Raw genomic sequence first — 72,089 nt, 5'->3', positions numbered from 1 at the left:
CCTTGCTTGCATTGTAAAAAGCAGCAATTTTTCCCGCAGCGGGCAAATTGCGGCGTTTACGTCCCGTGTGGCCCCGGCCTTAAGGGTTTGTTTTTTTTTCATGAACATAGTTGAAATTAACTATTAATTATCTACAAAATTAAACATATTGGAAATATACAAAAAAAACTTTACAGATTTTCTCTAACCACCTTAGTTTAGGGTCTCAATGACTTTCTAGTCGAATGTAGGAACTTTCTATGATCTTGCACTTGTCAGAAACCCAGCCAAGATATCCTTGGTATCCGGCAAGTACACTACATACATGAGAATATAACCCAGCCGCAATAAAGAACTCACGGCTGGGTTTCTTACTAGTCTCAGACCTTAGAAAGCTCATGATCATATCCATTGGTAACCTATCAAGACAAAAAAAAAAAAAAAAAGTCACCAATAAGATGGAGAAAAAAAAAAACACCAAGAAACAAACCTACACTTTGGTAATTTTGGATTTTTTGCAGTTGCTGTACTGCAGTCACACAAAGTCACAGGTTGCAACACAACACCATAGACATAGATGTGACTCATCTGCAACTTTATTACATAACCCATTTGAGTATACCCTTACACTGGCCACACATAATGTCCCCTATTCCAGCACCAGTAACTCTGTGGATCCTATAGTGGAAATATCCAGTCATCACGTGACCACTACTATCAGAAGTTTAGTTAGTGACTAGAAATGCTATCCCATAAACGCTGTAAGCTCTGTTCAGTTTTGCATTGGAGTCTCCATGACAAACTCTGCTGGACTTCATGTCGCTTTCCTGTCAAAATGAAAGACACCAAGATTGACTCCATTAAAAGTCAATGGGGGTCATACAGTTGACCCAGCGTGGTCACGGCTTCTGTTAAAGGGGTTTCCATCATAGAATTACACGCAAGGCAGCAGTAGAGGACTAGAAACTAAAAATTAATTCATACTTACCTCCATTCCTTCTGGCTGCCGCTGCTATTTGTATACAAGGTGGCTGCGGTGGTAACGTCACATTAACATGACCGGGGCAGGCAGTCATGGCTGTCAGCAGTAAACAGCTGAGCGTGGTGATTGACTGCAGTGGTCCTATTGATGTGACATAGGTCTGTATACACACACAGTGACAGCTGGACCGATGATGGAACGTAGGAGAGGATGCAGGTAACTATCAGTACTTTTATTTATTTTCTAGCCTCCTGCCGCTGTGTATAGTTAATGATCCTTTAACAGAAGTCACAGTACAGATGTCAGTAGAGCCTCAGAAGTCCCTCCATTTCGGTAATCTTATAGGTGCTCATTTGGAATATTTACTTCCACAGTTATTATTAGGTGCAGCACAATTTGTCGGCACCATAGAAGAGGATTGTAGTCGGCCGATCTGAATTCAGGCCAACTGGGGATGATAATACAGATGTAGCGGATGTTATGTAATATTATTCTATGCGTGCGGTTGGGGTTTACTACATTTGTAGACTGAGGGGATTATTGTGGATGTGCAGACCCCGGCCGGCATTGTGCACCAAGTTTCCACTTCACTGACCTGATGTGTCTTGGTAAAAGGAAAATGTTTGTTTTGGTACCGTGTTAGCCAGTGGTTATAAAATATATTTCGCTTATTGAGGATATCTGAAGAAGAAGCTCAGAGGAAGCTTCGAAACGTCATATTCTGTCATCATTATGAGTTAGCCATTAAAAAAGGTATCACCTACTGAAGACTTGCAAAGTTTTTTTTCTGATGTGTCTTATAATATAGAAACTTCTTGGCCATTTAAACGCCTGTCCAATAAGCAGCCTAAGGTCATCCCACAATAAGACAGCAGCTTCCCATTGGCTCCTGTCTGACTGACCGAGGTGTCTATTTCTCAATAAATAGCAAAGGAAAACACCATTGCTGAAAGTTATTGTGAGGCGCTCGGGCTGCTCCAGCAGGACTTCGTCTAATTCCGGCTCAGACGCCGTGTGATGGAAGACAAAGGAGGGTTGTGCGATCAAGTCTGTGCGATCTGCGCTCATCCCGTGCGACAATCCGCACAGCCGCCGCCACCATAGCGCACGTGTGATGACCGAGTGTAAACACGGATGAGAGGAGCGGTGCGGCCACCGTGTGAGCTGAGCCATGCCGCCGCCGCCGCCGCCGCACTTCCTCCTCCTCCAGCCCCATCTTTCCCCAGAACAAGAGCAGGACGGGGAGGAGGGAGCTCCGAGCCTCGGGGCCAAAGCGCTAAATTTAAAAGCGCCCTCCGAGCCCCTGATAAGGATATAAATAAGAGCCGGGAGCTCCGCAGTGATCGGGGGAGGAGGCGGCTGCGGCCACGGCCACAATGGGATCTGCCGCTGCCTGCTCTCTGCTGCCGGCTGCACGGAGCTGACATGGCTGCCGGCTTTGGCGGGAGCTCGGAGCGTCTCTATCGCCTGTAAGGCTGAGGGGGCTCCAGGAGGCTCGGGGCTCCTCACACCGCCGCTCTCCAGTCACGCCGCGTCCGTCCCCGCCGCCGCCACCTCCCTCCATTTCTCTCCTTTGTTGTCCTTTTTTCTTACCATTTCCGTACTTTTTCGATGGCGGCCATAACCCGTTTGATATCATCTTTAGCTCGGCTTCGTGTCTCGGCTCTGACCGAACGTCCCGACATGGCTGCAGCGGGTTATGAGGGAGGGGGAGAGGAGGGAGACTCGCCGCCGGTTACTTGTAGCTTTCTTTGCTCTCTCACACACTCACATACACATACGGCCGAGCACAGGCACACCGCGCATGCGCACTCTCTCGCTTGCCGGGACTCGCAGCGGGGGGATGGGAAAGGGAAGCTTTGCACACCCACAATTACAATGCAACACTTATGCGCCCGGGTCTTCATGCCTGGCACAGGGGGAGATCATTTTAGGAGAAATATAGTATGAACCATGAGGAAAAGCTACAGCTTTAGTCATGTCTGGACATTGTAAGTTGTCCTACAATGCGGTTTTAGGTTTCCATAGAGAAGGAGAAGTGTATGGATAATGAAAGTTTTAGCTTGGGCTTGAAATTTACATTTGATGGCTGTATTGTATAGTTCTATACGTACCTCAGGCACCTACAGAATCCTAGCACTGGGCTAAGGTCACATTAATATAGGAAAAGTGTTGTGCGGTTTATTATGACCTTATGGGGACACAATGTAAAAAAAAAAAAAAAATTGAAAAGTTAAACTTAAAGTAAAATAATATTCACATCACAGATTCTAGGCCCACCCCTCAAGACACAATACAAATAAAAATTACCGTAATGGAGAGGAAACGCCATTTTAGGCCAAGGCCCCACAGGACATCCTGCAGCATTAAAGCGCGGTGGGAACGCATTGTGGTTCTTCCCGCAGTGTTTTCCTCCGCGGACTTTGTTAGTTTTACAGTGTTTCTGTAGATAGTTGACATGCTTCAATTTCCAAAGCCACGCTGATTTTAGAAATCACAGCGTGTCCGTACGGTGGGTTTTACCGCAAAGATGGTTTGGGCGTGAGAGATGAGACACTCTGAGCCCTCGCCAAAGTGGGCATGGGATTCGCCTTTTTTTTTTTTTTTTTCCCTTCAGTAGTACTTTGTGCTATATATAATTAAAAAAAAAAAAAGTGAAAGACACATTCCCTCATTTATATTTTCCTAGAGATATGATATAAAAACTAGCAAAGATAAAAGACCTATGAGTCAAAAAAAAAAAAAGCAAAAATTATTTGAAGAACCCAAATGATAAAAATGTTATAGCCCTCAAAACCGCATATGAAAAAAAAAAAAAAAAGTGTCTGGTCCTGAACCAGAGAAATTGGCCCAGTACTGAAGTGGTTAAAGTTGACATGTTCTGACACCTGTAACTTTATTATATTTCCATGTACACTGCTGTATAGGGCATTTTTTGTGGGCCAGATGAGTGAAACCATGAAAAAAAAAATAAAATGGCAGTTTGGAGAATTTTTTCCCTGCTACAGCGTTCACAGTACAGGTGAAATCTTTTATAGGTTTGTAGACCGGGCGTTTTCTGATACAGGGATACCTAATGTGTGTGTTTCACATACATTTTTTTGTTTTATATGTATTCCAGTGAAAGAGCGGTGATTTGAACTTTTTCTTTAATTTTTAAAAAATTATTTCTTTGAACTATTAGCCCCCTTGAACCAGCAGTCATCAGTCCCATAGACTGTATTACATCTGTATTGCAGTATACAGCAGATTCACTACATTAAGATTTGTATGACAGGCCTGGGATAGGAACTGGCCTGCGACAATAACTGTATAAAGGGCACAGCATCTTTAAAGACCTGGCATCCGCCATACTATTATGGTGGAACGTCAGGAAAGGGTTAAAGTCCCAAGCTCCATGGCGACCTATTGTGGCTGATCATTGCACAGTCACATTCAAATACAATGATATACCTCCAATCTGATTTTATAGGGATGCATGATATTGCGGTTTACCCAAACTGCCATGCCAAATCATTGTGATTTATATACAATGCCATGCATCTGCAGTTTTACAATAGCATTAAAAATATATATATATATATATATATATATATATATATATATATATATATATGAAATGAGAGGTCTTCCCCATATTACATAAAGCATAGGACATGTGAGTTTGCTTTGAAATGTATATCACATGTAGAACCCCAGCTAAGAAAATACAAAAGGGGAATTTTGGTGACTGCATCTGAAGTCCAGCCTAAAATAGGAATATTTTAGGTGCCAGAAGGATAATATTTACTAATAGACAACATTCACCTATGCAATCTAAAAATGCACCAGTTTATCACAGTGGCTGATGCTGAATGATAAATCTGGTGTATATTTAGTTTAACTTCGTACCACCTATTAGTTTGCTTACTTTTGGCCTGACTTTACCAAAGTTTTGGTACAACTTGTCACATTTAAGCCATTCTCATTTCATGCACAAAACTGTACCTGCATGCGAAGAAGGGTAGAAAAAGTGAACTCGCTTAAGATGAAATACATTTTGGCTCAGAGCCTCAATGTCACAATTTTAGGCCATTTTTTTTCCATCCAGTGTGATGCGGAAAGGAGTTGTGGATATTGATGTAACCATACATACCCCAAACTTGCGTCAGTCATTTGGTCTAAAATTTTGGTACAAGATAAGTCGCTAATAAATGGCAAAAATTTAGACTAGGCTAAAGATGCATTAAATTAATCATCCAATATGGAAACTCAGGCAACAATCATAATGAAAGTATATTAGTAAGTTTTATCAGCTTACATTTCAGCACTAAACATATAATAAATATAGTGGGAGGATAGGCTCAGTGGTGGTAGCAGCGTACCCAGACAAAGACACAATTCAGGTTCCAACAGGTTTTACCCTGTATGTTTATTTTACAAAAATTTGCAGAAAAAAAAACAAGCCTTAACTTTCAAGCAAAACAGTAACAAAAACTCCTGCTCATCTGAGCTACTAACTAAACAGAGGAATATCCTAACTGTACAGATGGCTTGCTTCAGTCACATGTCAATATACAGGGCAGACAACAATGGCAGAAGTTCACACTGGAGTCTCACCAGTCTTCACAAGATTTAGACAGAACCCAGCTCCTCTTCCTAGGAATTGACCAGGACTGAGGCCCTGACAACCTTTTCTAGGCCTTTAATCAGGCCCAGCTCTCACCTGTGCTTTAAAGCCCCTCCCTAGTAAGACAAGAAGTGGATAACAGCAAAAGACTTATCAAAGCTGAAGTTTTGTTGGGGCCCGTTCACATAGAGTAAACAAGCATGTATTTTGTACAAAATACACGTGTAAAAATAAGACTCCGAGCCAGTTCACATGGAGTTTACAGGCGTGCATTCTGGCACATATACTCGTTTCAGAATGTGAGCGCTCAAAACAGATCCCATTTAGAGATGAGCGAACACTGTTCGGATCAGCCGATCCGAACAGCACGCTCCCATAGAAATGAATGGAAGCACCTGTGACGCTGACTTTGCCAGCGGCCGGCCGGCGTCACAGGTGCTTCCATTCATTTCTATGGGAGCGTGCTGTTCGGATCGGCTGATCCGAACAGTGTTCGCTCATCTCTAATCCCATTCATTTCAATGGGTCGTTACAGGCGTATAACACGTGTAAAAATACAAAATGAGCGGCGCGTTACTCCGTGAGAACGGAGCCTTACTGATACTCGTGTTGTAACCCCCACTTACCACACATAAGTGAGGAATATATATTATTTTTTTGGTCATAATACAGTTACAAAAAGAAATTGTGTCTCTGTTCAGGAGATATTAATTTATTTCATAATGTGCAAATGAGTAGTCTTGAGCACCGAGGTTGCTCCAAACTGCTATGTTCCCCCCTCCCTTCTTTGAATAACAAAGCCACAGATATATACTGAAATGTACCCTGAAAATCAGTCCTAGCCCTTTTTCAGAAAAATAAATAATATGAGACCCTGTATTATGTTCCTCCCATCATAGCATCATGGCTGGGCAGTAAGGAACAGTACTGTCAGGAGGGGCATTGCTTACAGCCCAGTTAGGCTAAGTTCACGCGTAATTCCACGTGTGCATATTCCGTCGCGGCTGCCGCAACTGGATGCTGTTGTAGTGCAAGGCATCCCGTCGCGGCTTTCCTCTCTGGATTAGACCCAAATGAATGGGCCCAGTCCGGAGTATGCTGCCACAAGGCGGATTTGGATTCCGCCTGAAGAAAGGGTAGCTCGCCTCTTTTTTCCTCTAGAGGCAACATGCTGCTAGCGGAAGAAAGAACGCTAGCAGTCTCCATAGACCACCATTGTGAGGGGGCGGATTATAACGTGGATTCCGTTCCATAATCCGCCCCCTCTGTATCCATGTGAACGAGCCCTTAGACTGTCAGGAACGCCCTTCTGACAGTGAAGTGATATTGGTAACGCACCGATATCTCTTGCCCCGAGGCACATAATGGGAAAGCCAACAGTGCAATGAATTCAGCGCACTGTCAGCTTTCTAGCAGTATATAAAACCGCATGTGCCCGAGGTCATGATCGGTCCTCTTTAAAGGGTAACAAGTTTTCCTTAAAAATTTAAATATGTGCAGGTTGTTGCTGGGCATTCTGCTCTATGACTGTATAAGCCTTCATACATGGTCTCTACATGGCTGCAGCACATTTTGCATTTGTCTCTCTAGCTGTGGGCGTGTACAATAAGGAGCAGTCTGCCCTCTCTCCTATTCATTACTACTGGCTCTACATGTAATTCTGCCAGGAGGAACTAAACAAACATCTGAGAAAAGCCCAAGTGATCATCATATTGGCGATCCAGGAACACTGACTTGTAAATACAGGGCGTATGTATGCAGCTAAAAGAAAAGAAACAATATATGATCACTGTCAGATAAGTTGCTTGATGTCTGTTAATAACATCACACCTGTAATCACAGAAAAAGCCGAAAGTAGATGCAAGCACACATAGAAAACTTTCCTTACATTGCAAATTGTGAGGAGAATCAATCCCTCTTATTTGCTTTCACTGTGAGAAGGGTAAAGCACCTCCATGGTAGATGCTAGTTATGGCATCAGTACAGTATAGAAAATGGACAAGGCAGGAGATTTCGAGTTGTATAGGGCTATTAGCAGCATCAGCAGCACAGTATGGAACGCCATGGAAAAAAGGAATGGAATGGACAAAGCAGGAGATGTCTTTCCAAGGAGTGGTAGTAGTAGGAGCAGCAGCAGCACCATCACCATAGTATGGAACGGACAAAGCAGTCTTTCTGTGTAGTGGTAGTAGTAGGAGCAAAACCACCACCACCATCACAGTATGGAATGAACAGTGATAGTGGCATCATTGGTTTACTTCATTGTGATGATGCTACCTCCCATGCTGAATACCCTCTCTGATAGTACACTGGAGGATGGAAAAGACGCCAATGGCAAAATGGGCAAGGTCCTGCTATTGGTCCATTTTGATCACCCAAAGTGCATTGTGTCAGGGCTCAAGGTATCTCCCGACTTAAGGGCAATGGTCGGGTATAGCTAAATCTGGTTGCTCAGGCATTGCACATCTGTTTCCTGATATGTAACCATTTGGCGCTGTGAATTAAATTACTCTTATATTATATTCAGCAGACTGTATTGGTTGCTTCTGTAACTTGTAGCAGTTTTACAGCCAGAGGAGGTGGAAAGTAACACAGTGAGGGGAAGAGAGGGGCTTCCTGCTCTGATGTATGGCTAGCACCATCTGCTCAGGGAAAGCCATGTGAGGGTGCATTCACACTGAGTAAACACTAGCTTATTGTGAACGTAAAACACGTTCAGAATAAGCGGCGTCTAAAGCAGCTCCATTCATTTCTATGGGAGCGGGGATACGAGCGCTCCCCATAGAAATGAATGGGCTGCTTCTTTCACTCCGTGCAGTCCCATTGAAGTGAATGGGGAGTGCCGGCGTGTACGCTCCGGCATGAGCAGAGCTTGCCGTATACGCCGGCACTCCCCATTCACTTCAATGGGACTGCACGGAGTGAAAGAAGCAGCCCATTCATTTCTATGGGGAGCGCTCGTATCCCCGCTCCCATAGAAATGAATGGAGCTGCTTTAGACGCCGCTTATTCTGAACGTGTTTTACGTTCAGAATAAGCTAGCGTTTACTCAGTGTGAATTCACCCTGAGAGTGCAAAGGAGGAATGAGAAATAATTGTGGCTAGGTATCCTTCGTCAAGGCTGAGTGCACAGGGAGAAGCCGTTCAATTCACTAGTAGTATGGTAGCAACTTCACTGCCAGCAGTTGGTCAGGTGCAAGTTCAGTTGGCAAACAAGACATTGTTGTTTCCTCCTTGTTTCTGACAGATGATGAAACAGAGGCACTGGAAGAGGAGCCATACTAGAAGAGGGAGACAATGATGATGATCATGACCATGTTTAACTTGTGGATGTGGCCTGACTATTAGACTGACCATAGGGAGGAGAGGAACAGTCTTGTACAAATTGCTGGCCAGTTAAAATAAGTGATGAGGATTCGTGTGCAGAGGTAAAGCCACATCTACTAAACTTGTACATGAATGGGCAAAGCATAGTTTCTACTTGCATACAGTGATGCTTTGGTTGCCCACAAAGTAGAGAAAATTCCCACATAGGAGATGCCCACAGAAAGCCACCACCAAAATGCTTGTAAGATGTTTGCAACTGCTACCTGAGCTTGTCATGGGCTATTGGCAGTTTTTTTTTATGTTTCCTCTGTGCATCACATGCTCTATTGCCACTACCACCCTCTACCTGTAATGTCATCATCTCCTTGTCACTTCGCTCTGGTTTCCAGGTCCTGTCCAACACACAATCATCATTATCTTCACCACTTTTCTCAAACTGAAATCTTATAGACTGATTACCCCCTTTATGATTCCGACCTCTACACTGAGAAGAAATTTCAGAATGATATCTGAATTCAATTGTGGGGAAAAAATGCATCGATTGTGTAAAGCTGTCATGCAGGATAGAGGTGGCTAATTCTTAAGACAATTAAAGGGTACCTAAGTTGTCATAAAAAATTAAATACGTGTAGAGTTTTGCTGGGCAGTCTGTTTTATCACTGTATAAGCTTTAACCATAGTGTACTGTCAGATTTTCTGCTGCTAATATCCCTTTTATTGCTTCTGCACATTTTACATGAGGCTGTGGGAACGAACAATAAGGAGCCGTCTGCACCCATCCCCTATCTATTATAATTACTACTGGTTTGTTTACATGTAATTCTGCCAGGAGTAATTGTATAATAGCAAACAAATAACTGAGAAAAGCCCAAGTGAGCAAAATATAGGAGAACCAGGGCCAATGATCCTTGACATTGGAAAAGAGCAATCTATGAGCAGGAAAGCTGCTTGCAGTTTGTAAATAATATCACCTCTTTAGTCACATAAACAATCAGAAGAAGATACAAGTACATAAGTAGTTTTTTCTTACATTGTAAGCTTTGAGATCTGCTGAATGTTCAGTCCAGGGTACAGGTAAAGCAGTTTGCAGACATGTGTGGAGGCTGCGAGGAGAATCAGTCCTTCCTCTGCCTTCACTGTGTGAAGAGAATAGTCCGTTCTTTGCCTACTCACTGTGAAGTTGTCTTGCTTTTTTATTAAATCTGTGGACAGGACTTCTCTAGTAACAGACAGTGAAGTCAAGTTAGCTAAAAGGGAGGCACCTAGTGGCAGCAAGTTTAGAGAGGGGTTTCAGGCAATAAGCAGCCATATTTTCAATTAAAGGGATTCTACCATTAAAACCTCTTTTTTTTGTGGATAATACGTCGGAATAGTCTTTAGGAAGGCTATTTGTCTCTTACCTTTAGATGTGATCTCCGCCCGCTGTTCCTTAGAAATACCGGTTTTTACCGGTATGCAAATTAGTTCTCTCACAGCGATGGGGACGGGCCCCAGCGCTGAAAATGCGATGGGGGGCATCCCCACTGCAGCTCGAGAACACGATCCTGCGATGCCTCTATCTTCGGCTGGATCCTCCTCTTCTCTGTCGTCTTCCTCCTGCGTCACATCCAGGAGGAAGACGGCGGCCATTTTTGGGAGGCCGCTCCTGCATTGAACTACAAGAGCAAGAGCGGCCTCCCAAAAATGGCCATCGGCCGGCATGCGCAGTCGGCTCTACTAGTGTCTCACTGGCAGAGCCAACTGCGCAGGCATCGGAGGTGACACAGGAGGAAGACAATAGAGAAGGGGAGGATCCAGCCGAAGATAGAGGCGTCGCAGGATTGTGTTCTCGAGCAGCAGTGGGGACGCCCCCATCGCATTTTCAGCGCTGGGGCTCGCCCCCATCGCTGCCAGAGAACTAATTTACATACTGGTAAAAACACGTATTTCTAAGGAACGGCGCGGCGGAGATCACATCTAAAGCTAAGAGATGAATAGCCTTTCTAAAGGCTATTCCAACGTCTTATCCACACAAAAAAAGAGGTTTTAATGGTAGAATCCCTTTAATGTACATTATCTTTTGGTTCAGAATCACACGTTCTTTTAAGTTATCTTACTTTATTTATTTCTTCTACTGTGCTTTTTTTTTCAAGATACATATTTGAGACATTAGGCCACATGTACACTTGTCAGTATGCTGTGTTTTTCAAGGCTAGAAAACTAATTAATTCATTTTGTGAACCGGGATCAAAGCTCAGGACAGGTCCTATTCTTGTATGTTTTGTGGCCCGTGATTACTGATTTGAATAAATGGGGCCGTGGAGGTATGGACTGCACATGTATGTCATACATGTGTCATCTGTGCCATTAAATCAAGCCCTGGCGACACGCACACAGTCATGTGCATGTCACCGTAAACCTGATCAGTATTGTACCTTAAATGAAAAATAACATCTTTACTGTATATGTGAATCCTCATATAGAAGAACATCATGAAGACCCTCACTTCAAATTCTTTTGTGCTGCAGACATCATTTTCCCTTCATCATTTTTACTAACAGAAAGATGTTGTTATTGTTTACCATATTAGACTAGGTTCACATCTGCATCAGTGAATAGGAACTAAGCTACAGTAGTGCAGCACAACCACTTATACAGTGTACGGATCTGCCTACTTCCAGGCTAGATACACTATATAGATACCAGTTGATCAGTGTGGATGCTGGGTGTTGAACTCCTCACTGATTTGATGATGATGATTTATCCTAAGGATAGATTAATCCCTTAACCCCATCTCCCTGTAATTAACCCCGTATTTAAATATGGCGGCCACTCATGAGCTGAGCGGCCACCATAGCCATCAGGTGTCTACTGTATTATACAGGAGACACCCGGCGTTAATGACCGCGATCAGTGCTTGCATTAACCCCTTCTGCGCCTCGGTCAAAGGTGAGACACCTGATGGCAGGAACTTTAGAGAGGTTTATCAGGCAGAAAGCAGCAATATTTTTAATTAAAGTGCATTACATATTGTACCAGAATCACATGCTTTATTAGATGAGAGTAAGTTATCTGAAAAATTAGTGACAATTTAGTAATTGCAAGAATTGAAAAAGTTTATTGTAGTTTTAATAAAATTATTTCAGTACACACAAGTAATAATATTACATTGTACAAATGCATGTTTAGTATGAGCACTGACAATAAAGAGACTCCATCCAAATAACAGTTACCATGATGCAACCTATGGGTTTTGTGAGTGCTCTTCATAATCATCAGTAAGATGAACTGGTAAACCAAGAATATCTGCAGCCAATATCTTTGTTGTGATTTCCTCTGGTATCTCCTGTTCAAGCAGTTCTGCTATATCTGTAATAAATGTAACATTATATACAATTATACAATATAAATGTACTAATCTTGTGGTTTTTTTCTCCTATTTGCTTTTGATACAAGTTGTGGACAACAAACTTATCATATATGCTATGCAGTGGTGTAACAATCATGGTCGCAAGGAGTGCAACTGTAACCAGGCCCGGAGGGGGTCGGGGTACACGGCCAGCTGGAAATGGCCGGGACCTTGGACCACCATGAAAGTATTGTTAATGGAAATGCCAGCCCAAGGGAGGAGTATAAAAATAAAAAAACATACGCGCGTATCACATTGAAAGCAATAGGTAAAAAAGCCTCCCATTGATTTCAATGGGGAGCACGCATATGCCGGCACCCATAGAAATAAATGGGATCTGTTTTAACACCGCTCACTCTGAACGAGTTTTACGTTCAGAATGAGCGAGCGTTTACTCCGTGTGAAGGCTCCCTTAGATTGGAATGAAGTATCACCAACTTTTTATTAATCAATAGAGATGAGCGAGTAGTATTCGATCGAATACCTCGCTCCCATAGGAATGCCTGTAAGCAGCCAAACATCAAGGGGTTAAGCGCAGTGAATATGCTATGCGCTTAACCCCTTGGTGTTTGGCCGCTTGTAGGCATTCCTATGGGAGCAATGTATTCGATGGATTACTACTGGGGTTGAGCGATCGTGTTCGGAAAAGATCGGATTCCGATCGGCGATTGAGAAAATTTCACGATCGCGATCGGAATTCCGAATATGATCTTTTTAGGTGGGATCGAGATCGGTACTATTTCCCACAATGCTTTGCTTAGCCTTCAAACTGAGTATACGCTCCGCTCATTCAGTGTGAAGGCTTCGCAGCGGTTCCATAGGAATGAATGGAAGCAGCCGGCACACAGCCTTAACCCCCTGCGCGCCGGCTCCCTCCATTCATTCTAATGGGAGACTCAACTAACATCTCTAGTAGCTACTTACCTCCAGAGATGGCTGCTCCAGTGCCCGGTGTTCTCCTTCTTTTTTGCCTCGTTGCCGCTACACGCTGCTCTTCTCGCCTCGCTGCCGCCGCCTCCCAGGTTAGTGTTTAAAGAGCTAGGAAGGCGGGGCTTGTGGCTTAGGAGAGTCTGGGCGGGTACAGGGCGGGGAGATGTGACGTCTCCCCTCCCAGTACCCGCCCACACTCTCCTAATCTGGGAGGCAGGGGGCAGCGAGGCGAGAAGAGCAGCGTGGAGCGGCAGCGAGGCGAATAAGAACACCGGGCACCGGATCAGCCATCTCTGCAGGTAAGTGGTAATTATGTTTCTCATGAAAACTTGTTTTGAAAAATTAACCTTAAACTGAAGTCTAATACCTCCCCCAAACATATTCAACTCCATGTCACCTCTGTATTACAGAGTACATTACAGTGATAAAAAACATATATATTTATTATATATGTCACTTTTGTAGATTTGAAGAAAAATATCTTTATTGTGTTGTGCAAATGAGGTAGGTGTGCAGTTGGTAGTTGGGGGTGGGCCTTCAGCCCCAGGAGTATTGCTTTTGCTGCTTAATGAGAATGGGTAATACACAACTAACCAAAAAAAGGTTTGGTCTGCACACCATAGTGTGAATAGGTGCTTGCTATAATGGTAATATACAAAAATGTAAAAAAAAACTGCAGCCGCACACGCCTGATTCTGTGTGCAGAGTGCAGTTGCAGTTTTTTACATTTTAGAATGGGTAACAGCTATGGAAGGAGCAATTCTCTATGCATTGGGAGGTAGGTACACATATATGATAGCAGGTGTCTAAATAGTGAAAAGAGTTCTCTCAGTAGGTGAAGGGCCACAGAGGTGGGACCGTCCCCTATCACATATTATTGGCATTTCCTGTAGAGTTGACAATACCATTTTAATAATTGCAGGAGTTAAAGGGAGTCTGTTACTAGGGTGAAGCATATTAAACCAGCAACACGGTTAGACAAGTCAGGTTCACCTGAAAGTAACGCCCTTTTCCCCATGAAAATAGGTGTCTCTGTTACAGAGATATTAATTTATTTGACAATAAGCAAATGAGCAGTCTGGGCTCCAAACTGCAATGCCTTCCCCCTTCCCTTCTTTGAGTGACATGGCCAGGAACAAAAGCTGAAATGTCGCCTGTCCCTGTTTTTTTGCGTTCGTACTGGCACCTTAGAACAGTGTGGAGCATAGACGCTTGGAGCAACAAATTCACCTTTTTTGCTCATTTGCTTTTTTGGGCCACCTTCGCCAGTTTCCATAAAAGGGGACATGGTGAGGGCATGCAGGGGGTTGTACCATTGAACCCAAGAAGATGTGTTATCATTTATGCCAGAAAGAGTAAATGATGCTGGAAATCTCCTTCCAGGCGCACGGCCTGACGAAGTGTGCGCCTCATTTATGATGGAGACATTTGCTTTGTTACAAATCCCTCTGCCACAGATGGGGTTATGAGGACTGACGTTGATAATGGCAGTCTTCATAAATCTCCCCATTTAATGTGTTTTTGCCTCCACTCCCATTTCTGTAAAGACCAGAGCTTTATATAAGCAATAGGACCTTTATGACATGACGGCCACAGAATTCAAGCATTCTCAACTGTACAGTGGTTGGGACTTGCGGCCAGTTATTCCAGTCTCAGCTGTGATTTGCCAAGAACCTCTAATTTTATGTCCTGGAAAACCCCTCAATAGCAAACCATCTCTGCATTAGCTGATCACTGCAGGTCTAGATGCCAAAACCCACAGTAACCAATTCTTGGGGGAAGCTGTGGGCATGGAACACCTATGCACATAGCACAAATTTCAATAAAAAGGTGACCATATAACAAACAGTATGCAGTAAGCCGCTCTTTCCCACCACTTTCCAGTCTGGCTAATAATTATGTTATAGATGTGATGGATCCAGCTCTCGAACAGAAAACCACATGTGAGTATAAAGGGATATAAAACCAATAAAATTATGTATTTTATTTGTCTATAAAACTGTATGTGAACACTAGTTTTGCTATTTTACACAGACTGAAGTTTTACTGACCTGTAGCATTGAAACCACCTAATTCAGAGCTTCCTCCTTCTGGGTTCAGACCTAATAACGTGCTAAGATAATCTGCAAGTTCTTCTTCGGTCATATGTTCTCCTATATGAACAGTGTTAACAATGACATGATATTATCTGAACGTACTATAGATAGATAGATAGATAGATAGATAGATAGATAGATAGACAACTCTAGTACTGTCATTACAAGTCAAAACGGGTTTGGTGAATTGGTAAAATACAACTGAATGAATTACAAACTCACTGTCAGCCATTAAAACAAACTATGCATTTTCATACTTACATTATCAGATATCATTATCTTTGTGTTTTCTAGCATGTTAACATGCTGACTCTAATATTTGGATAATGGCAATCGTAAACTTGTCTGTACATAGAGTTTTATTGCACGGGAGGTTGTGTATGGCTTCCATACTAGTTCTGAGTGGCAAAGATTGTTTGTGAGTGTGATAGGACGTGATAAAATTTAATATTGTTAAATGTCTGTTTTTTAGATCCGCTTGGGCAGCTGAAAAATGGAAATCCAATTCGCTTAAAAAGCTGTTATCTGTGGAAACCTGCAGACCCCATAGACTATAATAGAGTCTGCCTGAAAAATGCAGAAAGAAAAGTCCTGTTTACAGAACTTCTCTCCCCAATTTTCAAGTGGATTGGGGGACAGAATCCCCAAACAGTGAGCAAACGCAGCAAACGCAGATGTGAACCCAGCCAATAAAGAATCAATAAATCAAATGCCTGTGTGCTCCAATAGAAATCTATGCCAGTAAGTACTGGCATAGAGTTGCTGTATAACTCACACCAGTTTCCTGGTGTGAAGTATAATAAATATGCTGGGCCGAGGTGCCACCTCTAGAACCCACATCTATTTCAAGAAAGGAACCCCATCTGTGCTCACAAGTAAATGGAGAGTATGGGTAAGACTCTCCATTTATTTTTATGGGAGTCCTAAAAAAAGGTGTACTCTCAAACAAGTGAATAAACAGACTCTTACTGCCCCTCTCCAATCAATTTCAGACACAAATAAGGTCTTAAGAGAGATAAGGGTCTCTGCACCTGTCAGGTATTTCTGGCATATCCTATGGATATAGCTGTAAATTCCAAAATGGAAATATTTTAACCTAAATAAAAAGTGTGATATAGGTCACGCTACATTTATACCACTCCACTTTTGCAGTACGAAAAAGTGTTTGGTAAACCCTGTGATATTTTTCTCGCGAAGTTCACCTGGCGATTTGTTTCGGACCGAATACAGCCGTTCTGAAACTGGTATTACTATAATCTAGTATATAATAGGTGGTGGGCCAGGGGAGCTAGTCAAACATAAAAAAACAGAATTAATTAACACTCCTATGCTCTGGTGTGACTCCCTGCGGTCTTTTGACGCTCTGAAGACAGCCGGGAGTGGCGCTAGAACGAAGGAGAGTAAGGCTAAGGCCAGATGTAGCAGGTCACAGCAAAAAAGCACTGCAGGAAAACGCATTGTGTTTTTTCCCCGCATCTCTTTTCACAGAAAGTGTTTCCTCTGCAGACTTTCTGATTCTATCATACCTATAGGGAAAACACAGGCATTTCCATAGGTGTTATTGACATTCTACAATTTCCAAAACCATCACTTATATTTTTCCGCAATTTGTGGATTCTCTAGAATTCCATCCACTTTGCAGGGACTGTAAAACGCTGCGGATTTTGCTGCAGCATTTACGCCATGTGAGTTACTGCCCTAAAACTGTTTTTTATGTTTCCTCTTCTCCCCTGGGCCTCCAGTTATTATACTCCAAGTTCTAAAGAGACCCCAAAGTATTATAATAGCAATTTAGGTTTGTCTGAACCAAACTGCAAATATTGTAATAAGTGAACTGACATAACCAATGTGAACAAAATCAGGTCATTTATCCTGGTTGATGTTTTTTCGGCTTTCGTTATTTTTCTTTAAACACCCAACCCTAGAAATGCCTCTTTAGGCTAACACCCCATGTTGAGGAAACACAGCGTTTGTAGTAAACTGCTGTAGTTTACAGTACTAGCTTTATGAATCTCATCCACACACTATGGGTAAACAGCTGCAGAAAAGCTGCTTTAGAAAAATGCATACATTTTTGTGTATTAATTTTAGCTAAGGAATCACAAGCATTTTCCCTACACATTTAATAGGGGAAGGAAAAAAGCAGAGAAGAAATCAACAAATCAACACTGCAAAAAGAATAAACGCGCATGTATTTTTGCAAAATACTCATGTAAAAAAACACGTGTAAAAATAAGACTCCCATTGACTTCAATGATATTTTTTACACGTGTAAAAATACGCCTGTAAAATGTCATTGAAGTCAATGGGAGTCTTATTTTTACATGTGTATTTTGCAAAAATACAAGTGCATTTACTCAGTGTGATTGCACCCTTAATTAAAATGTCTAATTCTGCACAATATACATTAGTTCATGGATATAACACGTAATTGACCAGACAGTTAAGATATTTTTCAAAAAATAATAATACTGGACCTGAAATAATGGCCCTATTGCAACCACTCAGGTCCCATTTTCATTTTACTAACAGCACTGGAAATCTCGGAGCTGTTCTGAGTCCCTGGTCCATTTTTTTTTTATTTGCACTTGTTTTTATATGAGGTTGAAGCTATTTATTCTATGTTCATCAGACAGAAATGAAAGCTAAAATTCTATATGTATGTAACGTAACCAGACTTGTTGTAGTAGCTTACCCCTTGTCTGCAGAAGCTGCAATAAATGTCCTCTATTTATAGCCTGCTCCCCATTCTCTTTACTGAAACCAAGAACTTGAAAAGCCTGTTGTAGTTCTTTTAAGCTTATTCCAAAGGCAGGTCTGTGGTTTATGTAAAGTTTTATGAAATCACCCAGGTTAATGTGCGTGACTTGTTGTCCTGTATTTACGTATTCACTAAATTTCACTTCGTTCAGCATATTTTCCACCTAAAAAGATGACATTACAGTAAATACAATATCTTAGCCTTTGGGTGAAAGTTAATCTTTCACAATTTTTTTCATTCTTATTCTGTAGAAGTCTCCTAAATAGTAATGTAATTACAATTTCTATGTAATCTATAATTCGTTTTATATCTTTACTCATATTACTTTACTTCCCATCCATTTCTCACCTTCAGAACATTTTACAGAAATTTGGATTGAAATGGAAACAAGGAAAAGTTTGTTGCAGAAGGGATCACTTCCTCGATCTGTTACATCACCCTCAGCTACTGACAGTACCTTGAATTGTTTGGTACAGGGATTTCTGAGCAGAGAGCAGACTGCCAACCCCACACCTTTAAGAGTGCAAATGCTTATGTACAGCGGCTCTCACTTTGGCTGGGCCATCCATATTTCACATAGGCACCATGTATCTGAAATCCAATCCACAGTGAAAAGTTGATCACTATACTGGCCGTGTTTACAGAATGGTTGTTATAGTAGAACACACATGGCCAAAACTGGTCAAAGCTCTGAAATTCACATATCATTCCAATTGTTTCAGAAAAACATGGAATATTATCCCATATTTAAAAGAAGAAAAAAGGTTATTTATTTTGGGTGAAATACTGAATGTTTCTCTGAAAATGTAACTCAGTAACCCATTTTTTTCACTATTGTTTTTGAGTGTGTTTAATCATTTTTCTAATATACTTTATTACCCTTGTTGTGATTTTGTACACATGTATGTAGCTTTAATATAGTTATATATTTGAAAAATGTGAATTACAGAAGAGATACTTTGTTATATTTTGATATTACCTACTGTAGAATAATATTTGTTTTCATTCAAAAATATCCTTAACGCCAACAGTGAAATAATTTCAAGACGTCTCTATTTAAGCTATATACAGATCTATCTGGCATATTAACCTCTTGCTCTGTTGGATAATATCCCAGTGCTCGCATGACGAAAGGAACTTCTTTCAAGGGAATATGAGTTGAAACTTGTCTGGTCTCCATTGTATCAATACCCTGGTTACGCAGTTGTGCATAGTAAAAGAAATCTTCCAGCTCCTGAAGAGAAAGAAAACAACCCGAGGACATGTCAGTATGTAACTATATCAGTAGTAAATGATATGATATGATACACTATAATGTTATACTGGTGTAATATGTCTATCCAAGTAAACACAATTTAACATGTGAATATCAACTGAATGTAGGCAGAAGCTAAAATGTGGCTCTTGACATATGAAGGCTTGTGGACATATGCATGGGGTGATCTTGAAGGTGATCTGTAATACACTTGAAGGTAATGTATGACCTATAGTATATATTTTTTATTACTTAAAACACGTAGTGAAAGGTATCATTATTTTTCTTATCTAATTTTACTTTCTGTACTTATTTAGAAGGGAGGATATATTACGTGAGCTGCTGTTAACATCATTTAAGGCTAAGCTTTATAGCAGCCATGTGGGCCATAGGTGCAACAGTCTGCAGATGTTCATTGAGGTTTGTGGGAGAGTTTTCTAGACCCCTGCAGGGATCATTGTGCAGTGAAAGGGAGTAGCTACACAAATTCCTATTGTGAATGTTGGATCGTATCCTACAGTATCTATATATAGATCATACCTGTCATCATAACCTGCCAGAGATGGTAATGAGGTGACTGCTACAAAGAAATATCCTACAGAACAGGAAGTGTCAGTCTAATATTAGGCTTAAAAGGAGTGCGTCACCTGTTTTTATATTCCGATTGTGCTTACTGTACATGATTATGGGGGCAGCCATTTTGCCTGAGCTTCTTCTCTACTCTTTTAGCAGCATTTAGTGATATGCTTTACAGCATAGTCATTCATGGTCTTAGGCAGCAATAGGCTGCAGCTAATTCAATGAGGTCTATGGGACAATTTTCTTGGCAGTCTCCAGGGAGGTGGAGTAGATAAGTTGTGAAATCTATTGTGGTAGTGGATGCAATGATGAGTGATATGTCATGTTATCTACAGAACAAGGTGTGAGCTTCAGCTTGTAATGCTTATGCAGCTATAGCATCATCCATTTCATTGTGTGACACGATCCTTAGGGTATGTTCACACAGAGTTTTTTGCAGGTGGATTTTGAAGTGGAATTCTGCCTCCATAATCCGCCTACAGAAAACTCAGTGTGAACTTACCCATGCAAAGGCACAGCAGTTAGCATTTAAAGGGGTTGTCCAGGTCAAAATGGACAACCCTTTTAACGTTTATATAAAATAAAAAACATGCATACTCAACTGTCCCCGTTGCTCGGTTATTCTCCTGCGCCTAAGGCCAATCAGTGGCTTCAGCATGATGCCGGAAGAGATCCACTTAGCTAATGAAGCGCGGGAGGACACCAGAGCAAGGGGTCAAGGTGAGTATGCATTTTTTTTTTTTTTTTTTTTCACTGCCCTCAGAGTTTTTAAACATTAAAGTGATGTCCATTTTGCCTGGACGACCCCTTTAATTCAATCAGCAAAATGACTCTTATTACAAGAAATAATGGAATACTTTCCCTTACATTAGTTTAGATCATTTAGTAAGCATGTGAAGGTCATGACCACTCCTATTACTATGAAAGTTGGTTTTAGGCCCCAAGTGTTGTCTCACAGCAAAAAAAACGCTGCAGGAAAAACCGCTGCAGAAATGCACTGCAGTTCTTCTTGTAGCACTTTGTACAAAAAGTTCGCAGAGGTTTCCTATGAAGACTTTCTGCTTCAAATATACCTATAGGGAAATCACCGGTGTTTCCATAAGTATAATTGACATGCTGTGATTTCCAAAGTGGGGATGGGACTTTGCTGTGACTGTAAAGCAACACAATTTTTTCCGCAGCATTTCTATTTACTCCATGTGGGGCCCCAGCCTTATAATGTATGTCTTGACATAAAGTAGATGGGTGTTTTTGGCTAAGCCCACATGGTGTGGAAACACAGCATTTTTTGTTGCAGATTTTGCTCTGTTTTTTGAGCCAAAGTCAAGAGTGGCTTGAAAAGGAATGGCAAAATATAAAGACTATAAAGTACTTATCCCTTCTGTTTAATCCACACCTGGCTTTGGCTCAAAAAACCACTGCAAAATCTGCAACAAAAAAAGCTGCGGTTGTGCATCGTAGGGTCTTGGCCTTTGGGAAGTTTTTTTGGTAACTACTTAAAGAGGACCTTTCACCACTTTTGGGCACATGCAGTGTTATATACTGCCAGAAAGCCGACAGTGCGCTGAATTCAGCGCACTGTCGGCTTTCCCGATCTGTGCCCGGTGTAAAGAGCTTACGGTGCCGGTACCGTAGTGCTCTATGGTCAGAAGGGCGTTTCTGACCATTAGCCAGAGACGTCCTTCTGCCTCGCGGCGCCAATCGCGCTGTGCTTTGGAGCGGGGAGGAACTCCCCCCTCCCGCTCCTGATAATACTCGTCTATGGACGAGCGCTGTGAGCAGAGGGAGGGGGCGTTCCTCTCGGCTCCACAGCACAGCGCGATTGGCGCCACGAGGCAGAAGGACGTCTCTGGCTAATGGTCAGAAACGCCCTTCTGACCATAGAGCACTACGGTACCAGCACCGTAAGCTCTTTACACCGGGCACAGATCAGGAAAGCCAACAGTGCGCTGAAATCAGCGCACTGTCGGCTTTCTGGCAGTATATAACACTGCATGTGCCCAAAAGTGGTGAAAGGTCCTCTTTAATTACTAGTGGTTTTTACTATAGATGAGCGAATTGAAGCTAACAAACTGGAATTCGATCCGAATTTGAGGAAATATTTTAACCGCTTTTTAATGCATTTGGTTCTCTATTTGGGAGTTCCCCAAGCGGACTCCCCGAACACAATACCGAACACTGATGTCAACCGAGCCTTACATACATCTGACTGGGGTTGTTTCTGACTCAAGACCTGGATTTCATCAAGTAGCATTCATGTAAATAAAACATTTCTGCAACTATTTGCCTCCAGAGCTTTTCTATGCTTATGCTGATATGGGAAACCTGGGCCCCACGTATCGTAAACACGGAAATTTTGCAATACCTGCAAAGTGGATGGGATTCTGGCTGATCTCATCCACATATCGCAGAAAAATATCCGCAGCAGATATGCTGTGATTTAAAAAACCTTTACATTTGTATAAATCGCAGCATGTCAATTATACAGAAACGCTGCTGTTTTCCGTATACAAATATTTGAAGCAAAAAGTCAGAGGAGGAAAAGTCTGCTGGCTTTCTGTGAAAAGCTCTGCGAGAAAAACAGGAATGCTTTTTTTCAGCGTTTTTTTCCTGCAGTGCTTTTTGGCTACGGCTCTCTACGTGGGGCTTTAGCCCAAATCTGGATTCAGTAATGAAGCCACCGCAGGCGGCCACAATCTGACTAGGGGTCACTCAGCATGCCAACCTATGGCAATTCTGAACTGCAAATTGTGGACCTGAATAAAATACGGTCTCCATGGTAAAAATACACATCTCATTTTCATATGTGTGTTACTGCCATGTCAACATACCCCTATAATGCAAATATACTCAGCAACTCTGTTTACGAAAAAATGGATATAGCTACACAGATTCTTGTGTGTATCAATATAAATAGGCCTAATATATGATCATGAGAACAGTTACTACATTAACATTTGTTTAGCGATTTTAGTTCTATGCAGCAATATAAATAGGACTAGTGTGATCTGGATACTATATGATATCAACGTAAAAACAGTAATAAAATCAGTTTGTGATTTTGGGCAATTCTATAATAACATCCAGGTATACAGACAAGACATAAAGAATGGATAGATAGAAAACTGTCATCTCAGAAAACCTTTCGCATGTCATAAAACAGTGGTGGGTGAGGGAAGCAAGTGTCTATTGTTTTTACTGATGGGTAGGGGTCTCAGCATTCAGACCCCAATGATCAATAATCATGTCTCTATGAAAGTAAAGGCTTTCTGAAATGACAGTTACCTTTTCAATCTGTTAAATCTGTTCAGGTTCTTAATTATTCATGGTCCCATCTGCCTCCTGGAACTTTCAATTGGCTCCTAACCAACCTTGAACAATGCTCCATCTCTTCCTCCTGGCAACATTCCATAGAATGGAATCAGATCTTCTCCCCCAAGAGATGCCACAGCCTCCAAAGACCTGTAATCGAAATAGCAACTCATCAGCAAGGTATGTATTTTATTTAGTACATTTTATTAATTTCATTTAGTTCTGTGATTGGATATTTAGCAGAATGTAATCTATGTCTAATTCAATTACATGGAATATTATTACATACATTTTTATTTCAAAAAATGATTTTAAATCATGTGACAAATTATTTATAGCTCCTCCTTGTCAGGACTCCCAGTATCCTAGCTCCTATTGGCAGTCGCCACCTTAAGTTTCCATGACCAGCAAATAAATTCTGTGTCTGCAAGTCTGTCAGAGCTTTAAGATACAGACCCAATCAGAGATCATTCAATAAAGAATACGTGGGGTAGTTTAACCTTGCTGGACTTCACTCTTGTGCTTGTGATTGTCTAATGCAGTTGGGGTTCTAGTCTGCTGAGAGAAGACTTGTTTCCTACTGATCTCCTAGTTATGACTGCTAGCTTATTCTCTTGGTATACTCCCTTGGCTTCCAACTTGAATTTGGCTTTGACTTCTTGGATTCAACTTTGGCTTAAACTTTGATAATCATTTTGGCTATTCCTTTGTTAGGATGGGGTCCCGCAGACTTCCCGTCCAGCGCATAGCGCCACCTGCGGGCCAATCCAACCCTCGCCCTCGGCGTCGTGCAGTGAGGTGTCTGGAGTCTAAGTCCAGCTTTCGGACCACTGAGCATGCTCAGACATTTTGGAGCCGCTCAGAAGCTAAGTGCCATTCGTTCCCTACTGAGCATGCTCAGACATTTTGGAGCCGCTCAGAGGCTAAGTTCCATTTTGCCCATACTGAGCATGATCAGTGACGTCTTGGCCACCACCCTGTTGAGCGGGGACTAGCCTTTATATAGTGTGAGCCAACGCCCGCCCGGTGCTCACACTTTGACTGAAAATACCTTGAGACAGGAGGTTAGGACTAGGTTCCAGTGTAAGGCAGGAGCTGACTAGGGGCCCAGTTAGGATTCCTTGGCTCTGCCAGTGGGAATCAGTAAAGCCTATTGACGGTCTAATTACATTGTAGCTCCTAGCAGGTTAAAGAGTTCTTTGTGTTACTGACCAGGAGTGAAGTTAACCCCTAGCAGTCTTGATTGTGTAGCAGAGTGAAGCATATGCTAGGGCCTGGTTCCTCTACTGTAATTAGCAGGTGCTTCTTGCAAGGACTCATTTGTCTTCACTCAACAGATATACACAGGCACGCTTTCCCAGTGAAGTTAACTGGCGAGAGTCTGTTGCAGCCTGTTCACATTGGTGCCGCGCAACATCACTGCCAGTGCAGTTTAACTGGTGGTTCGTATCCAGGCAGACGGCTGCCCTTCTGGGACTTGTGGACCTCATTGCAGTGTTCTTCAGTCTAGCGGTTCTGTCATCGTTAATAATATTATTTTTATATATATAGACAGAACCGTAACATCCTTACTCTCCTAGTAGTTTGTTACTCCCTCTGTTTTCTGACAGGTAAATGGTTTTGTTCTTTTTCTGCTAGTGCACTTATCTTACAGTCATTGGCTTTGTCACCTGGGTTCCGAGCTACTAAGTCCATCATGCTTTGCAGTAGACTCTGGCTTTAGATTCCACATTCCAAAATAGTGTTGGGCAATAGATAGCAGTTTACTTGCAGAGATTTGACCTAAGCTATTCCTAGGGTATTTCAGAGAATACTCCTTCCTGGGAGTTGAAATACTCCTAATACTCTGAATATTTATAGAGGTTTAGCAATAAACCTACAACATATATGCTGATGTTAGGAATCTCAGTACTGCTCTCTGCTGTTGCCTTAAGGTTGCTGTGCTGATGCATAAAATATTCTGCAGCTATAAGAGCTCTGAGACGCTCAACTACTTGGCAGCTGAGGAGGACTATTTAAAGTCTGCTCTGAACTCCCCAGGTGCCTGCTATTAGTTACCTGTTACTAGTTAGGCTCCAGAGCTCTGTTCATACCTATTTGTTTACTGTATTACTAACCTTGGCTTGTTTACCAGATATTCACTTTTTTTTTCTAATTTTGGCTTTGACTGTGAACTTTCAGATTCACCTTGGCTTGGACATGTTTATTCCTTTGATTCCGCTCTTCTATTTCGATCTTCCTTTTAAGTCTTTGCTGTAGGATGTAATTTGGTTTCACTAGATAATGTGTCTATTTCTATAGGTTCACATCTGCGTTGTAGTCTCTGTAGGATATGGGGATGTGCTCGGTTTTGTACCTAAGCGCAATTCACCTGAATGGAGCTACAAACAAGCCATGTGACTAATGAATATGATGTGGAAGCAGCACTCACCTGAGCACCCCTGCTACTTCAAACCGCTGATCAGTAGGGGTCCCAGATATTGGATGTCCATCAATAAGATACTGATGACCTATCCTAAGAATCGGTCATCAATACGTTATACCTAGAAAAACCCTTTCACCTTAAAAATAAGCTAATTTTGTAAACAATTTGATTAATTTTGTTTTTAACTATAAAAAAACAAACGTTCTGAATAATTGTTCCATTAAATCATAAAGCTCCTGAGCTCTCCAATCTGGCTGGCTGGAGTCTTCAGGTGACGAGTGGCTTATCGCTCACCAGCTACCAACTAGAAGGAACTTCAGTGAAATTTTTTACTGGAGTGCTTCTGTAATGGTAGGTCTCTCTATATAAGGCAGGCTAATAATGCTATACATACTGTAAATACTTGAGACATGCCCTTTTACAATGGAAAATAGAAAATTATTAGATTATAACAAACCTCTACAGTCATTATACAAGATAGCACATTTGCAAGTGCTCCCTGTAGAAAGTAATAAACATATAAGATGTAAAGGGTTACTGAAGTTAAAAAAAAGTTTTGCTGGGGCAAGTGCAGGGAATGATGTAAAAGTTCACTTTGCAGGTGCTTGTTGAAGCACTGAATAGAATATTTTGCAGCTCAGGGATCCTTAAGAATATATGGCTACTTATTTCTTTCAGACACAGTGTCGTCCTGGATACATGTGCATTTAAATCACGATTCACCTCAATGTTCACACAACTAAAACTATAAGAGTCTATTAGTATATGGACATTGTACAGAAGGACGACTTGATTGGAAGCAGACAGCTCTGTGTTCAGGGACTGGGAGATGAGCTGCAATAGCACAGCAGGGCACTACATAGTGTACAGAGCTGCTTACTTCCAGATCGACCACCAGGAGTCTTTACTTTTAACATGAAGGTTCTAAACTTTAAATATGTAAAAATAACTGGTGCAGCTTGCTCTATTCCTGCTTTTTAAGCATACTGTTAGAATGGGACAGTACGACATTCCACTCACTGCAAGTTTGTTTTCCACATTATCACCGTACAATCTCTTCCTCCAGCAGTGAAGACATATTGACCATCACTTGAGCAGACAATATTGGCTACTCCATCAGGATGACAAATGAGAGCCATTGTCTTATGTGGGTTTCCATCAACTGGTAGAATTTGAAGTCCAACCTAAACAGACATATTAGAGAAAACAGAGCTTGTTTATTTATATGTATCATTACAGTGCTTTTTCAGATTTTACTCCTGTGATTTGTGTTACTGATAAAGTAACATCAAATTGGGACCCCAATTCATTTTTGGCTTAGGGGTTCAGGAAGCTGTATACTTATTGATCAGCATGGTCACAGGCTATGAAGAAGAACAGCCCACTTGGCAACTAAGCTCAGATTGAACACAGATATAAATGACTAAATGACAGGTCATAGTGAGTCTTTTCCGACAAATCTATGTCAATTTGCTCAGATCTTCTGCCTTATAACATGCTGCCTACAGATTGGACTATATAGATATACAGATTTCATCTGAAATACATGTATATGTATATACTTAAACAGACAAGTTGGGAGTGGCGACAGGTCCTCTTTAAAGGACCTTTTTACTATCTCCCACTGTGCAATTTGGAATCTTTGCTCCACTGATTCTAACATGGCTGTCAATATTTTCTAGCTTCTAGCCCCCACTGTTCCCGAGCAGTCAGTGCTGCTAGTTTTGGTATCTGCTATTGAATTTAGCCTCTGTATGTTCAAGTGGGTGGTCTCAGGCAGGAGCAGCCAAGTGGGTGTGACTTAGATCTCTTTAGAATCATGCTCCCTAGCCTGCTCCTGCTGAGACCACCCACCTGACAGTACAAAGCATTTCAGGCACCAAAACTAACTGTACTGATTGCTTGTGAATGGTGGGGACCAGAGTAAACTTGGTTACAGTTTACCCCAAACCAGTTAGAGATGCAGTATATGTCACCCCACATACCTTGTCATCTGTAATATACGCCAGGTAACCTATATCCTGACTATAAGAAGAAAACACTTCCATTTTTCTTATTGGAGAACCAAATGTTGGACCCAAGAGGGTCTTTCTGAAGGAAAAAAATAAGAAAAACACATTTTAGCATGCAGTACCATACCTTAGCATCACAAGCAAACTAAATAAAATTAAAAAAGTTAAATAAGTTAAAAAAATATAAATTTTATTCCTTGAGATGTTTTTGTTGTTGTATTTTTTAATATTATTATTAATCAATTTCTTAGAGTTATATTAGCTTGTAGAAGGGGCTATTTACTAATGTTTTAGGAATATAAAAAGGGAAAGCCAGATCGGAATGGATCTATTATATGGCTAAAATGGGGTTTCACTTTAGCTGGATGAAATAATACCGCATGATGGTTGGATTTTGGGATGGAGCCTCTGAGGCATATGTGAATATACACCCACCGGCCACTTTATTAGGTACACCATGCTAGTAACGGGTTGGACCCCCTTTTGCCTTCAGAACTGCCTCAATTCTTCGTGGCATAGATTCAACAAGGTGCTGGAAGCATTCCTCAGAGATTTTGGTCCATATTGACATGATGGCATCACACAGTTGCTGCAGATTTGTCAGCTGCACATCCATGATGCGAATCTCCCGTTCCACCACATCCCAAAGATGCTCTATTGGATTGAGATCTGGTGACTGTGGAGGCCATTGGAGTACAGTGAACTCATTGTCATGTTCAAGAAACCAGTCTGAGATGATTCCAGCTTTATGACATGGCGCATTATCCTGCTGAAAGTAGCCATCAGATGTTGGGTATATTGTGGTCATAAAGGGATGGACATGGTCAGCAACAATACTCAGGTAGGCTTTGGCGTTGCAACGATGCTCAATTGGTACCAAGGGGCCCAAAGAGTGCCAAGAAAATATTAACCACACCATGACACCACCACCACCAGCCTGAACCGTTGATACAAGGCAGGATGGATCCATGCTTTCATGTTGTTGACGCCAAATTCTGACCCTACCATCCGAATGTCGCAGCAGAAATCGAGACTCATCAGACCAGGCAACGTTTTTCCAATCTTCAATTGTCCAATTTCGATGAGCTTGTGCAAATTGTAGCATCAGTTTCCTGTTCTTAGCTGAAAGGAGTGGCACCCGGTGTGGTCTTCTGCTGCTGTAGCCCATCTGCCTCAAAGTTCGACGTACTGTGCGTTCAGAGATGCTCTTCTGGCTACCTTGGTTGTAACGGGTGGCTATTTGAGTCACTATTGCCTTTCTATCAGCTCGAACCAGTCTGGCCATTTTCCTCTGACCTCTGGCATCAACAACGCATTTCCGCCCACAGAACTGCCGCTCACTGGATGTTTTTTCTTTTTCGGACCATTCTCTGTAAACCCTAGAGATGGTTGTGCGTGAAAATCCCAGTAGATCAGCAGTTTCTGAAATACTCAGACCAGCCCTTCTGGCACCAACAACCATGCCACGTTCAAAGGCACTCAAATCACCTTTCTTCCCCATACTGATGCTCGGTTTGAACTGCAGGAGATTGTCTTGACCATGTCTACATGCCTAAATGCACTGAGTTGCCGCCATGTGATTGGCTGATTAGAAATTAAGTGTTAACGAGCAGTTGGACAGGTGTACCTAATAAAGTGGCCGGTGAGTGTAGTTCTAATATGGCTGCCAATACTGTTGCAGAAGCAGTTTTCATCCAACTTTCTCTTAGGGAGGCGTACAGAACATTTGATTACTAAAATATTTCTTTCTTCCACATTACAATGTAATCTGTATTAAATAAAAGTTATGGTGGCGATTGTTCTCTATAACTGGTAATTGCGGAATAAGTAATAACCGATTCATATGTCACATCACTTAGGATGTTTCCTGCAGAGAAACCAATATTGAAACACAAAATTTGTAGGAAATAATCTTTTTAGTAAACATCAAGTAATGAATTATTTCAAGCTGCTACAGAAATCTTCAAGGTTTCCTAAATGTCCTTCCCGTGTCTGTAAATGTATGTGATAGTCGGAGTGAGTTCATTAGTATTCCGCTCCATTAGCGTCTGTGACTGTAGTTCCTTCTAAACATTTATCTGTAACAAGGGAAGCTGTTTGCTATAATAAGGAGTCTGTCTATAATAAACATTCCACAAGCTCTATATAAATATGAAAAGATATGGGCAGAATGTTTTGTATGCTCTGTATTACTCATCCTCCTACTCACTAACAAGTGTAACATTAAAGAGCAGCCAAAAACTCAAACACTAGATATGTCTTCACTTATTTAATGTGATGGACTAATGAAGTGTAATGAATCATTGCTCCCTTGAGTGGCAAAAAAATCAATACACGGGCATAATAATTTAACTCTATATGCTAGACAAGAAGGACACCTGGAGATGGCGAAGAAGGGTAAGAATAGGGCGACATGGTGACTTTAACCACCAACATATCACAAAGTGAAGTGCTGTAATCTCTGGCAACGCCCACAGTCTTATAGAAGTATAGATAGAAGCCACCCAAGACCACTGGTATTCCATTCACAAGGAGACTTTACGGGAAGTTTCTATTGCAGTTTTCAGACCCAAAAGGCTTTTTCCGTACTGATAACATATCCAAAGAATGGGTCATCAGTATCTAATTGTTGGAGGTCCAGCCACTGGAAGCTACAGCAAGTAGCCGAGCTGCAGTACTGTGGAACCAACTCTATACAGTGGATGAAGCCAGTAGTTCTAGTTCAGAGCTTTTTTCAGCCCTGTCCATCATTTTAATGGGCTGTTCACATGGCGCCCAACCCTCTCCCGACAACAGATGTTGGCGGGAGAGGGCTGGGCGCTGTGTGAACAGGACTGGCCAGCTGGATTTCAATTGCCCAATGCTTTTGTTCTCAAGGGGGAGAAGCCACCAATAGACATGTCTGATAGCAGCTTCCTCCTGTCTACCATTCAGTACACATGTAGTGAATGAACTTGTATGAGGGATCTGGTGAGATAGCTGTCAGCCGAATGATTGGCCTATAGCGATCGGATGTGTATGGCCAGCATTAGAAATAGTAGTAAGTATTACTTCAGACATGGAAACGCATGGATAGCTAATGATGGCTAACTCAGAGCTAAAATTTTGGGACTACAGACTTACAGTTAATATCATCAAAGCAAAGTAGGAAATCCTTTTCACACCTTTTCAATGGCAGACAGGATTACTGTGTGTAAAGTGAGGTGTCCAGGATAGAAAGAGAATTTTTTTGCTTACCTGCACATTTTAGTAGTTGTGTTGTAAAGTTTCATCTTGTATTCATTGTTGGCTACAAGAATAAAGCTTTCCTTAGTGAAAGGAGGATACCAAGCTAAACACTGTGGAACAGCACTCTGGTCTATACAGTCACTGCTCAGAATTATAAGATTGTCTTTACTACTGTTTGGAAGATCATATTCCACCTATAGGAAAATGTGACAAAACCTTTAGATAGATAGGCAGATATATAGATAATGTCTAAATACATACACACACATACATCACTTATACTAACCAGCATGCGATCCATGCCAAGTGACAGGAGTCGTGGTTCATTGCTATCCAGATGTATGCCAAAAATTAAATTCTGTATAGGTTTACAGTGGCTTCTATATCGGGCCAAGTATTCCCAGGATGCACTTCCACTGCCATTTTGTTTTATTTGCTGAAACAATGTCACTGTGAAGTCTCGATCCTAGAAGATAATATTTTGAACTGTCTAAATCTGCTATCTTTCCGTATTTCATACAAGTTTAATGCAATCCATTTGTTAAACCTGGTGGACAGCAAGGCCATGTTGTAATGTGCATGTTTAGCGTCTCAGTATACTGCAATACTGGTATACTGATATACTAGAGAATACTGGAGACATAGGAACCTGCAGAGATGGCTATATGTGCTATTAGGGAATCCACGAATAAAATTTAATCCAGCCAAACCTTAGTGGAAAATACACACTTCTTTATTGTTTAAAAATCTTCAAAAGGTAGTGACTGGATTCAATTTTATTCGTGGATTCCCTATTTACCCTGCTCCGGACCAGGTGGCATATATCCGAGCCGAACCTAGAAGGATAAGTAGAATCAGTATATGAGGATTTTCATCAAGACTACGAGCGGCTGAGTATATTCTCCCTTTTCCTTTTTTATACATATATGTGCTATTAGGCTGGACACAAAAACTAGGCTGTTTTTTACTTCTTTTCCTACCCTAATTTTCCATTCTGGTCAACTAAATATGATTAGTTTAGTACTAGCTAAGATGATAATAATAATAATATATTATTATTATTATTATTATTATTATTATCTTCCTACAGTTATGTTGGCCATTTGCAAAACAGTTATGGCTATACTTGAAATGTAAATAAATCTAAAACTATGTACAAAGTTACTCAAATACTTACTGCTGTAGCAAGGTAATGTGAATTATGTGAGAAAGTGACATGGGTTATTGATCCTTTTGCATACTTGAACGGTTCTTTAGTTTCATCTTCTAGTGTCACAGCATCCAATATATGTACACTTCCATCTGTAAATCCAGCTGCCAAAAAGAAACCTGAAATTCAAGAACAGGATCTATAAGTGTCCCACTGATGCTTTAGGAATGACCGTGGACAGACTGTGGAAGCAATCCTGCAACAACTTTGGGATGCTCTTGTGAGAAACAGGAGCCTTTTTTCTGGTCACCTGTACAGTAAATGTGACTATAGCTGGCCAAATTCAAAGACTAAGTACTAGCAGTAATGAAGATTCCACACCACACAAATGTTTGGTATAAGAATTTCTTTCTTACGGCTCGTTCACATCAGCGTTGTGAACTCCGTACTTCAGGTTTCCGTTTCCTGCATAAAACAGAGGCAGGATACGGAAACCTGCAGGAGTCTCTCTCACCCATTCATTTGAATGGGTGAGAGAGATGTCCGGCTGTGAGCGGCGGTGAGCGTTTTAGGCTCTCCGCCGCGAAACTGGGTTTTATAATCCGGACACAGAGTCGGACATGCAGTACTCTGTGTCTGGATAAAAAAATCCGGTTTCGCAGCGGAGAGCCTAAAACGCTCACCGCCGCTCACGGCCGGACCCGGTCTGTGGTTTCCGTCTTCTGGCATGCACAGACGGAAACCACAGAACGGACAGGAGAACGCTAGTGTGAACCTAGCATTAGCCTGAGCAGTGCACACAAAGAGACCTTTATTACAGAATGTGCAGGTTTTTATATCCACATGCAAGAAGTAAACAACAGCAAGCTCTGATTGGTTGGTCGGGGTATCCGCCTCCTGTGACATCAGCTCCAGGGCACTACCTCCAGGAAGTGATGTAGCTCCTTGCCGTGTGGTTTATCCAGTGTCACTTCCTGTGGGAGTGACTTCTTGCCATGTGGGTCCTGTGATGTCATTTCCTGTGATGTCACTTTCTGTGGGTGTGCCAGGTCCTCCCATGCTCTCATGGAAAACCCTGTATAATCTCCCTGTGTCCACATGTTTAGGCCTACACCAGAGCACAGTATAGAGGCCATCTTGTCATGATGTCTGGTACACTGTCAAAAGCCCATAACACACAGGAATGTCTTTGCAGCCTCAATCTTCACAATCCCATGCGTGCATTACAGTATATACATATAGCCTAGTATACAGCTTTGGCTTAGCTCTGACCTCCATCCACCCCCAGTCACTAAATGTGTAAGGGCTGCAGGTTAATTGAATTTTATCTGTTCATGCTCCACAACAGCCTGTTTTTTCCAATTAGAGATGCCCATTGTCTCCAACCAAATGGAGACTGCTCAAGTCAGCTGGGGGAGGACTACTATCTCCAAAGAAAATAGATTACAAGATGCCAGCAGGGACATATGATTTTAGTTTCAACATGGGACAAAAAGGCATATTATAGCTATATCCAGATATTGCTGGCATCATCTTGTCACATAATATCATACTCAGTTTGAAACTTAACTAGTTATACTGAATTTAGTTTTAAGGATAACAATGTTTTTTGTGATCATATATTTACAACCTTCACACTCTAAATTATAAGATCCTTGTACTATGGCTTCTTCTTCTTCTGTGATGCAGCAGCACCTACTGGTATGACACTGGTAGAGATAAATATCTTTTTCTGTGCCAATTTATGATATAGGAGCAGCTCAGAGGTTCAGTGGTTAGTTCACTGTTGCCTTGCAGTGCTGGAGCCCTGGGGTTGAATCTAGCCAAGGACCACATCTGCATTGACTATGTATATACGCCCTATGTTTGCATGGATTTCCTCAGAGTACTCCAAAGACATTCCATACTGATAGGCGATTTAGATTGTGACCCCTACTTGAGACAATGAGTAATTACAATATCTGTAAAAGCGCTGCAAAATATATTAACGCTATAAAAATAAGTAAAATAAGGCTTGAAGGTATATATAACAGTCACCTTTAGGGTCATAAGCAAGACAATGTAAGGATTTGTCCTCTCCAAAGATCCTGCTGATGAAGCTTTTGCGATCTTTATAATCCCACACCTTCAAGATTCCATTATAACTTCCAACAGCAATCTGGGTCTTGCTTGGGTGACAGGCAAGTGCATGAACAGCTTCAGTAGGCTCTTGCAACACCTTCTTCAGCTTTGTACCATCTGTAAACACATGCAGAACCATACCGTCTGATGTGGATACAATAAAATTGCTGAGAAAAAGAAAAAAAGAGATTAGCTGATTATACCGATAATTTATTTTTATATAAAGTGAAGAGATAACCTGGATTCAATTCATGTGACATATGCAGTATATTTTTTCACCAAGGAGGACTTATTTGCATATTCCTTTCTCAGAACTAATAGGTCTCTATACACTGCAAGGTAATGTCTTCTTAAGAGAGAACCCACAGCTATGGCCAATCACCTAGCCATTCGGTACCATGCTTTGCACTGATGAGAGGCAATAACCTTAAAACAGCTATCAGCAGATTGGCGTGTCTTCTTTTTGGAAGAGATATTCTGACTTGGCTTATTTCCAGATTATGCCACTAGGTTTCAGGGACAACCAAGCATTGACCTATAGGGAGCTACCTTCTACAAGATGGCACTAGAGTAAGGTCTCTATTTCCACCAATGAGAACTTACTTACATATTATTTTCACACAATTCATAGCAGGGAAATCATGGTCTAATAAGTTACTGTACACCACCGGTTGAAAGTCTCCTTAAGGCTGAGGACCCACATTGTGGAAACAGCTGTTTTTTGGTACAGATTTTTCTGAGGTTTTTAGAGCCAAAAGAAGGAATGGATTCGACAGAAGGGAGAAGCATACGTTCTTGCTATATATTTCCCATTCCTTTTGTGGTGACTCCTAGGTTTGGCTCAAAAAAAACCAGCAAAATCTGCAACAAAAAAAGCTGCGTTTCGGCAACGTGGGGCCTTAGCCTAAAAGGGTTATTTAGGACTTGCAAACATGACTGTTTTCTTTTTCTCAGGAAGTGACATCATGTCTGTTGATCACATAGCAATACCACCTTTCCATCCCACTAAAATAAATGGGACTGAGCTGCAGCATGTCATGTGATCAATGGAAATTATGTCACTTCCTGAGAAGAATGAAGCAGCCACGTTTTTGAAGTCCAGCACAACCCCTTTAAGGAGGCATAGCATCTTATCTCACCCTAGGAATAGTGTTCTAAAAACAACGGATTCAAATGTTTGTATAATAGGACTAGAGCTAGAGCTTCACATTGTTGCAAGTTTCAGAAAAATTACAGCACTACTGAAACTTCAAAGCTTCCCTTTAGAAAAAAGTGGTTGGAGTTAGCCCTGATATTGTCACACTTGTCATCACATATTGTACATTAGTCTGCATTGCTTCATAGCGGTCACAATACCAACACCTGAAACAATGGCAGCTTCTTCCACTGCAGCAGTCATGCCAATTTATTCAATTTCAGGAAATTAACTCATTTCCAACCTTTCAATCTAAAAGCCTTCTATATATCACCAAGGTACTGCATCACTTGGAACTCATGCACAAGACTGTATTATGTCTCTATGTAGTAGATGCTCTGAACAGAAGAATGATATTGGGCCTTCCTGTACCTCTATATGCTTCTAATATCACATAGTTTTATTTCCTTTGGATTAATTCACATTTTCACAGAAAACAAAACAAATGTGGCAAGCTTCATTGGAGACCATATTAGAGAAGTATATTGTATATATACACCATACAGTGGCACACAGATAGCTTCACTATTTCTTGTACCCACCATAAGGTCTCTGTGTACACAGTTGTGCACATGCCTTTACATGACCAGGACAAAGGGTGATCTTCTGGAGGTACAAAATATACACCAAAGAGCACATAATAAAAAATACTTGAGTTAAATGTACCAAATAAATTTATAGGAGGAAAATTCACCTGATAGTGAATTGGCTCCCCTTGATAGAGCAATCCTCAGGGTATCTTGTTTTTTCACTTGCTGCTATAGGGGGACATTTCGAGAAGGACAAGGAATGAATAGGCGTCAAATTGAGATGGCTGTACCAATTTACAAGTTGCAGTTGCTGATCGTAGAATTTCACATGTCCTCGAATATCACCAGTAACATAATATCTGAGGAAAGATGTGAAGCAATGCATAAGTTACAACTTAGGGCAATACACAAAAACAACTAACCACAATTATTTTATCTTCTATGGATATATTCACATGGCAAAAAATATACTGTATATACTCAAGTATAAGCCGACACGAGTATATATACACGAGTCAGGGTCCACGGAGCACAGAAAACTGGAAGGACCTGGAAGGGGGAGGTCCTTTAGTGCTACTGCTCTGTGATTGGCTTGTCATGAGGTCACATGACGTCATCAGAGGTCCTTTAGCACACTAGGATTTAGCATCTACCCTGCAGATGAGTGGCCAGGATTCATTGTGTCTTATGGAAGATGTCTGTTGTATGGAGGAGAGGAAGCTACAGTAACGTGACACACAGGGACCTTCCTTTAGTTACTCTGCCTATTAATGTCAGGCATTTGGGGTTATTAATTTAGTTTCAGTAACTCCATGTGCCTCACATTAATAACAGTTAACCCCATCATGTCCCTCATATTAACCCCTGTGTGCCCCATATAAGGGTTACTAATATGTGAGACACATGAGGGTACTAATGAAGGACCTTAATTATGAAGATACCTAATTATTACCTCCATATATCCCACATATCAGTAACTCTTATGTGAGGCACACAGGGGGTTAATGTGAGGGACATGATGGGGTTAACTGCTATTACTATGATCCCCATGGAGTTACTGAGCTGCAATGCACATGGCCAGACTTTTTATCTGCAATGGTGGATTCCCCCCCCCCAGGCTTATACTCGAGTCAATAAGTTTTCCCAGTTTTTTGTGGTAAAATTAGGGGCCTCGGCTTATATTCGGGTCGGCTTATACTCAAGTGTATACGGTAGCTATTTTCAGAGCTCAAACCATGGCAAAGTAGGACGGGACGCTTCTATTTTCAGACTACACACTGACTCTCATTGAAATCAACATGATGTGTTTTATGCATTGGAACTAGCATGACAAAAACCCATATAATCTGTCCAAAGACATACTGGTAGGGAATGTAGATTGTGAGTCCTATATGGGACAGTGACTAATAATGTCTCTAAAGTGCTGCATAATATAATGGCGTTATACAAGTAAGTGAAATAAATAAATAATAATACATATATACAAACAGCCATAACATTAAAACCAAGCAAAGTGAATAAAATGGCACATGTCAAGGGGTAGGCAGCAAATGAACAATTAGTTGGTGAGAAAATAGAAAAATGGGCAATTATAAGAATTTACACAGCTTTGTCAAGGGCTAAGTTGTGAGCGCTGGATCTCTGGGTCATCGAAAATGTCAGGCCTTGTGTGGTGTTTCTTGTACGCCCAGGGTAGTACCTACCAAAAGCAGCCTGAGAAAGGACAACCAGGGGACCATTGGGAACCCTGGTGCCCAGAGCTAACTGATGCAAGCGGCTAGTGAAGGCTAGCTCACCAGGTCTGAACCCATAGAAGAAATACTGAAGAGAAAACTGATAAAAATTGAAAGTTCACTATGGCAGAAATGGTGTCAGAACACAAATATAATGACTTAGAATTTATTGCGAAGCCATGTACTAGGCAGGTGGTTTTAATTTTACGGCTGATTGATGTGTCTTAAAATTAATTCTCCCCAGGATCAATGGGAACACAGTCAAAAGAATAAAACCATCAGGAAGAAAGCACAAAATAAAATGTTAGGATAAGGCCTAACATTTTGGCTGCTGCAGAAATGGGACGTTAAATGGTGAATGAGATTCTGTATATTCACATCCACACATTGCAGGAAAAAATCTTTGGAAAAGCTACGTCTTCAAAAACACAGCATGTTAGCTGTGGAATTGCAAGAATTTTCCTTATATATTTAACAGGGGAAGAAAGAACGCAAAGAAAAATGCAGCAAATAATAAAAAAAATTCTGCAGAAAAAAACGCAATGTTTTTTTCTACAGCATTTTTTTTTAGCTGTTTTTCATAAATTTTTTTGTTGCAGATTTTGCTGAGGCTTTTTGAGCCAAAGTCAGAGGTGGATTTGATGGGGAAACGTCTAAGTTTTCCTCTGTGGACTTTCTGCACTAGTTATATCTACAGGGAAACCGCTGGCATTTCCGTGAGTATAATTGACATACTGCGATTTCCAAAATCGGAACGGTTTGGGAAAACACAGCATTTCTGCTGCACGTATTTTTCTGCAATGTGTGAATGGGATTCTAGTGAATCCCATCCAGTTTGCAGTAACTGTAAAATGCTGTGGTTTTTCCACGATGTTTATGCCACATGGGGCCATGGCCTAAGGCCTCATTCATATCTGCGTTGGTAATCTGTTCGGGGGAGTCCGCATGGCGATCCCTACAAACAGAATACCAAACGCATTGGCAAGTACTGTGCAGTGAAAGCACACGGACCCCATAGACAATAATGGGGTCAGTGTGCTCTCTGCACGGAACATGCGGACAGAAAAGTACTTTGTGATCTACTTTCATGTCCGCATGATTCACGTGGGCAGTACATGGAAAGCACACGGACCCCATTATAGTTTGTGAGGTCCTTGTCCTTTCACTGCACACCTCTTGCCAGTGCGTTCGGTAGTCCATTCGCGGGGTCCCCATGTGGACTCCCCAAACGGATTACCAAACGCAGATGTGAACCAAGCATCAGGGAGTTTTCCAGCACCAAATGGAGTTTTCATACTGATGACCTATCTGTTAGGGCCCAACATCCAGACCCTATATAAATCAGTTGTTCCAGCTGCCGCCACATGCCAGAAGCAGATGTAGTGAAAAGCGAGAGCATGCAGGCTGCTCATATTTAAGTAATAGAAGTGGCACTGCAATTTCCTGGAACCGCCACTATATAGTGGACAGGGCTGCTGCAGTGCTCATATTCACTAGGAAGGCAGCCGCTTGCACATGCTCCCTGTCCACTGCAGTAGCTTCTGGTGTCTGGAACCTGCCAGAACAACTGATCTGTGCAGTTCTGGGTGTTGAACCCCCATGAATCACATAGTGATTGTCTATCCTGTGAATAGGTCATCAGTATGAAAACTCCATTTGGTGCTTAAAAATCCCTCTGAGTCTGAGGTCCCACTTAAGCTTTTCTTAGGATAGGGTAGGTTAAATCAATGTAAAATTGTTGAGTGTCCATTGTGATCTCCACCAATCAGAAGCTGAAGGCAAAGGCACCTTCATTGTTATCCGGGTGACATCTGCACAAGTGTGGCTCTATTCATTATTGCAAGTCAATCCATTCAAGTAAACAGTGCTGAGTGGGACTGAGGTGTAATCCCAGGTGCAGCCACATATAAATGTTGTTTTGTTGTTTTGTGTAGCTAAAGCATGAAGTGGCCACGTCATGCCAATGTCCTGGTTTGGTTCATTAGTCAGTAAAGGTCCTGAGGGTTGGCAGTCCAGAAATTCCATACTTATCCCATACTGCATTGCAAGTCTGTGCCAGATTATTGGATTATTAGTTGCCAGATTGAATACATTCACAGTAATTCTATTTTATATATTACAAAATATTTTTTTTAATTAACATTACTCTGCAAAGGTTGAACAGCAGGGTGTCCGTCATAGTTACTCAATGTAGGCAGTCACTATAGTGTGTTTGTAAATGAATTCATTACCTGTCATGGGTAGTGAGCACGGTAATGGCATCTTTCTGCAGATGCATCAACTTTAAAGCTTTCTTATTATGAGGCTTTATGGGATTCTTTGTTCTGATCAATGGGGGATTGGTGGTCTCCCAGACAACCAGTTTCCCTGCAGATGTAGCTGTCAAGGATCTTACATTGCTGAAATCAAAAACCGATTGGCTGAAAGCTCCCACGGCTTTGTTAAACGTCTACAAAAAAGCATATGTTAGCATTAAGATAAAGTTAGTTAATGTTGACAGTGCATGAGAACATGGGAAAACAATTAATATTAGGTTAAATGCATTGTGGGCTATGGGGCTTATAACAATGCACAATCAGTCATATATTAAATATACATATATTTATATACATATACGGAATTATACAAACTAGTCATAAGGCATTCATGCTTCTCTCCAAATTCCAGTGTGACATTTGCTGACAAAACTCATTCAAGCTTGCGTATTACAGATCCATAATTTTTTTTTTATCAAAGAAAAAATGTTGCCAATATATGTCAATGCTTATTAATAGTTATTCTCCTTGCTGCTGTATGTACGGTTTTTATGTGCATTGTGTTCTCTTTCAATACACAGCATTGAACGGTTTTGTATAGGTACCATTTTTAGCCCATAGAAGTCAATGGGTAAGATGATGTATATATTTATTTGTTCCCCTTTTTATCATCAGTATTTCAACAACATTATATAAACAGCAAAAAAGCTAACATGTTAAAAAAAACAACAACACAAACATGAAAAATCAACTAAAAAACAATACTGTATGTGGTTCTAAAACAATGGTCTTGGAGTATACTAATGTATATGGGTTTGGGTTACTTCAAGGGGAGGATGGGGGTTCTCTTTGTTTTATTTGGGGTCTATTATGTTATGTTTCTATATCCTAGACCTGTAAGTTGTACCCAGTGATGTATTCTTTTGTAAAATTGTAAGGCGTTGTCAATAAAAACTATATGATCAAAAAACACAATACTGATAAAAATCAATAGAAAAAAATGGAACAAATTGTAGAGATCCTCAATCCAAGTGCCATCTGTATGTTTTGTCTGACTACTCCAACTGAATGTTATTCCAAGCTAGGCTCACCACTAGAGATGAGCGAGTACTGTTCGGATCAGCCGATCCGAACAGCACACTCGCATAGAAATGAATGGACGTAGCTGGCATGCGGGGGGTTAAGCGGCCGGCCGCCGTCAAAGCGGAAGTACCAGGTGCATCCATTCATTTCTATGGAGCGTGCTGTTCGGATCGGCTGATCCAAACAGTACTCGCTCATCTCTACTCACCACCCCTCTTCTGGCCTACACAATTGATTCCCAGCCTTTAGAAACAAGAGGTTTGGCTCCTGAATTGCACACAGGTGGAAAAGTAGCAACAGAAGTCCAGTTAGAAGACCCAAAGATGTGAAAAAACCTCCATTTTATATGAGAATTTTTCTACATGTAGTGACTGCAAGGTATCAGGCGAAAGCACAATGAGAAGTGCCAATGGGTACAACCTGGTTTGACATTATCATCTCGCTACCCGCTTTCCAAAAAGTATCAAACCAAGTTAGATTCAGCGACTCAGCAGCAGAACAGAATTATAGTGACAGCGTTACATCATACAGTTCAAGGAGTAGCTCAGCATATTCCATAAAATACACAGCATAAGATGTACAATCCACAACTAAAGACATACAATAGTTACACACGCCAATTCTGGAAAAGGACTTATAAGAGTCGCCCACCTAAGGACATTTCCGGTGACTCTAACCACATTACAACCTTATGGAAGTATTAGAGACATTTAGCTAACTTCTAAAAGGCATCTTAATGGAAAGCAACACCATTATATAGGCTATTTTCACTACAATAGGAAGAAAGCAAAACTGTTGTAACCAACATTTTCTATGACTACATGGAAATGACGTACAACATGCAAATCCATGGACATATCCATCTAGATAACTAGATATGTAGAATGGCGTAGATTTGAGCTCTAATATATACGCCAGTTTATGGTGTAAATGTGACAATTCACACCAAGCCAAACCCCCCTCCCACAAATCCCCACCCACTTTCCAGAAACATGCCAAGTAGAAGCAGAAATGACCAAAAAGCTGGAAACACATCTGTGCACCCATTGCCACTTTTATCTTATACACTCCTCAACACTGCAACACCAAAAAGCAACTCTTGGAATTATGGGAATCACAGCATTGATAGACATGTTAATAATATGCAAACAACTAAAAAAAAAAAAAAAAAAAAAAAATATTCAAAACATGTATGAGCGCCACAAGCAGAAATACATGCACATACACTCTTGAAAATGCTACCAATGATGTTATTAATAGTTGTCTGAGGACTGTTATGCCACGCTGAATAAACTTGGGCACATATCATCAAAATTGGCTGCTGGCAATTACCTTTGCAATTGCCAACCAATGAAGCCCCAGATGAGCTCGATGGGAGACAGATACAGAGACTTATATTTAGACCACCCAGGCTGCTCACAGTAGTAACAGCAACATAGGGCCTGGATCCTGGGACACTTTGGCCATACCACTCTTTGCATGATGAAATCAATGCAATGTAGAGCTGTTAGTGTGCTTGATATGAAGACTAGAGGAGTCCGGCTACCATAAATGATGACAGCCCACACCATAATCCTAAGAGTAGGACTGCTGTAACATTCCCTTATGGTGTTGTAGCTGAACACCTGTCATGCAAACGCCTTCTGAAGCTTTGTGTCGACAATGGTTTATCGCACTAGGATTGGATGGTGACATTGAATTTTACTTGCAATACACATTGGATGACTATATGCCACTCTTCCAATCAGATGACCTGTCAGTGTGTAGAGATTTGCCTGCACACACTTCTTGCTGTTATTCCAGTTAAGCATTGTTCTCTCAACCACCGACACACACAATGATGAACAGTGCTGACATCTTAGCCTAGGCTTGTAGAGATGAACCAAGATCTCTCAGTTCAAGGATTCAGGTTAAATGTATAATATATTGACTCTAAGGGTATGTTTACACGGCGGAAACCTTTTCCGCCCTGTGACTTCTCCTTGCAGCTAGCCGCAACGGGATGCTGATTTATGAGGAGGTATAAGCATAAATTAAGATGCTCCTAGATTTGCGGCAGTAAACTGACATAAATCATATTCAATCTACCGTAACTCCCATGCCATTATCACTAGACACATATAAGACTTTGGGGATATAAATGAGTACTGGCAAATTCCATGCCAGTCCCCCTATTCCCGATGACGACAGAAGAGCCGCCTCATTTATGAGGAAGCACGCCTCTACATAGAAGCGACGGCTCATGTGCCTGTGATGAAAATGTAGTGGTTATTTGTGCCCATAATCAGGTATACATGATATTAAATGTATCACAATTCCCTTGTCACTTTCAGAAAAGTGGCATGGGAGGCGCAAAAAACCCCACCGGAAACAATTATTATGACACATGGCATTGAATAAGTTACAAAGGCAAAATAATAGAAACCTGCATCCAGGAACTGGACACTTTACTACAGTGTCACCAAGAACTCCAGACTAAGGCCACATGGTCATTTAAAGAACATATTGGGGAAGATCTATTAAAATGGTCTGAAAGCAAAACTTTTCAGCGCACTTTTCATTTTTCAGGAACAAAATAAAAAATGAAAGTTGCACTATTCTTGGTTGGTATGCGAAACTAGGACAGTTCTGATTTGATACCATTTTAATAAATCTACCCTATAGATTTCATTGTGCCTATTCACATCTCCGTTTGTTTTAACACGCAGTCATAAAATAGGACATACACTATTTTTGTTTGTTTTCATGAATTCCCTAATAGATCAAAGTTTCTAAGTGATCCATGAAAACGGGACTAAGGCAGATGCCAAACATCCATGAAAAGAAACGGACCATTTCATCTGTGTTCACTGCCTTTTTTTACAGTGTTTGTGTGAATGTAGCCTAACCAACTAGTTACTGGACCCTGAACTATGAAGAATTGATACAGGCACGAATACAGGGACTTGACTTTGGTTCGTCAAGAACTGGTCTCTATTCCTAGGTATTTAAAGTAACCATCAAATTTTTCAAGAAAATAAGCTGACCTTGTCGTTCAACGGCGGTGCAACATATTCCAGATTAGAATTATCCTGTTAAAAAAAGAGAGAAAGACTTCAACAAGTAGAAAGACTTTCTGAACTAAATACATAGTGATTTTTCACAAACCTTTATATTGTGGTATCATGTCTTAATACAGACACAGACTTCATACATTTTGTAGTGAACATTCACGCTATGGGCTCCATGTTGAGCAATAATGCAGTCCAGTTGAACGTGAGTATGCCACAATTACCCTGATTTATGGGTGAACAAATGTTGCCATAGAGAAACACTGGATACTTGAATGCCTACTTACCCAGGAATAAAATATGACTTGTGTTTCACTGTTGGTGATAAGTTGTGTCTCATCCTTAGGATTAAATATAATATATTTCTGAAGAGAGAGGAAATGTTTTGTAAACGTCCACATCATTGGTATTTCTATTCATTTCTACCTTCTAGAATACAAACATCTATTTTACCGATTGTAACATAAGCATATGGTGTTGACCACAGTGAAACCCAACAAAATGAGCCTGTTCATACTTGTTCATAGGCTTAATGAAGATCAATCATCAATTGATCCCTTCCTGATGTTTAATGGACTTCCAACTACTGCTCTGTCACCCTTGTCACTTTTCCTACAAATTTGTCTTTGTCTCTTCAGGCTAGGGCCATATGTTGACTTTGACTGCGACTCCTGTTGTGCAACCAAATATCGCTGTGTTGCCCTGAGCCCCCTTCACTCATGTTAGTTAACAGAATCTCACTGCGACACTGAAAATTTTCATGTGATTGGTGATTCACATCGCCATACAATTAGAGAACGAAGAATGGACCTTCCCGTATCAAAACATTTCTGCAATGAGGATCATAATGAAAATTTTGGTTTTAAGAGGGAATTTTAAATCAAAGAAAGAGCGACGGATTTATGAGTATAAACTTATGACCCTGCTTCAAACACTGGAGAAGGGGTTTAATCTGTCACATGGTTTTATGGCATCTTACAGAAATTACTGACCTGAGACCCTGAGAACTGATAAGAACCTGGAATTGCTTACATTGTTTCCACCAATAACTAATAACCCTCTACCCCCTCTTCCTCCTAGAATTCTATCCCTATGTGTCCTTTTGTACATAAATCTGCATCCTTCAGAAATGTTTTTTAAATTTACTTGAGAAAGGAGCCTAGAGTTCTGAAACGTTGTAATCTGTCATCATTATTAGTTAGCCATTAAAAAGGTATCAACTACTGAAGACTATCAAGTTTTTTGTTTTTTATATTTCCTACCCACTGGCTAACACGGTACGAGAACAAACATTTTCCTTGTAGAAATCTATACATGCAGTCAGGGAGTAAGAAATTCACGGCACCCACTTTTCTTTTCTCTCTTGAGTCATATTAAACTAACAAGTTGGTTAGATGCACTCCAGGGAGACAAGCGACAACCATTTTACTTGTATTCACATTTTTTCAAGGCCATTGTCGTCATGTACAAAAAACACACAAGGCAGGTTTGTACAAACTCTTTTTTTGAGAACATGTAAAATTATGCTGCTTGTTCACTCGGATATATCCACCTTAGGCTACACTCACACAATAGTGCCCTGCATTTGGCAGAGAAAAAAGTACTTTTTCTAGGCTAAGTGCCCACCCGAGGGTAATCCAATTTCACGTATCCCTCAAAGACATAAGGCTATTGAAGGATCTGTGAACTTGGCCTGAGTTAAGACTTGTTCCATTTTTTTTTTCAGATTATTCACATGAACAGCTAAAACAACAGCCAACACATGGCCAATGAACCCAGTACAATGAATGAGCCCTAACTTTAATATGGCTTTCACATGCCAGGTTTCTGTAAGGCGTATTTAGACTACTGTTGGTTGCATTTCCTGCGCTTACTGTGGATTGGTTGTACTGAACTCACTGCGGCTTTCAAATGGGTTGCATCACCTGGACCGCACATGTTTGTCTGAATTCTCCCTCACTTGCACTTTGGATGTAGAAATCTATGTCATTTCTTTGTCAAATAACTCCCATAACTGTTGCAGCCATAAAACAAACACACCCTGCTGCACTGTATATACAGATTCTACAGCATGGAAATGTGCATTTTTTATATTTTTTAATAAAATACAGTATAAAAATATCAAATGCAGACCTTACCTGAAAACCAAACAGTTCATTAAGTTCAGCTGTACAAATGGGTGTTTCAGAAACTGTTGTCCAGTCCCATATGCTTACTTTCTATGAGCAGAAAAGCAGAATCAGCTGAGGAGTGTATGAATAGTGTAGTGTATAGTTGTACCACAACAAAACAGATAATCACTACCTGAACTGTAACCCCTCCAATGGTCGCCAAGTACTTGGCATTATGTGATATAGCTACGGCAACTACTCCACCATCAGGATGACTATGAAATATGGTGTGAACAGGAATTCTGCAAAGGAATAAAATTAATATTTATCAGTTATGAAATAAGATATATATATATATATATATATATATATATATATATATATATAGTAAGCCGATGGCTGGTCAGGTAATGGAGGGGGTATACATCTCACCCAGACTACTAAGGTGGGTGAGATGAGAAAACTCCAGAAGGAATGTTTGTTCTCAGCAGACAACTTTCGTCTGCTGAGCATTTTGGTAAATGCTCAGTATTGGGCTGGATTTTTAGGAATGACAGGTAGGTTGGTAGTGGGACCTGTCATTCCACCCCCCTCCAGTCCACACTTTGGGGATGTTCCGGCAGTGACTCAGCTGCAGAGAGTCCTCGTCAAGGAGACTTAAAAAGTTGCTCCCCAGCCTTGCTCCACTCCCTTAATCCTAACATCTCTTCCCAGTGTTGGCGTTGCCGGGCAGGAGTGGGTACCCTGTATCATATTTTTTGGGACTGTCCAGGGATCCGTCCATTCTGGCTGGAGGTCAAGTCCCTTACAGACGCTCTATATATTCAAGTTGTCTCTTTAGACCCCCTCATCTATCTCCTCAATCTCCCCCCTGCTCATCTGGGTAAGCACACCTCTAAATTGTTTCTTTATCTCTGTACCGCAGCCAAAACTCTCATTGCTCTCTGATGGAAGAGTGCCTCTCCTCCCTCTGGCTCTGATCTTGTAGCCTGAGTTAAGGATGTCCGTAGCATGGAGAACTTGACAGCCACACTTAACCATACTGTTGAGGCGTTCCAGGCTATATGGTCATCTTGGGACGCATACTGTATATTGAATGGTCTCTGACTCCTTCCCCTTTCCTTCCTCCCCACCCCCTCATTTCCACGCTCAGGTTTTTGTGATGTGTATACATTCCCAGTCTATTTGACGGTATATGCATTGCTTCACGTTCATGTTTTTTATGTTTTCAACTCTTCTGTTGTATTGTATTTTACAAAAATCCTTTCAATAAAAATTACAGTTTAAAAAAAAAAATAAAAAATTTGCCCCAGCAGCAACACTATGGCAGAGTTTGGCTGGAGAGCCAAAGAGAGAGGTCATATTTTTGGAGCTGTTGATTTCTGTTATTCTAGGTGAAGTAACCTATTCTATGTTTAGTTAGAGCAGGGGTAGGGAACCTTTGGCTCTCCAGCTGCTGGGAAACTACAACTCCCAACATGCTCCATTCACTTCCATGGGAGTTCCAAGAACAGCAGAGCAAGAATGCATGCTGGGAGTTGTAGTTTTACAACAGCTGGAGAGCCGTACGTTCCCCACCCCTGAGTTAGAGCCTAGCCGGGCAGGGATTTATTTTTGTATTGTTTCCTTTTGTTGCTGCACTATTTTGTTTTGAGTGAAAATAAATTCTACCTTTGTTTTGACTAAAGAAACGGGACTTGTGTGTCTATGCCACCCCACCTAGCAACCCCAGATCCTGACAATATATACAGTGTATATATATATATACTATGAATCTTGTTCACCACTGAAAGGAATTAAGTCACTAAAACTTAGTTTGCTTGTTAATATCATCGGGGAACACAGCAGTATGGATATATGCCTGGCCACTGTGAGGCTGACAGTAGTGTTGACACTGCCCAAGTGGTTATACCCTCTCCACAGACACTATTCAGATTTATGCAGGGCTGTAGCCGAGTCAGTAGCTCAATGCACGAACGCCAACTAGTCTGAGTCTAACTCTTGCTGTGACTCCTTAATAAATGGCTGACAGCCATTGTCAGACAGAAGCTGCATAACTTCTCTAATTCACAAAAAAATAAATGAATTCCTATTAAAGTAAATATGTAAAAAAACAACAACTTTGTATCTAATTAATTATACAATATCAATATATGCACAATATAATAAAAATAATAATCTTATTTTGAAGCCAGTCAGTAACTTTTTCACAGTCTGACTCAAAACTGGTTCTTATCCAACAGGACCTCTACAGCTTCTTTCTATGGACTTCTTCTTTCTATGTACCCTACATCCCCTGCAGGTGTCCATTCTCCTCTTTTCTTTTGGAAGAACTTTAACCTGTGGAATCCATTTTGAGATCCATCTGCTTCAAGGGGATAGACTCTCTGGATATAGTCTAGATGTTTTCATCCAGTAGTTATGGATGGAAATAGCACCTTCTTCTCTTTAGGCCAGCAACAGCTTCTGAAGGATGACCAAGTGCTCTCTCCCTCTATCTCCTGGAGCTCCTCTTACAGAATGCCCTGCTAGGATTTCCCAGGGCACAAAGAGCGCTCCACCATCATAGCTCACGCAGACTGAAGCTCTTCAACCTCTTGACCCTCCCCACTAAAATCCCTCAGGCACGTTGTACAATCTGTGTTGCAGCCTTCTTCTGGTTTTTTTTTTCATCCCAGTTCAGGGGTTCTTCTCTTCTGTTTTCAAAGAGAACCTCCTGTTTGTCCTGGAGTAAACCCCTGGTCTTCTAGCTCTAGAAATGCCCTCTTCCTTTCTGTATTGCTGAGCCGCTACATCTCCAGCTCTTTTATCTGCCATTTCAGTTCTGCAGTTGATGCCTTTGTTGCAGAAATTTGGTAGTGTCAATCCTGTATCCACTTCCTCTGTGCTGAAAGTGGCTTCTTCCTCATGGCTGCTCTAGAGAGGTTCCACTATTCTGATTCCCAGCTTATACTTTCGGACACATGACCCTGGAACTTATATAAGATCACTGCAGAGTCCAGTTTTCTTACAGGGTCCCCTTCCTAACAGGAGAACAGGGTCTGTCTTGTGTTTAGGTGTCTGCACTTCCTACTGAAGCCTGCCTGGATTGTAGACTCTGCATTTACTGGTATTCTAGGTGAACTGAATGGCAGATTTTCTTCCCTCTATCTGGACTGCTTTAAGATACCCTATACTTCTATTTTTCCAATTATATATACAAAAAAATTGGATTTTTGTATATAGTATAAAATCCCTTTTTCGTTGTGTCACTGGGGGACACAGATTCCATCCTGTTTTCAGTCTCCTGCTTTTAGGTAATAGTTCTCAGGTTATTTATAGTGCCATCAGGATCTATCATATATTTAGTTTTCTCTTTCCTACTGTTGTTAGCATAAAAGGTATTAGCATAGCGTCTGTGTTGAGAGTACGGTCCCCCTGGGAAGAGGCAGTACTTCCATGTATACCTAATATCAGTCTCCTAATGGCTAGGCCTATACCTGTGGTGCTATGTCACTCAATGAAATCGAAGGAAAATTAATTTTATGGTAAGCACAAATATCCACTTCTTACTGTTTTTTTAGAGTGAAGAAGGTATGTAGACCAAAGGCACAATAAGCAAACACAATATTAAAAATGTATCTACAGGTTGGTGGGAAGGTTTTTATTTTGAGATAACACCTATAGAATGTTGCAAATGTCTTACCCTAAAGTATAAAACTGTACACCTGACCTTGTCTAGTATCTTTCTCATAACACTATAAATACTATCTCTTCACAGTTCCTTTACTTCTTCAGGTAGATAGTCATCTTCTGAAACCATGTTGCAGTCTGCATATGTCTCATCCAAACATAGCTATACTTATCAAATAGAGTAATATAGACACACTTATGGGTATACTCTCCATCTGATGCAGTTATATTAAGAAGTTTCTGGCAATAAGTGGAATTTTTTCTCCATTTAAACTATATTCCTACTTTTGTCTCAAACAAAAACACTGTATTAAAAGCTACACCAAAACTTCAAAGTGCAAATTCAACCCTGTGGCTAAATTTTGGCTACAGCTCTTGTTAAAGACCCCACATAGACAAAACTGTGCGGTTCATTTTTACATGGTACCTGCCAATAAAACTAAGAAAAAAGTGTCCTCCATCCTGATGACTTGGTGCTTTTACTTGAATTTAGATGTGTTTTCATAATTTCCTTTTACTTATAGTATATGTTTAAGTGGTATTATTTCAGCTAAATAAATGTAAGGACTTTCATAAATGAGGGTATTGCCTCTGAATATGTGTCCATATTTAGGTATCAGTGCATAGCTACTGAGCCAAACATAGACCATCAAAGGTTCATATGACGCAGTGAGTTTATGTCAGCAGACTTGTGGCCAGGCAGGGACGCACATCTGTAATACAGATGCTCATATGAGGAGGCCATATGCATCTTGTAACATTATAAAAGTTTTAATATACTTTCTGTATCAAGTTCTCGCAGTTTCTAGATCTCTTTTTTGTTGCCATTCACTGGAAGCGATTAATGCTTACTTCCAAGAGAGGAAATCTGTTCTGGTCACACAAGTGGCTCCTTACAATACAGTACGGTTAGAGTACAGTTGTGGCGAGCCGTGCACCGTGTGTTCATCACATGACTAGGACAGAATTTTTCGCTCTGGAAGAAAACAATGATCATATCCATCCAAAGGTGCAACTTCAACCTCTTTGGCCCCAATACAAAACATGTGCTGGATCTGTATCTTTAAAGAGGACCTTTCAATTTTTCTTATATAAATTAAATTACAAAATCTGTTATTTTCACATGAACTATGAATTTAAGGGGAAAAAATCCAGTTATGTTTTAAGTAATGTTATATGTGAACTTTCCATAAAATGAATTTATAGCCTGTAAAATGAACAATAAGGCATTATAAACAGTTTTACTTACCCTGAAAATGAATCCCATACAATGATGAGACTTTCCGGTCCTTGGTCACCTGTAGCAATCCATCGTCTGTCCTCACTAACACACAAACAGGAAATACAGCTACAGTGACCCTAAAGTTAAAGACAGATAAATAGATAGATAGACAGACATAGACAGATAAGAGATAGATAGATAGATAGATAGATAGATAGATAGATAGATAGATAGATAACAGATAGGTAGATAGATAGATAGATAGATAGATAGATAGACAAATACTGTAGATAGATAGATAGATAGATAGATAGATAGATAGATAGATAGATAGATAGATAGATAGAGTAATAACAATACATGCGTGAAGGCTGCATTCCCATCAGTACTGTCTTCGGTTGTTTTGCTTCAATACAGAAGCAGAGAAATTAAGAGCCGGATGTTTAAAATGATGGGCACCAACAAAGCCCACTGTTTATAATGGATCCGCTGGGTTTTTTGTTTTCGTCATTTTGCCAATGATAAAGACCCACATGCAGTGAAAGAAGCTCCTATCAGAGTCTCCGACGCAGATGTGAATTTATCCTAAGCTAATGTTCAAATACTATCAGCTAAGATCTACTTTGACCTCTATAATTCTGTAGAATATTTAGAGTAGAGAAATAGGGTTCAATCCCATAATTCGAAATCCTGAAAGTCTGCGCCAAAAAAGACCTCCTGATTTCATATAATGGGATCTGCACATATGATAACGGGGGATTCATCACTATTACATCAGTCCTGTAAGTGAGTACATTGTGGGTATTGATCTAACATTTATTGTACTGTCCATGTGACATCTGGTTGATCTGTTGGTTCTCATATGAGTTTTTATATTTTAAATGGGGAGTATTTTGTATTTTAATGTTCATAAATAAAAGATAGGGGGTCAGAGCAGTGATAAATACCTTTCTACTGAATATGGCGCTACTTTAAATAGAAAAGGATAACAGAACACTAGGATCCAGCAAGCCATAACTGAATGAAATTATACTATGAACCATAAATTCCAACATGTTCTGAAGGGTCAGAGCATTGGTTGCAGCTGGTGTGACAACACAATATCTCAACACCAATAAAATATTTATAATCAGACGTAGTGTCCATATTTGGATGATATGAAAATATCAGATGTTTGGTTTCACAGTAATTCTCATTTGCATACCAGAGTTTACAAATTGCAATATTTTATTCCAAAACCTCAGTCCGCACAGCAGGCATGGAGCATATGGTATAATTGTTAGAGCATATGGCAAAAGCAAGGAGCAGACATGAGGAACATGAGATAATTATTAGAGATAAATGCCCTATTAGTTGGGGAAGTGAAAGACAAAATGAAAAAATATTATTAGAGATGGATTGGATTGGCATCCCTGCTTTCTAAATAACCAAATGGACTTTTTACATATAGTAAGTTAAAGATATTGCAATTAGGGTATTCATCACCAATCATCAGTAAACATTGAAAATTGCCATATACGGAGACGATAACCAGATTGAAAGGGAATCTACAAGCACGGAAATTAGTGACATAGTGAACCTCTCTTTTTGCATCTAAGTGCAATCTTGCTTTTGAGAAAATGAACTCTAAGGCCGGGGCCCCATGTGGTGGAAACGCCGCGGATAAAAGCGCACATTTTTTACAGTCACTGTGTTGTGGATGGGATTCTAGTGAATCCCATCTCCATACTGCGGGAGAATACATGCTGCGGACACACGGCGATAACCATAACCATCACCATTTTGGAAATCACAGCATGTCAATTATACCTGCGGAAATGCCAGTGGTTTCCCTATAGGTATAATTGAAGCAGAACGTCCGCAGAGGAAATTTCTGCAGACTTTATGTAAGAAGCGTTGCGGGAAAAACAGCGATGTGTTGCGAAAGCGCTTTTTTGATGTGGGAAGCTATGTGGGGCTTTAGCCGTAATTTGTTTGCCTATGAGCAGTTCTGGGCATCCAGATCATGGCCACACCTGCCAGATCACCTGTTTACGCCTGTGGTTGCTACCCCCTAATATAAAGTTTGACGTTCTGATGTGTGGTGATACACTATAATAGCGAGACTTGCTTCCTCACTGTCAAACAAATGTATGAAACAAAGCTTATTAAACCTTCCGTTTGTATAAACTAGGGCGCCTACCCTATCAAGGGTGTCTCAGGTGTTCTGCTACCTGCTCTGACTTTTAGCACATGATATTGGTATGTCCAATTGTACATGAATTTTGGAAAGAGGTCATGGGTCTCCTGTCTGAAATTCTAAATATACCTATCCTGTTCACTCCTGATGTGTGGCGTCTTAGATGAAGAGGTATGGTTAACTACACCATATGAGAATTTTCTTGCATGAATCATTGTTTCTAGCTAGAAAAACCATCCTCTTACGATGGATCGCTCCACACTCACCCTCTTTATCAATGTGGAGGAAGTTAGTTAACGCTCTTTTGCCAAGTAACCAACTAGTATATAAGGGACAAGGCTGCCTGAAGAAATTTCAAAAGGAGACCTGGTGTAACTTGCTGTCAACGCTGTACACTGCTCCATCATTTCGTACAGCCCTTGGCTCCCTTCTTACTTAGGTGAGAGGGTCTGCCAGGAGCACCCAGGACCTCTGATACTCTTTAAGATATGCTACATTTTATGTACTGAATTATACTGTTTGGCTGAAATTGCGCTATTGTATTTGCATCCCCTGCCTGTTTAACTCCTGTACAGTTTGCTGTTTCTTAATTCGGGATACCTGCCTATGGACTTGGCAACCGTTTGGATCTTGCAGTATTGTTCTTATTTTTTGTTTGCTAAACTGTTTTGTCTCTTTATTCAATTCATGCATGTATCATATTTTGAATGGCCTGAGAATACTGTGGCATTAGATTGTTACTGTCTATTTGTTCCTGGTATCATGATGTACAATATTCATTAAAATAAGTTTTAAAAAAAACAAATCTAGATACTCAACAATATAAGGGACAGATTCCAATTTTTAATGCAATATCTCATCCCCCTGTAAACAGATTCAGGATGTAATACTGCATCAAATGTCCTACTCTTACCTGTAGATGGCGCTGACGGTTCAGAGTAAAATCATGGATGACAGCAGTATGAGCGCACACATAGACAACCACTTGATGTTCTTCGTCATGGAGATTATAAACTGGGATATTACTATTCATGCCAAAAGACCACGCTAAATTCTGCACAAAACAAAACATGGCAAGACTAAGTACTGCATGTGCGTATACAAATATGCATCTTATAATGTGAGTGGATGGTAAGTAGCTTATATATACACAGATATATATATATATATATATATATATATATATATATATATATATATATATACATATAGTGTACATAAAAGGAACCCAAAGTTTTCCATCAAATATCTACTACCACCTGTCTAGATTCAGTAATGACCATACAAGTATTGGCAAGAAAAATATTCTTAGGACGTATTCACACGTCCACATTTTACAGACATGTGATAAAAATCTCAGATAGCACTCCACTCTGCTTATTTGTGGGTTGTATGCTGTCTATAGTTGATCTCTTTTTGACATCCATGAAAGACAAAACTACTTTTCTTTTTACAGTTCCTATCTTTTCTCTTAATAATGAAATATAAATGACACTGATATCATCATCCCTTTTGTCTCATGGACCTATAGATTCATTGGTGTGAGGCTTTTTCTTTAGTGGAAAAAAAGACCTACAGTCCATGAAAACTGTCATGCATACTGGAAATGTATGAATAAGGCCTTATCACTCACAAGAGGTTTATCTGCAGGAATGGAGGTTTCATCTTCAAATGCGGTCCTTGGAGTGGCAGTGTAGACAAGTGAGTCTTCAGGCGCTGTGACTTCCATGACTGCTTTTTCTTCTGTGTGCTCTTTATCATTTGTGTTATCAGATATTGAGACACAGTTATTTCTTTCACCCGACCACTGGCTCTCTGTAAGGTTACTGTCAGAAATCTCGCACAATTCCTCTGTAGGATTTCTACCGTCTTCTTCTTTTTCTCCTTTTTGGGAAGTCTCTTCATATGTCACATCCTGTTATCAATATTCAACAAAGAAACATTAACAAAAGTACCATATATACTCGAGTATAAGCCAAATTTTTCAGCACAGTTTTTGTGCTGAAAAAGCCCCCCTCGGCTTATACTTGAGACAGCAAAAAAGAAAAAAAAAAATATTTTTTTTTTTTAAGGGGGGGGGGGGGGGGTGTCTATGACCAGCCACAATATCAATGTATAGAATCTCCCATAAAATAGTGTAAACAAAAAAAGAAGATTTTAAAAAAATAAAAAAATAAAAGTTCTAAATCACTCCTTTCCCTAGAATACATACAAAAGTAGAAAATGACTGTGAAACACAAATACATTAGGTATCCCTGTGTCTGAAAGTGCCCGGTCTACTGAATATAGGGGATCTGCAGTGCTCCTGTTCCGTCAGGAAGGGGTTAATAGGAACAATGCAGATACCCTATATTCAGCCAGGCTAAATTCCAACTGGGGGAAAAAAAACAGTCCTCAAGCTCAGGGAAGGGGCAGACAGACAACCAAAACACCCCTTTCCCAGCACCTACTGCACCCAAAAACTCCGACCATTTTAATTTTTGAAATTTTCCAGTATCTGCTGCATTTCCCCCCCTCGGCTTATACTCGAGTCAATAAGTTTTCCCAGTTTTTTGTGGAAAAATTAGGGGCCTCGGCTTATATTCGGGTCGGCTTATACTCGATTATATACGGTAAATGAATAAAATATCAAGATGTTTTTATCATTAGTGAAGAATATTGGGTTTTGGGACAATTACCTCTCCTGCACTTTTCGTGAGGAGCAATAACCTACATCTATCTGCTATACATATCCACAGACTACTAATGGTCATATACATGATATGAGAATGGCTGTGCATATGGGATGATCAGCCAAATTTGGCCAATCATTGGTCATGGCACTGAGTATTTTTTTTTTTTTCACTTGGATATGTTGATGAAGGGTTTGTTTGTACAGCACCATAGCTCAATTAACAGCATCATGGCTGATTTTTATCCAATGTGTATGACTGGCAATAGGATAGGGTTAAATGGTGATTTTGGTGATATAACCTGAAGGATTTCTCACAACCTTTCTATTGCAGTACCACTGAGTCCAGAAGGAACAATCGCAACATCATCGCTGAATCAGCAGGGAATTCTACAGATATGTTTAGGAATGTTTGGTTTATTATATTATATTATAACACTGTCTGCAGCTACTTTCATAGTAATAACTCCTTTATCCCTTTTGTAAGTAATCTTAAATTTAAGGGAAAGGAAAATCAGTATGTAGAACATCTACAAAGGAGTATCTCCCATTAACGAGGATCTGGGGGTAAGTGCATTGCATGGATAGCCAACTGTTTTTATTGGGTAGTGTGTAATGGTTAATTTTCCTGTGTTGTTACTCTGGAGGAACTTGTGGAAGGACTCTCCCACTGGGAAAATTCCCTCAAGACCTCACAAAACTAAGGTCCTCCAAACGTAAGCTTTCACCCTTCTTCGTTACATAACATAGCTCCCAAGTGTAGGACTTTTCCAGTAACATTCTAAACAACTGATCTGTATCTCCGAGTGAGTAACATAGATTTTACCTCAATGGCTTCATTCATTCGGACATCATGTGACACTTCTTCACATGAAGTATTTGGAGGATTCTCTTCTTCGGTTACTGGTTCATTTACATGTTCCTGAAAATCTCCATCAGTGGCTTCAGGTAGCTGCTCCAGAGATGGGCCAGAGGTTAAAGATATTGTCTGATCTTCAGTTTCCTCTTCCTTAGCTTGTAGTGGGACTTCTTGGTCAACTGCATTAATAGACATTTCTTCTTCTTGTAGATCAGCATTATTATCTGAAGACATCTTGTTTGTGTTGAATTATATTGCGGACCTGTAGATATAAAGCTTTGTATTATATAAAAGACATCATATAATATTTATGGGTGCAGATATCCAAGGAAACAGTGACATGTTACATCCCGGGTAATTTTACCCTGTAGCCCGGAGTCTGGGAACCCTATAGCAGCAACAATACATAGTTGCTCTTTGAACATATGGAAATACATTCTGTAAGAAAACAAAACAGAGAAAAGAACAGCAGAAGAAATAAAAAGAGAAGAAAAATAATACAGAACATATAACCCCCTGAACGCTTAAAGGGTTCTTTCCAGCCATATGTAAAAGCCACCATCAAGGGATACTCACCTGCCCTGGACCTCCATTGTGGCATGAGACTGTGAAGGGTATCAGTGATATATTCTCAGCGATATCACCGATCTCCTGCATGGGATTGCTAAGGATAGTAATCGGCTGCTGTGATGACCTGAGCCATGTCACTTACTGACTGGCTAGTGTGGGCACAAGGTGTAACTGAGGCCAGAGTTAGGAAAGTATCTCTTGTGTGTGTGTGTGTGTGTGTGTGTGTTGGGGGGGTTACCCCTCCAGTTTGACTGAAAAACCTCTTGAAGGAGGCCTGTACATAAAGTTAATTTTATTGCAAAAACTTGTGACACTGAATATTAGTTCCAGTAATCTGAATGAGGCTGTATTGGTGGCGAGCACTTGGATTTCTGAAAGCCCCATTCATTTGCAGAAATATCTGCAACACGATCTGCTGTGTGTGAAGACACCATAAGGGCTTTTTACATGACCATAATACATCTATATTAGATGATATGTATATATGTGCATTAATATATTACATTACTATGTGCATTATCCTAGTACTGTGACATCACTGTGTGCATTATCCTAGTACTTTGACATCACTGTGTGCATTATCCTAGCATTATGACATCACTGTGTACATTATCCTGTTACATCACTATGTGCATTATCCTGTTACATCACTATGTGCATTGTCCTGTTACTGTGACATCACTGTGTGCATTATCCTGTTACTGTGACATAACTGTGTGCATTATCCTAGTATTATGACATCACTGTGCGCCTTATCCTGTAACATCACTATGTGTATTATCCTAGAACTGTGAAATCACTGTGTGCATTATCCTGTTACATCACTATGTGTATTATCCTGCTACATGACTGTGTGCATTATCCCTGTTACATCAATATGTGCTTTATCTTGTTACATCACTGTGTGCATTATTTTAGTACTTTGACATCACTGTGTGCATTATCCTGTTACATCACTGTGTGCATTATCCCTGTTACTGCGACATCACTGTGTGCATTATTCTAGTACTATGACATCACTGTGTACATTATCCAGTTACATCACGATGTGCATTACCCCAGTGTTAGTTTTAACTTTTAAAACTATTAGGGCTCTAGTGGTATAACAAATGAAAACAGTAAAGTATTATTTAAGGGAACCTGTCAGAGATTTACAGGACACTGAACAACTCGTAGGTCCGTATGGGCCAGTGGTCACATCACATCACTGTGTGCATTATCCCTGTTACTGCAACATCACTATGTGTATTATCCTAGTACTTGGACATCACTGTGTGCATGAATATGTTACATTACTTTGTGCATTACCCTGTTAATTTTACATCACTGTGTGCATTATCCTGTTACATTACTATGTGCATTGTCCTGTTACTACAACATCACTGTGTGGATTATCTATTTACATCACTATGTGCATTGTCCTGTTACTGTGACATCACTGTTTGCATTATCCTAGTACTATAACATCACTCTGTGCATTATCCTAATACTTTGACATCACTGTGTGCATTAATATATTAAATTTCTATGTGCATTATCCTAGTACTGTGACATCACTGTGTGCATTATTATGTTACAATACTATGTACTTTCATTATCCCTGTTACTGTGACATAACTGTGTGCATTATTCTGTGACATCACTGTGTGCATTATCCTAGTACTTTGACATCACTGTGTGCATTATCCTGTTACATTACTGTGTGCATTGTCCTGTTAGGGTGAATTCACACTGAGTAAACGCTAGCTTATTCTGAACGTAAAACACGTTCAGAATAAGCGGCGTCTAAAGCAGCTCCATTCATTTCTATGGGAGCGGGGATACGAGCGCTCCCCATAGAAATGAATGGGCTGCTTCTTTCACTCCGTGCAGTCCCATTGAAGTGAATGGGGAGTGCCGGCGTGTACGCTCCGGCATGAGCAGAGCTTGCCGTATACGCCGGCACTCCCCATTCACTTCAATGGGACTGCACGGAGTGAAAGAAGCAGCCCATTCATTTCTATGGGGAGCGCTCGTATCCCCGCTCCCATAGAAATGAATGGAGCTGCTTTAGACGCCGCTTATTCTGAACGTGTTTTACGTTCAGAATAAGCTAGCGTTTACTCAGTGTGAATTCACCCTTACTGTGACATCACTGTGTGCATTATCCTGTTACATCACTGTGTGTATTATCCCTGTTACTGTGACATCACTGTGTGCATTATCCTAGTATTATGACATCACTGTGCGCCTTATCCTGTAACATCGCTATGTGTATTATCCTAGTACTGTGACATCACTGTGTGCATTATGTTGAATTACTATGTGCATTATCCCTGTTACTGCAACATCAATATGTGCTTTATCCTGTTACATCACTGTGTGCATTATTTTAGTACTTTGACATCACTGTGTGCATTATCCCTGTTACTGCGACATCACTGTATGCATTATTCTAGTACTATGACATCACTGTGTACATTATCCAGTTACATCACTATGTGTATTATCCCAGTGTTAGTTGTAACTTTTAAAGCTATTAGGGCCCTAGTGGTATAACAAATGAAAACAGTAAAGAATTATTAAAGGGAACCTGTCAGAGATTTACAGGACACTGAACAACTCATAAGTCCATATGGGTCAGTGGTCACATCACATACATCAGTGGCCACATCACAAAATCATGCTGATAGAGCCCCACATATGCGTGAATAGCCTTTAAAAAGGCTATTCAGGCACCGTAAATGTTATATTAAACTACCCCCCCCCCCCCCCCCCCCCCCGTTTTCAAATGCAACCCTAAAACAAAATGTGATAAACTTACCCATCGTGCACGGGGGACGGGCATTCAGGGTCCGTCCGTCTTCTTCATCCACGCCTCCTCTTCCTGCGATGTCCTCGGGTCTCGTTTTCCTCCGACGCTTGCGAACTGACATTGCTAAAAAAAATGGCCTGGGCACATGCGCAGTAGCCGTAGTAGAAGCAGCATGCTACTGCGCATGCGCCCAGGCCATTTTTTTTTTAGCAATGTAAGTTTGCGAGCGCCAGAGGAAGACGAGACCCGAGGACATCAGAGGAAGAGGAGGCATGGATGAAGAAGACGGCGCACCCTGAATGCCCGTCCCCCGTGCACGATGGTAAGTTTAGCTGTAGTTTAATATAACTTTTATGGTGCCTGAATAGCCTTTTTAAAGCCTATTCACGCATATGTGGGACTCTATCAGCATGATTTTGCTGATAGTGCCCCTTTAAATGGATCCTCCTGTGATATGCCTGGCTCTATTTGATGTTCTCCTGCCCTACTTTCAACAAATGGTGAGACTATTTCATATTTTTTGCTTGTAACTGACTATTGTGATACATGTTGCCATCTTAAAACGTGTCACTTTTATGTTGCTTCCTATATGTGTATCCCATAGAAACCTTGGGAACAATTGCAATAGTACCTTCCATTGCATATTTTGAAACGGTATTTAATAAATGTTAAGTTTTAATATGCAGCGGTGTATGCAGGGCCGGCGTCAGCGAACGGCGTAGTCGGGCAAGTGCCGGGGCCCACAGAGCCTCTGGGGGCCCCCTGGCACTTGGCCGCCCCAGCACTTGCCTGTCCCGATTTCAGCTCATCGGCGTCCGACGGACTTTGATGAGCTGAATACATAGGCGATAAAAGCAGGAGCTGTGACAGCTCAGTTCCTGCTTTAACGCTGCGGCCCGGCTTCGGCGTGTGTAGGCACGATGTGATGACGTCACATGAAGGGGGGGGAACGGCATGACACTGGGGCACAGATGGGGGGGACATGAAACTGTGGGAAGATGAAGGGGGAAGAACGGCATGAAACTGGGGACAGAGATGAAGGGGGGACATGAAACTGGGGCAGAGGAAGGGTGTATATGAAACTGGGGGAGAGATGGAGGGGGGGCATATAATTTACGGGTGACTGTAGAAGGATTATACTGTGTGGGAGCACACGAAAAATGAATGAGAATGGGCGGAGTCAACATAAAAGTGGGCAGAGTTAAATTTGCTGCGGCGCGCAGAGCGCGCTGCACGTTTTTACCCCTCTTTCTATTCTTCAAAAGTTGGGAGGTATGGCGTTGGTGACGCCACACTCCTGCGTGACGTCACTCGCTTAATCTGCGACGTGCAGTGTCCCGACTCCCACGCCTCCTCCACAAGGGGGCCCACTGAGGCTCTGTCGCCCAAGGGCCCATAAAAACCTGGAGCCAGCCCTGAGTGTATGGATTTGCTGAGTCCGCATGGGGACCCACCCCGAATGGATTACCGACAAAAATGTGAACGAGGCCTAACAGGGATAATGCACACAGTGTTGTAACAGAATATTGCACACAGTGATGTCACAATAAGAGAGATAATGCACATAGTTTTGTAACAGAATAATACACACGGTGATGTCATATTAGTAGGATAAAGAACATAGTGATGTAAGTCGATAAGGCACACAGTGATGTCACAGTAACAGAGATAATGCACGTAGTTTTGTAACAGAATTAGGAACATAGTGATGTGACAGGATAATGGACAATGTAATGTAAAAGAATAATGCACATAGTGATGTCACAATAGTAGGATAATGCACATAGCGATGTCACAATAGTAGGATAATGCACACAGTGATGTCACAATAGTAGGATAATGCACATAGCGATGTCACAATACTAGGATAATGCACATAGTGATGTCACAATACTGGGATAATGCTCATAGTGATGTCACAGTACTAGGATAATGCACATAGTGATGTCACAATACTAGGATAATGCACACAGTGATGTCACAATACTAGGATAATGCACATAGCGATGTCACAATAGTAGGATAATGCACACAGTGATGTCACAATAGTAGGATAATGCACATAGCGATGTCACAATACTAGGATAATGCACATAGTGATGTCACAATACTAGGATAATGCACATAGCGATGTCACAATACTAGGATAATGCACATAGTGATGTAACAATAGTAGAATAATGCACATAGTGATGTCACAATAGTAGGATAATGCACATAGTGATGTCACAATACTAGGATAATGCACATAGTGATGTCACAATACTAGGATAATGCACATAGTGATGTCACAATACTAGGATAATGCACATAGTGATGTCACAATACTAGGATAATGCACATAGTGGTGTCACAATACTAGGATAATGCACATAGTGATGTCACAATACTAGGATAATGCACATAGTGATGTCACAATACTAGGATAATGCACATAGTGATGTCACAATACTGGGATAATGCACACAGTGATGTCACAATACTAGGATAATGCACATAGTGATGTCACAATACTAGGATAATGCACATAGTGATGTCACAATACTAGGATAATGCACATAGTGATGTCACAATACTAGGATAATGCACATAGTGATGTCACAATACTAGGATAATGCACATAGTGATGTCACAATACTAGGATAATGCACATAGTGATGTCACAATACTAGGATAATGCACATAGTGATGTCACAATAATAGGATAATGCACACAGTGATGTCACAATACTAGGATAATGCACACAGTGATGTCACAATACTAGGATAATGCACATAATGATGTCACAATACTAGGATAATGCACATAGTGATGTCACAATAGTAGGATAATGCACATAGTGATGTCACAATAGTAGGATAATGCACATAGTGATGTCACAATAGTAGGAAAATGCACATAGTGATGTCACAATACTAGGATAATGCACATAGTGATGTCACAATACTAGGATAATGCACATAGTGATGTCACAATAGTAGGATAATGCACATAGTGATGTCACAATACTAGGATAATGCAGATAGTGATGTCACAATACTAGGATAATGCACATAGTGATGTCACAATACTAGGATAATGCACAGAGTGATGTCACAATACTAGGATAATGCAGATAGTGATGTCACAATACTAGGATAATGCACATAGTGATGTCACAATACTAGGATAATGCACAGAGTGATGTCACAATACTAGGATAATGCAGATAGTGATGTCACAATACTAGGATAATGCAGATAGTGATGTCACAATACTAGGATAATGCACATAGTGATGTCACAATACTAGGATAATGCACATAGTGATGTCACAATACTAGGATAATGCACAGAGTGATGTCACAATACTAGGATAATGCAGATAGTGATGTCACAATACTAGGATAATGCACATAGTGATGTCACAATACTAGGATAATGCACATAGTGATGTCACAATACTAGGATAATGCACATAGTGATGTCACAATACTAGGATAATGCACACAGTGATGTAACAGGATGATGCACATAGTGATGTCACAATAGTAGGATAATGCACATAATGATGTCACAATACTAGGATAATGCACACAGTGATGTAACAGGATAATGCACATAGTGATGTCACAATAGTAGGATAATGCACATAGTGATGTCACAATACTAGGATAATGCACATAATGATGTCACAATACTAGGATAATGCACACAGTGATGTAACAGGATAATGCACATAGTGATGTCACAATACTAGGATAATGCACATAATGATGTCACAATACTAGGATAATGCACATAGTGATGTCACAATACTAGGATAATGCACATAGTGATGTCACAATAGTAGGATAATGCACATAGTGATGTCACAATACTAGGATAATGCACACAGTGATGTCACAATACTAGGATAATGCACATAGTGATGTCACAATACTAGGATAATGCACACAGTGATGTCACAATAGTAGGATAATGCACATAGTGATGTCACAATACTAGGATAATGCACATAGTGATGTCACAATACTAGGATAATGCAGATAGTGATGTCACAATACTAGGATAATGCAGATAGTGATGTCACAATACTAGGATAATGCACATAGTGATGTCACAATACTAGGATAATGCACATAGTGATGTAACAGGATAATGCACATAATGATGTCACAATACTAGGATAATGCACATAATGATGTCACAATACTAGGATAATGCACATAGTGATGTCACAATACTAGGATAATGCACATAGTGATGTCACAATAGTAGGATAATGCACATAGTGATGTCACAATACTAGGATAATGCACACAGTGATGTCACAATACTAGGATAATGCACATAGTGATGTCACAATACTAGGATAATGCACACAGTGATGTCACAATAGTAGGATAATGCACATAGTGATGTCACAATACTAGGATAATGCACATAGTGATGTCACAATACTAGGATAATGCAGATAGTGATGTCACAATACTAGGATAATGCAGATAGTGATGTCACAATACTAGGATAATGCACATAGTGATGTAACAGGATAATGCACATAATGATGTCACAATAGTAGGATAATGCAGATAGTGATGTCACAATAGTAGGATAATGCACATAGTGATGTCACAATAGTAGGATAATGCAGATAGTGATGTCACAATAGTAGGATAATGCACATAGTGATGTCACAATAGTAGGATAATGCACATAGTGATGTCACAATACTAGGATAATGCACACAGTGATGTCACAATACTAGGATAATGCACATAGCGATGTCACAATACTAGGATAATGCACATAGTGATGTCACAATAGTAGGATAATGCACATAGTGATGTCACAATACTAGGATAATGCACATAGTGATGTAACAGGATAATGCACATAATGATGTCACAATAGTAGGATAATGCAGATAGTGATGTCACAATACTAGGATAATGCACACAGTGATGTCACAATACTAGGATAATGCACATAGTGATGTCACAATACTAGGATAATGCACATAGTGATGTCACAATACTAGGATAATGCACATAGTGATGTCACAATACTAGGATAATGCACATAGTGATGTCACAATACTAGGATAATGCACATAGTGATGTCACAATACTAGGATAATGCACATAGTGATGTCACAATAGTAGGATAATGCACATAGTGATGTCACAATAGTAGGATAATGCACATAGTGATGTCACAATACTAGGATAATGCACATAGTGATGTCACAATACTGGGATAATGCACACAGTGATGTCACAATACTAGGATAATGCACATAGTGATGTCACAATACTACGATAATGCACATAGTGATGTCACAATACTAGGATAATGCACATAGTGATGTCACAATACTAGGATAATGCACATAGTGATGTCACAATAGTAGGATAATGCACATAGTGATGTCACAATAGTAGGATAATGCACATAGTGATGTCACAATACTAGGATAATGCACATAGTGATGTCACAATAGTAGGATAATGCACATAGTGATGTCACAATACTAGGATAATGCACATAGTGATGTCACAATACTAGGATAATGCACATAGTGATGTCACAATAATAGGATAATGCACACAGTGATGTCACAATACTAGGATAATGCACACAGTGATGTCACAATACTAGGATAATGCACATAATGATGTCACAATACTAGGATAATGCACATAGTGATGTCACAATAGTAGGATAATGCACATAGTGATGTCACAATAGTAGGATAATGCACATAGTGATGTCACAATAGTAGGATAATGCACATAGTGATGTCACAATACTAGGATAATGCACATAGTGATGTCACAATACTAGGATAATGCACATAGTGATGTCACAATACTAGGATAATGCACATAGTGATGTCACAATACTAGGATAATGCACATAGTGATGTCACAATAGTAGGATAATGCACATAGTGATGTCACAATACTAGGATAATGCACATAGTGATGTCACAATACTAGGATAATGCACATAGTGATGTCACAATACTAGGATAATGCACAGAGTGATGTCACAATACTAGGATAATGCACATAGTGATGTCACAATACTAGGATAATGCACATAGTGATGTCACAATACTAGGATAATGCACAGAGTGATGTCACAATACTAGGATAATGCACATAGTGATGTCACAATACTAGGATAATGCAGATAGTGATGTCACAATACTAGGATAATGCACATAGTGATGTCACAATACTAGGATAATGCACAGAGTGATGTCACAATACTAGGATAATGCAGATAGTGATGTCACAATACTAGGATAATGCACATAGTGATGTCACAATACTAGGATAATGCACATAGTGATGTCACAATACTAGGATAATGCACAGAGTGATGTCACAATACTAGGATAATGCAGATAGTGATGTCACAATACTAGGATAATGCACATAGTGATGTCACAATACTAGGATAATGCACATAGTGATGTCACAATACTAGGATAATGCACACAGTGATGTAACAGGATGATGCACATAGTGATGTCACAATAGTAGGATAATGCACATAATGATGTCACAATACTAGGATAATGCACACAGTGATGTAACAGGATAATGCACATAGTGATGTCACAATAGTAGGATAATGCACATAGTGATGTCACAATACTAGGATAATGCACATAATGATGTCACAATACTAGGATAATGCACATAGTGATGTCACAATACTAGGATAATGCACATAGTGATGTCACAATAGTAGGATAATGCACATAGTGATGTCACAATAGTAGGATAATGCACACAGTGATGTCACAATAGTAGGATAATGCACATAGTGATGTCACAATACTGGGATAATGCACACAGTGATGTCACAATACTAGGATAATGCACATAGTGATGTCACAATACTAGGATAATGCACATAGTGATGTCACAATACTAGGATAATGCAGATAGTGATGTCACAATACTAGGATAATGCACATAGTGATGTCACAATACTAGGATAATGCAGATAGTGATGTCACAATACTAGGATAATGCAGATAGTGATGTCACAATACTAGGATAATGCACATAGTGATGTCACAATACTAGGATAATGCAGATAGTGATGTCACAATACTAGGATAATGCACAGAGTGATGTCACAATACTAGGATAATGCAGATAGTGATGTCACATTACTAGGATAATGCACATAGTGATGTAACAGGATAATGCACACAGTGATGTCACAATACTAGGATAATGCAGATAGTGATGTCACAATACTAGGATAATGCACATAGTGATGTCACAGTAGTAGGATAATGCACATAGTGATGTCACAATACTAGGATAATGCAGATAGTGATGTCACAATACTAGGATAATGCAGATAGTGATGTCACAATACTAGGATAATGCACACAGTGATGTAACAGTACAGGCAGGGATGACGCACACACTGATCTCTAGCACTATTTTTATTTTCTGTTCCTATACCTGTGATCAATGGAAGAAAATTCCATAAGCCAAAACTATAAGTTAACAATAATCAACCAGTAACTTGTGTCTCTGTCATTCCCAATACACTGTACTAAGTAGTAATGATTATAATACAACATGAGCGGCTGTACACAGGCCACCTGCAGCTCATATACAGCCCCAGTATACAGACTATACAGCACTGACCGCATATGATAACACATACATATATATATATATTACAGGTCGCCATAATACATTGTACTTACAGCAGGGACGCGGCCGCACGCAGCAAGCCTTCAGGAACGTTACCTAGCAACCAAGAAGTAAACCATATTGGGTTTCCATGGTGACACGGAAGTCACCGATCTGCCGCGCTACAAGAAATTCCCGCACTGCCCTTCACAAGGGATTGTGGGAAAGAGATTTATACAGGAGGCGGGGCTGGTGTGGATGTAAATACCCGGGGGGGGCATGGGGGGCACCCTGTGTGAGAGAAGCGGCTATGGGGCCACTCTGTGTGAGCGGGGTTACAATGGGGAGCAGTCTGTGTGAGAGGGGGTACGATGGGGAGCAGTCTGTGTGAGAGGTAGGGTGGCAGTTAGAGCAGTCTGTGTGAGAGAGGTTACAATGGGGAGCAGTCTGTGTGAGGGGGTTACAATGGGGAGCAGTCTGTGTGAGGGGGTTACAATGGGGAGCAGTCTGTGTGAGGGGGTTACAATGGGGAGCAGTCTGTGTGAGGGGATTACAATGGGGAGCAGTCTGTGTGAGAGAGGTTACAATGGGGAGCAGTCTGTGTGAGGGGGTTACAATGGGGAGCAGTCTGTGTGAGGGGGTTACAATGGGGAGCAGTCTGTGTGAGGGGGTTACAATGGGGAGCAGTCTGTGTGAGGGGGTTACAATGGGGAGCAGTCTGTGTGAGGGGGTTACAATGGGGAGCAGTCTGTGTGAGGGGGTTACAATGGGGAGCAGTCTGTGTGAGAGGGGGTACAATGGAGAGCAGTCTGTGTGAGAGGGGGTACAATGGGGAGCAGTCTGTGTGAGAGGGGGTACGATGGGGAGCAGTCTGTGTGAGAGGTAGGATGGCAGTTAGAGCAGTCTGTGTGAGAGAGGTTACAATGGGGAGCAGTCTGTGTGAGGGGGTTACAATGGGGAGCAGTCTGTGTGAGGGGGTTACAATGGGGAGCAGTCTGTGTGAGGGGGTTACGATGGGGAGCAGTCTGTGTGAGGGGGTTACGATGGGGAGCAGTCTGTGTGAGAGAGGTTACGATGGGGAGCAGTCTGTGTGAGGGGGTTACAATGGGGAGCTGTCTGTGTGAGGGGGTTACAATGGGGAGCAGTCTGTGTGAGAGAGGCTACAATGGAGAGCAGTCTGTGTGAGAGGGGCTACAATGGGGAGCAGTCTGTGTGAGAGGGGGTACGATGGGGAGCAGTCTGTGTGAGAGGTAGGATGGCAGTTAGAGCAGTCTGTGTGAGAGAGGTTACAATGGGGAGCAGTCTGTGTGAGGGGGTTACGATGGGGAGCAGTCTGTGTGAGGGGGTTACAATGGGGAGCAGTCTGTGTGAGGGGGTTACAATGGGGAGCAGTCTGTGTGAGGGGGTTACAATGGGGAGCAGTCTGTGTGAGGGGGTTACAATGGGGAGCAGTCTGTGTGAGAGAGGTTACAATGGGGAGCAGTCTGTGTGAGGGGGTTACAATGGGGAGCAGTCTGTGTGAGGGGGTTACAATGGGGAGCAGTCTGTGTGAGGGGGTTACAATGGGGAGCAGTCTGTGTGAGGGGGTTACAATGGGGAGCAGTCTGTGTGAGGGGGTTACAATGGGGAGCAGTCTGTGTGAGGGGGTTACAATGGGGAGCAGTCTGTGTGAGAGGGGGTACAATGGAGAGCAGTCTGTGTGAGAGGGGGTACAATGGGGAGCAGTCTGTGTGAGAGGGGGTACGATGGGGAGCAGTCTGTGTGAGAGGTAGGATGGCAGTTAGAGCAGTCTGTGTGAGAGAGGTTACAATGGGGAGCAGTCTGTGTGAGGGGGTTACGATGGGGAGCAGTCTGTGTGAGGGGGTTACGATGGGGAGCAGTCTGTGTGAGGGGGTTACAATGGGGAGCTGTCTGTGTGAGAGGGGCTACAATGGGGAGCAGTCTGTGTGAGAGGGGCTACAATGGGGAGCAGTCTGTGTGAGAGGTAGGATGGCAGTTAGAGCAGTCTGTGTGAGGGGGTTACAATGGGGAGCAGTCTGTGTGAGGGGGTTACAATGGGGAACAGTCTGTGTGAGAGGTAGGGTGGCAGTTAGAGCAGTCTGTGTGAGAGGGGCTACAATGGGGAGCAGTCTGTGTGAGAGATAGGGTGGCAGTTAGAGCAGTCTGTGTGAGAGGGGCTACAATGGGGAGCAGTCTGTGTGAGAGGTAGGATGGCAGTTAGAGCAGTCTGTATGAGGGGGTTACAATGGGGAGCAGTCTGTGTGAGAGGGGCTACAATGGGGAGCAGTCTGTGTGAGGGGGTTACAATGGGGAGCAGTCTGTGTGAGAGGGGCTACAATGTGGAGCTGTCTGTGTGAGAGGGGCTACAATGGGGAGCAGTCTGTGTGAGAGGGGGTACGATGGGGAGCAGTCTGTGTGAGGGGGTTACAATGGGGAGCAGTCTGTGTGAGAGGTAGGATGGCAGTTAGAGCAGTCTGTGTGAGAGAGGTTACAATGGAGAGCAGTCTGTGTGAGGGGGTTACAATGGGGAGCAGTCTGTGTGAGAGGGGCTACAATGGGGAGCAGTCTGTGTGAGGGGGTTACAATGGGGAGCAGTCTGTGTGAGAGGGGCTACAATGTGGAGCTGTCTGTGTGAGAGGGGCTACAATGGGGAGCAGTCTGTGTGAGAGGGGGTACGATGGGGAGCAGTCTGTGTGAGGGGGTTACAATGGGGAGCAGTCTGTGTGAGAGGTAGGGTGGCAGTTAGAGCAGTCTGTGTGAGAGGGGCTACAATGGGGAGCAGTCTGTGTAAGAAGTAGGGTGGCAGGTAGAGCAGTCTGCGTGAGAGGGGCTACAATTGGGAGCAGTCTGTGTGAGAGGTAGGATGGCAGTTAGAGCAGTCTGTGTGAGGGGGTTACAATGGGGAGCAGTCTGTGTGAGAGATAGGGTGGCAGTTAGAGCAGTCTGTGTGAGAGGGGCTACAATGGGGAGCAGTCTGTGTGAGAGGTAGGATGGCAGTTAGAGCAGTATGTGTGAGGGGGTTACAATGGGGAGCAGTCTGTGTGAGAGGGGCTACAATGGGGAGCAGTCTGTGTGAGAGGGGGTACGATGGGGAGCAGTCTGTGTGAGGGGGTTACAATGGGGAGCAGTCTGTGTGAGAGGGGCTACAATGTGGAGCTGTCTGTGTGAGAGGGGCTACAATGGGGAGCAGTCTGTGTGAGAGGGGGTACGATGGGGAGCAGTCTGTGTGAGGGGGTTACAATGGGGAGCAGTCTGTGTGAGAGGGGCTACAATGGGGAGCAGTCTGTGTGAGAGGGGTTACAATGGGGAGCAGTCTGTGTGAGAGGTAGGATGGCAGTTAGAGCAGTCTGTGTGAGAGAGGTTACAATGGAGAGCAGTCTGTGTGAGGGGGTTACAATGGGGAGCAGTCTGTGTGAGAGGGGCTACAATGGGGAGCAGTCTGTGTGAGAGGTAGGATGGCAGTTAGAGCAGTCTGTGTGAGAGATAGGATGGCAGTTAGAGCAGTCTGTGTGAGAGGGGCTACAATGGGGAGCAGTCTGTGTGAGAGGAAGGGTGGCAGTTAGAGCATCCTGTATGAGAGTTGTTACAATGGGGAGCAGTCTGTGTGAGAGGTAGGGTGGCAGTTAGAGCAGTCTGTGTGAGGGGGTTACAATGGGGAGCAGTCTGTGTGAGAGATAGGGTGGCAGTTAGAGCAGTCTGTGTGAGAGGGGCTACAATGGGGAGCAGTCTGTGTGAGAGGTAGGATGGCAGTTAGAGCAGTCTGTGTGAGGGGGTTACAATGGGGAGCAGTCTGTGTGAGAGGGGCTACAATGGGGAGCAGTCTGTGTGAGAGGGGCTACAATGGGGAGCAGTCTGTGTGAGAGGGGGTACGATGGGGAGCAGTCTGTGTGAGGGGGTTACAATGGGGAGCAGTCTGTGTGAGAGGGGCTACAATGTGGAGCTGTCTGTGTGAGAGGGGCTACAATGGGGAGCAGTCTGTGTGAGAGGGGGTACGATGGGGAGCAGTCTGTGTGAGGGGGTTACAATGGGGAGCAGTCTGTGTGAGAGGGGCTACAATGGGGAGCAGTCTGTGTGAGAGGGGTTACAATGGGGAGCAGTCTGTGTGAGAGGTAGGATGGCAGTTAGAGCAGTCTGTGTGAGAGAGGTTACAATGGAGAGCAGTCTGTGTGAGGGGGTTACAATGGGGAGCAGTCTGTGTGAGAGGTAGGGTGGCAGTTAGAGCAGTCTGTGTGAGAGGGGCTACAATGGGGAGCAGTCTGTGAGAGGTAGGGTGGCAGAGCAGTCTGTGTGAGAGATAGGATGGCAGTTAGAGCAGTCTGTATGAGGTGTTACAATGGGGAGCTGTCTGTGTAAGAA

The 72,089-nt window shown here is 41.4% G+C and overlaps 2 protein-coding genes across 5 annotated transcripts in view; both read right to left on the bottom strand.

Moving 5' to 3' along the window:
- Positions 1-2,785, bottom strand: part of BCL7A (BAF chromatin remodeling complex subunit BCL7A) — a 19,322-nt gene extending 16,537 nt beyond the window's left edge. For all 4 annotated transcript variants that reach the window (XM_075273885.1, XM_075273895.1, XM_075273905.1 and 1 more), the window contains exon 1: positions 2,555-2,785. In XM_075273885.1, the coding sequence (XP_075129986.1) occupies positions 2,555-2,646 (92 nt within the window). In that variant the 5' untranslated portion in view covers positions 2,647-2,785. The remainder of the gene's footprint in view (positions 1-2,554) is intronic.
- A 9,298-nt stretch (positions 2,786-12,083) lies between these two features.
- Positions 12,084-56,948, bottom strand: CFAP251 (cilia and flagella associated protein 251). Its single transcript, XM_075273311.1, has 21 exons — positions 56,682-56,948; positions 54,818-55,099; positions 54,098-54,238; positions 51,033-51,142; positions 46,305-46,413; positions 46,139-46,219; positions 44,288-44,365; positions 43,977-44,021; positions 39,844-40,061; positions 36,044-36,238; positions 34,071-34,321; positions 32,061-32,212; positions 31,170-31,349; positions 30,893-31,077; positions 27,629-27,734; positions 26,664-26,827; positions 23,278-23,368; positions 19,163-19,306; positions 18,007-18,235; positions 15,267-15,368; positions 12,084-12,245 (listed from the first exon to the last, which is right to left on the bottom strand). Exons 1-21 carry the CDS (start codon positions 56,946-56,948, stop codon positions 12,121-12,123), a joined length of 3,255 nt encoding a protein of 1,084 aa, XP_075129412.1. The 3' UTR covers positions 12,084-12,120.
- Between the last annotated feature and the right edge of the window lie 15,141 nt (positions 56,949-72,089).

Source organism: Leptodactylus fuscus, chromosome 1 (assembly GCF_031893055.1).
Source record: "Leptodactylus fuscus isolate aLepFus1 chromosome 1, aLepFus1.hap2, whole genome shotgun sequence".
NCBI classification, from domain to species: Eukaryota; Metazoa; Chordata; class Amphibia; order Anura; family Leptodactylidae; genus Leptodactylus; species Leptodactylus fuscus.
This window is presented reverse-complemented; position numbering and strand designations above follow the sequence as displayed.

Excerpts from the sequence above, each read along its gene's own strand:
- CFAP251 (XM_075273311.1), bottom strand. The coding sequence starts at position 56,948 with ATGTCTTCAGATAATAATGCTGATCTACAAGAAGAAGAAATGTCTATT. Across the intron at positions 51,143-54,097 it reads ACCGTCAGCGCCATCTACAG|GGTCACTGTAGCTGTATTTC; the intron begins GTAAGAGTAGGA and ends CTTTAACTTTAG. Across the intron at positions 44,366-46,138 it reads ATGAACTGTTTGGTTTTCAG|AAATATATTATATTTAATCC; the intron begins GTAAGGTCTGCA and ends CTCTCTCTTCAG.